Source organism: Pinus tabuliformis, chromosome Q (assembly GCF_031772625.1).
Source record: "Pinus tabuliformis cultivar Carrire ecotype Pingquan chromosome Q, CPIR1, whole genome shotgun sequence".
Lineage (NCBI taxonomy): Eukaryota > Viridiplantae > Streptophyta > Pinopsida > Pinales > Pinaceae > Pinus > Pinus tabuliformis.
The window spans coordinates 120,788,931-120,861,019 of NC_142296.1; the positions used below are offsets into that span (position 1 = coordinate 120,788,931).

Consider the following 72,089-nt stretch of genomic DNA (forward strand, 5'->3'; position numbering starts at 1 on the left):
GATTGTCATGAAGATTCCCTGAAGCTTACCCAACAACAGTGCTAACTCCAGAGACATTCTGAAGAACTCGGTAAAGAAGTCGGCTCGATTCAGGTTGACACCCAACCAGATCTACAAGATGAATATATTGCGGAAGGCATATCAATACTTGGTCATATTTGCATGTCGACTATATGGCCAATAAAGCATGGAAACCTTCCCACACAGATTGGGTGATCACGTTGGACCAACTGGCCAGAGAAGGAAAACCATGTAACTGGTCCAACATGTTGGCTCATCAGCTGAAGGAACAAGTGGTGAAGGCTCGACAGTCACCCGAAGGAATGCGTGCAGATTTTTACATGTCTGCCTACATCTTAGATGTAATCTATGCCTGACATGAGTTCCCAGGCTTGGAGTAGGCATGGTCACCGGCAGATACTGCTATAAACACATATTTCAAGTTGTTATCCAAATGTAGATTTAGAGGAGTAATCACACGGCTATCCGATCATTTTTTCACCCTAGTTTACAACATGATATTTGAACAGGATCCACCCTGCATGTCAAAGGAAGAAAAGCAGACATTGTTAGACATTGCTGATTGGTATGCCTGATCATCTAGCACCTTCATCCAAATGTTTAGTGAAGAGAAGCCTCCGCATGTTCTATCGAAGTTTTCCTTGGACGTACTTATCATGCAAGAAGTAGCTTATCACATCTCGATAGGATTGACAACTAGACTGCACTGGAAGAAGAAGTCACCTTGGCCCTCTCTTCCGATGTGGCTTGGGTTATATGAGATCGGAGTATCAAGCAATCAGATGTCGAAGCAGAACAGATGAAGAAGTACCCATTCTACCTCCAAAGTTACAATCTGTATGACCCACATTGTATTGTGAAGGATCACTGCATGAGAGGTCAGTTCAACTGGATCCATAGGGAATTTCATTGGGCTGAGGAGGACCCATGGAGATATTGCTACAGTTTCTCTAGACGCAATGAACAGGTCGGCTGCACTATGGAGTGGTTAGCGAAGCAACATGAAGAAGCATCACAAAGAACACTAGCACCAGCAGTAGCAGTAGTGGTAGAGGCAAGCATACTAGTGCGCGACAAGGGAAAGAGGAAGATTTTCGATCGCATGGAGGAGGAGAAAAGATGCAAGTTTTGAGCAGATCCATTAGTAGAGAAAGAAGCTATGGATATAGAGGTAAAGAGGCACTAGCACGACATGTGAATCGCGCAGAGCTAGAGGGAAAAGAGAAGAATGGAAGAAGCAGAGGAGTTGCATGAGCTGAGGGAGCAACTCCGAAAGGAACAAGAGCTGCACAAACATGAGAGGGAAGCGCAGCTACAACAGATACAACAGGGGCGAAACATGTGCAAACAGATTAAACAATGCCGGTACAAGTAGTTGATTCATCAGAACATTTAGCATCAGGCAAACAAGGTGAACCATCGTAGGAGAAAGAATTTTCTCATGAGATAGAACAAGCACTCCAATAATTGGATGCAGACGTGGAGCAGCAAGAGTTGGAACAGGACACCGTCCTCATGTATCATCACCATCTATTGGGACTCTCACCCAGGCGAAGACAAAGAAACATGTCCGACTAGAGCTTGACTCGTACTTCGACGAGTCGATGCGCATTACCACCAACCCAGACTTACCCATCAGTGCAGACATCATGCAAAAGTATGTTGTGAGTCTGGCCACATTGAAGAAAATGGTGCACGTGCTTTCAAATGAGTTGGATAGAGGAGCCCGAGTAGTGTACCCAAATGCTATGGAGGTAAGAGTTAGGTTTCAGACATATGTCACCGCGGAGCACATGGACACCACCAAGGACTACCGATCTTGGCATTAGTATCTTACTATCGATCAGCATGAGGATTTTTAGGAGTTGGACTTCCATGGTTGTCTAAGTCAGAGTGATGTCTAGCTTGGCTCACTCAAGCCATTTTGTTTCACATGGGTACATGCGCATTGTAATGTAAAGTCATGTCAAGTGTAAGTCAAGTTGTGATAGTTGGATGTAACAGCCATAGAGTAGGTGAAGAGTCATGAGGGTAGTTGAACTGTCACACAGGGGAATGTAAAGGGCCACCCCACCCTTTGCTATAAATAGTCCTTCATAACTCATTGTAAAGGATTTTGGCCAGCCAAGCTTCCGATAAGACTATCTTGGAGAGATCTTGGACATTATTGTAACAAGCCTTGGCTTCTCCACTGCGCAAAGCTAGTACATCTCTTTGGAGGAGCAGGCGGATGTGGCTGTAACATTGCACTATTGGAAGTAGTGGTTGGACATGGATGTATTGTATGACTAGAACTTACACTTCTTTATATAATAAGAGCCATCACGTTTCATGCATATGTTTTATTGTATTCTATGCTATCTGGTTTACTCTAAATGATATATGTATTTTTTTCTTATGCATGCATGTATGGACTATTCTATATAAGTATGTACGAATCTTTCTAAAATGTGTTATTGGTTTAACCATCACTTTGGATTGCTCGCTAACTTGCCTTACATGTTGTAATGTATCTCTGCTTGTGTGTTCCCTTCCAAGCCTAGTACTGTTACAGGTTGCAAAGGGCGCACTCACCTCAACCCCCATGTGTTAGAACCTCTCATGCACCTTCCTTGACTCACTGCAGCCGTCACACCCTTGCTACCAACAGAGTTATATTACTTCCCTTTGTGTGAAATAGTGTTCAATGCATTACCATACGACCCATTGTTGGGACTCCTACACCAAACGGTTTGAGGTCTAATTGGGACTTCTCACAAGAAAGCTAAGGAAAGCAAGGATCAAGCAAGGGAAAGTTGAATCAAGCGGATACAAAAGGGATTGCTTTGTAGGTATCGAGTTGCATTTATGATTGCATTGCTAGTTTTGGCATGCATGGTACATGTATGTGTGTATTTGGTTCTCTTATTGTCATTGGCATGGGTTTTTCTAGGTGTGACAGTGTTTTTAGGCTTGCCTTACCATTTCCAGATAGCCATGGCGTGATGGGGTTATTTCAATTGGTTGAGCTTTGGATTATCGGATGGTTTTGGAACCAAGTGAGGTGGTCTCAGGAAAATTCCCAAGGGTTTAGGAATCTCTTGATTGGTTTTGGCAGGATTGCGATAAAGCCTAAGGGTGGAGACGGGAAAATTCCTCAAGGTATTGGTGAAGAAATCCAGAGGCATCCAAGCTTGTTTAGGGCTTAGTGATCCCTTGACCGGTTTTGGTGGGATTGCAGTAAAGCCTAGTAGTGCATGTTTTTTGTTTGGGCCTAGGAATCCATTGACCAGTAATGACGGGATTGCGGTAAAGCCTCGTTGTGTAGGTGCTTATTTCAGGCCTAGGAGTCCTTGACCGATTTTGGCGGGATTGCAGTAAAGCCTGAGGAAGCCCTAGTTGTTTTATTGTGAGTCTCGCATTCATGCTTGGAATATGGCATGGGGGTGATTAGCTGAAAGAAATATTTGGTTGAGCCCAATCTATGGTCGGATGGTATGTGGAAGACCCTGACTTGCTTGGATTTTTCATATGTTAATAAGAGCTCTTTTCCTCTTGTATTTCATGAGTATTTATACTTGTTATTATGTGGTTTTGATGGTTTTTCCATCATTTTTATTATTCTAGTTATATGTTGGTTATAAGCATGGTTTCATGATATATTCTTGTAGAAATGAATGTGTAGATTCAAAACTGCTCATGAAGTTTACTACATCACAAGACTTGAAGCTACTCTACTCATTTGCAGAAGTTAATAAACCATCTAAAACAAGAATCATTGACATGTAAAAGGAAACATCACACATACATACAAATTTATCTAGGGAAAAGAAAATGCTCAAAACCCCTTACTATTTGTATTGCATTAATCAAAGATAGAGAAGAAATACAATGCTTGCTCAAGCCTGAGCACACCCTACAAATGTATATCTCTCTACCCAACTGATTGAACCTAGCCCAACACTTAGCCGATTTTTCAAGCCTCCAAGCTCCTATTTCCTTGCATTGTTCCCTTGGAAAATTTCCCCCATTATTTAGGAATTTGACACCAAGGAATTGCGCAATTACCATAGGCCAATCCTTTGACTGCATGCACCACCTGTACAACTTGGATTAGTTTAAAACTGATAGTACAATTCCCTTGAAATCTAATCTCAACTGGACAATTCGAATTTTCTGCATGCAAAAAATATTTTGGGTTGATTGATCAGTTAACTAGTTGATCACTCAGTGTGGTTGAAGTTCCACACCCACAACTTGACCTCCACTAATTCCTCTAACAATTAGAAGTAGTGAAACTAAAAATAAATCAAATTAACTGAAATAGATTGCTACAAATTAGCAATCAAACATGTAGAACTGAACTCAAGTGTCTCCAACAGAATTTACTAAGTTAACTAAGTGACAAGAGCCATGTCACTTCAGTTAACTACCTCCAAGTATTCTATTGAAATTGAAATTTGAATTTTAATCTAGTTTGACCAAGGCAAAGTCAAAACTAGATTTTTTCTTACTGCATTTTCAACACTCCCTCTCAGCAAGAAAAGGATTATCAGATACCCAATGCTGCTTCTATGGAACTTGAATTTTCCTCTTGACAAGGCCTTTGTCAAAATATTTTCATCTTGTTACTCTGTCAGAATGTATTGCAACAACATAATCCGCCTCTACACATAATCCAGTAGATGGTAATACCAAATGTCGATACGCTTGGATTGATCATGAAATACAAGATTCTCAGAGAGTTTGATACAACTCTGTTGCCACAGTAAATCACAGTAGGATCCATCTTCTAACCAAATAATCGGACAATAATATTTCTCATCTAGATAGCCTCACATGTTGCTTGACTTGTAGCCATGCACTCTTCTTCTGTTGAGCTGAGTGCCACAGATATCTGCTTCCTACTGTACCAAGAAACTATTGTGGACCCAAAATTGAAAATTTCTCAAGTGATCTTCTTTTTTGATGGACTCCCTGCCCAATCTGCATCTGTGAAGCCTTGAAGCTTCACTCCCTCTATCTATTTGTACCAAAGAAAAAACTAAGTAGTACCTTTGAGGTATCCCAACACATGCTTTGTTGCCTTAGAATATAGTTTGTTTGGCTTAACCATTGCTTGACTAAGTTGGTTAACTGCATAACACATGTCTAGTTGTGTGTTCACCAAATACATAAGTGAACCCACAAGCTTCCTGTAAATGGTAGCCTCCACTACTTCACCTAAAGTACCATCCTCTTTCCTCTAGTTTCCTGCTAGAGGAGTCTCCATGGATTTTCACATGTCCATGCAGATCCTCTGAAGTATCTCATTGGCATGCTTTCCCTAAGAGACAAGCAGTTCCCCATCTCCTTGCCATACTTCCAAACCAAGGAAGTAGTGCATGAGTCCCATGTCCTTCATCTTGAATTCTCTTATAGTGTCCTCCTTGTAGGATCTAATCAACTACTCATCACCAGTAAGGATCAAGTCATTGACATATAAAACAATAATCAATAATTTACGTTCTACCACAATGTTATAAAGGTTGGCATCTGCTTCACTTTTGGTGAAGCCCAAACCAGTGAGATAAATATCGATCATGGTATACCAAGCACATGGTGCTTTCTTGAGTCCATACAACACTTGCTTAAGTCTACACACATGCGACTCTCTATCAAAAGTCTCAAACCCCTTTGGCTGCTCAATATATACCTCCTCCTCAATAAATCCATTGAGTAATGTTTTCTTCACATCCATCTGGTGGATCTTCCACCCCATCTGCGCTGATAGTGCTAGAATTGACCTGATGGATGAGTACCTTGCTACTGGAGAAAAGGTATCCTCATATTCAATTCCCTCCACATGTGAGAATCCCTTGGCCACAAATTTGGCCTTGTGTTTCTCTATTCTCTCATTTGTTTCACGCTTTACCTTGTAAAGCCATCTTGAACCAATCATTGATTTTTCTGTTGGTCTTTGGACCACTTCCCAAACATTGTTTCTGACAATGGAATCATATTCCTCTACTATAGCATCAACCCGTATTGGTTTCTCTAAAGTTTCCTCGAATGAGGATGGTTCTGTCTCTACAAGCTTGCTCATCATATCCATGTAGCTAGTGTACCGATCCAGTGACCTCCTTTACCTATCCTGTGACATGGGTGCTCCCACATTATCTCTAGCATCCTGCAATAATATGTCATATTCCCTAGTTCACTTCCTTCCTTCTCTAGATGTATCTACTAGAGTGGATGTCTCCACTCTTTGCTCCTCTACTTGTGGCTACCCCACAACTTCCTAAGGTTCTTCCTTTGGAGCCAAAGTCTCCTGATCAGGCTGCAACTGAAGATCCCTCTCAAGAGAACACCTCATTTCCTTCTCCTCATCAAACTTCACATCTCGTCTAACCACTGTCATCCCGAGGGATGGAAAGTACACCCGATAGTTGTGAGGTGTTTCTGTATACCCCACAAATATTGCCAACTCTGCTGCTGGCTCTAGCTTTTTCCTTGTTTCATTGGAAACATGATAGTAAACTGATGATCCAAAGATCCTAAAGTGTAACACATATAGTTTCTTCCCTAAAAAATCTTCCTCTCATGTACTCATGCCAAGAATCCTATGAGGAATCATGTTTTGAAAATAGACCGTTGTGTTGCATGATTCAACCCACAAGTGCAAAGGTAGGCTTTGGTCATGTAAAATCACCTATGTTTCTCCCATAATACTTTTGTTCTTCCTCTCAGACACCCCATTCTATTGTGTGTTATGGGGTGTTGTCAACTTGCGTCAAATGCCTTCCTATGCACATAAATTTTTAAACTCATTCGACATGTACTCACCACCATTTCTGCTAGTCCATTTCTCAACAAGTGCTTTAAACTCAACAAATTTGGAGAATGTATGGTCTTTCTTCTGCATGAAATAGATCCATCACTTCCATGAGAAATCGTCTACAAATATAACATAATACTTGTGCATGGTAGTGGAGGCTATCGAGAAACTCCCATAGACATCAGAGTGGATCCTTTCAAGGACTGTATGCACCTTGATGTCCCGATCATTGAAGGTGGATTTTGTGTACTTCCAAAACATACACCCTTTTCATGTATGCCACTGCTCTAGTGCTCCTTGGGGGAGGCTTATAGAAATATGTTGCATGATCTTTAAAGCACCATGATGCAAATGACCAAGTCTTCAAAGGCATAATTTGCTGACATCTTGGCTTGACACCTTCTCTATTTTTATTCTCAATGTTGCATAATATTCCACATCTAATTTGTACAGGTTCTTCTCTCGAACCCCGATCTGCTTCACTTGTCCCATGGTGATATGTCTCAGGAAAGTCTTCGCTTTGTTGAATATCACATCGTAGCCACGGTCTTCCAACACAGCTACAAAAACTAGATTCTTCTTTAGACCCAGTACAAACATCATCTCCTTGAGCCTAACAGGGGAGACATACTCCCTCTAAAGATTAAATATACCAATACCGGTTGCGCTATACCTTCCATCATATTCCATATCGATGTGCATCTGGAGATCCTTCTCCTCTAAGTCAATGAAAATTTCTTTGTTGCATGTCATATGGAATGAGGCATTGCATACACTACCCATCATTGTGCTTTCCATGCATGCAATGAGGGTATAATCAAGTTCTAACTTTGAAGCCAAGTATTCACCCACTACTCCTCCTGTTGTCTTCTTTCTTTATTTCTTGTGTGGACACTTCATTGCATAGTGCCCAATTCATGACAGTGAAAGCACTTAATTCTGGACAAGTCTTTCTTCTTTCCCCCTTGACTCGAATCTGTGTTGGATTTGGATTTCTTCCCCTTCCCTTTCTTTGCCTTTCCATCCAAGGCACAATTCTCCTCATCCTAACCCTTGCATGAGATCTCGTCTCTTGTGCTCTACCTTATCTCCTCCTATACCAAATCAAACCAAAGGAGTTCCCAATTTGGTAGCTTCTCCCTCTCGTTCACTAAATATTGGTAGTTGTTCTATCTCTTGGGAAGGACTAGAAGGGCTAGGAGCATCAAATCATCCTATCCTACAATAACATCAGCTTGAAAAATTTCATCATGAGACTGTGTGAACCTGCTCAGGTACTATGGAATGGTCTCATTCCTCTACATATTGATATTTCAAAGCTTGTCCTTGAGTTTCAATTTCTTGTGGTCACTACTATTCTGGAATAAATCTATCAACACTTGCCACATTGCATACGAAGTTTCCTTCCCGTGGATATTAGAGACAATATGGTCTCGTACTCCCTCCAATATGATCCTCCTTGCCTTGTTAACACACTTCTCCCAATATGCTAGATTTTGAGCATCAGTTGTTGTTGGTTTTAGAATATCATTATCAATGGATTCCTTCAACCCATTATCCTCTAGTAATTCCTCCATCTGGTCCTTCCATGCAACATAATTCAAGATTCCCTCAAGGGCATACTAGAGCCTTAGTCCATTGAAAGTCATCTTCTCAGTCCTGAAGAAAAACTGCAACTTGATCTGCAACCTTGAACCTCCTGCAATGGCAACTTCGAAATCTCTGCTCTACAGTGATTCCAACCCTGATACCAAGTAGAAATTAATATGTAGATTCAAAACTACTCATGAAATTTAATAAGTCACAAGACTTGAAACTACTCTATTCATATCCAGAAGTTAATTGACCATCTAAAACAAGAACCGTTGACATGAAAAAGGAAACATTACACATAAACAAAGATTTATCTAGGGGAAAGAAACTACTCAAAACCCCTTACTATATGTATTTCATTAATCAGAGAATAGAGAAGAAATACATTGCTAGCTCAAGCCTGAGTACATGCTGCAAGTGTATAGACTATCTCTTTACCTAACTGACTAAACCTGCCCCAACACTTAGCCATTTTTTTAAGCCTCCAAGTTACTATTTCCTCGCATTGTTCCCTTGGGAAATTTCCCCTATTAATTATGAATTTTAGACCAAGGAATAAGACAATTACCATAGGCCAATCCTCTAACTGCATGCACCACCTATACAACTTATATTAGTTTACAATTGATAGTACATTACCCTTGAACCCTAATATCAATTGGGTAACTCAAATTCTCTGCATGCAACAATTATTTTGGGTTGATTGATCAGTTACCTGGTTGATCACTCAGTGTGATTGAATTTCCACACCCACAACTTGACCTCATTTATTTCTTCTGATAGTTAGAACTAGTTAAACTGATAATAACTCAAACTAACTAAAATAGATTGCTACAAGTTAGCAATCAAACATGTAGAACTAAACTCAAGTGTCTCCAACTCGAATTTACTAAGTTAACTAAGTGACAAGAGCCACATAACTTCAATTAACTACATTCAAGTATTCTATTGAAATTCAAATTCAAATTTCAATTTAGTTTGACCAAGGCAAAGTCAAAACTATATTTTTTATTGTTGCATTTTCAACAATTCTAGTTATGGATCTTATCATGTTTTGACTCGTAAATGAATGGTTATTGAATGAATTACCTTACAACTATTATGAGAGGGCATTAGACCTTCTTGATGATTCTCAAATAAGCATCATGCCCCTATGTTCGGACATGCATTCATGACTTGTAGATTACATGTTCACAATGTGTTTGATGAAATGAATGGCATGGTTAGGCCTAGTTAGGTCAATTCATTGACAAAATTTTATATGAATGTCTTTGTCTTGATGTCATATATAATTATGGGAAGTCTCATTAAGTTCTGGGCAGTAGTCTGGAGACAAGCCTTAAAAAGGTGGCACTGATTCTAGGGTCGCAGGCTCAAAACTGAGAAATGGGGACCACAATTTCTACCTTGCAAGCTTATGCATGCGACTGAAGGCCTATAGCTGAATGGATGCAATGTTATGCATGTGGTTGGGAGTCCATGTCAGTGAACAAGTAATTTGACTCAAGGTTTTGGCACTTGGATGGGTGGCCTAGCACTTCGGGGTCTTGTAGCTCCTGAGGAAAGTCATTAAAGTTTCAGTTTATCGACTACATTTTCTTAAGGTGATCTAGGAGATCGGTTCATGTCATAGTATCCCTCAGCTCATGTTTACCCTAGAAGGCTGGTGAAAGTGGGTAGATATGGGAGGAGGCATTACAGATATAAATGTAATCACTCAATATATAGGACTTGATAAGAGGTTTTTGGGTTAACATGGGGCTTATATAACGCTTAACATGCTTCCACACCACCTCTCTCTTAAGGAAAAGTGGAATATTATTAAGTGTGGTGCCTGATACTCTTGGGTAGAATATTATTTCTTTTTCACCGGGTTAGACCATGTGATCTAGCGTTGTGTAAGGGAAGATGAAATCTATGACATCTTAAAGGCTTGTCATGATAAGCCTTGTGTGGACTTTGCTGATAAAAGAACATGATATAAAGTGCTTCATATGGCCTATTTTTTTCCTATGCTATTGATCCGTAAAATTCCGTGGATATTCCATTGGATAGTTTGTTAGAACATATCTAATAACATTATACTTAAAATTTGAAATTCTACACTATTACAATTTTTTTATTTTTTTTTATTTTTTTGTAAATAGTGCATGCATGCAAATAAAATTTATGAAAAAAATAGAGAATGATAAATTAAAATATCATACACACACATAAGACATAAGATATGCTCTAGGAAACCCTTTTGGGAGAAAACCCAACTAGAAGGTGAGGTTGCTTTGCTCTCTTTCTCTATGTGAAAATATGTCTGCAGGTTCAAAGAAGTATGGCTTGTGGCCCATGGGTTGCTACAATGCACAAATCCTTTCTGTGTGCTCTACCTCCTATCCCTCTTGGATAGTTTTTCTCGGCTTTGGAACAAATGCACTCGAAAGAATGGAATGCCTCTTCTTCCTAGTGGCCCGGTTATAACACAACCCGATAGCCTACTAGTGGTTAAGTTTGAATACCTCAACTCTAAACCAAAGTTACAATATAGACTCTTCTAGAGTCCTTTGCATCATAATCACGTGGCTAGCCTATTTTCCATGAATAATTGGGGTTGATGCAACATCCTCCCAAATTACGGGTGTGAAAATAGGAAGGTCAACTTCTGAGTGGCATAAATTTTGGATACAAACTTTGATTGATGCGCTTCTTGTGCCTTTGGAAATATCTATGCATGTAGAATAACATGAAAAGGTGCTACACTAAAGTGGCAAAGTTTTACCCCAGAAAAACATCATTTGATGCCTCAAAACGCTCCCAGAAGGTTTTAGACCCTATTTTGCCAAATTGGGTCCTACTAATGAAAACGACCCTGTGAGCTAATTCCTCCACTTTTTCCACTCTGAAGGCATTGGGATGGATGGAAAGAACTATAATGATCCAATCTGGATCAGTTATTCCAAGATGTAAAGACATATGTACAAAGATGCAACAATTGCCAATAGACGGGACAAACCCAATTGGCCGTAAAACCATTTTAGAAATGGGCTTTTGATTTTGTGGGGACTATTAATCCCCCAACTTGTCAAAATTCCTATATTTTTTGGTTTGTACAGATGATTTCACCAAGTGAGTCGAGGCCAAAGCATTGGCAAAGCTACTAAGAAAGCTATTTCAAATTTTCTATTTGAAGACATCTTTGTCTATTTGGAAGTGCCGAGAGAGATAGTTAGAAAATGAGGGCCACAATTCACTTCCCGATTAATTGAATAACTTGTTAAGAAGTATAAAATTAACCATAAAATCACTTCATCTTACCATCCACAAACAATGGGCAAGTGGATATCACCAACAAAGTCATTGAAGCTATCCTTACAAAGATCGTGGCTAGTCACCATTGAGATTGGGCTGAGCGACTCCAAGAGGTGTTTTGGGCTTACAAAAGTACATGGAATAACACCATGGATTTTTCTCTACATGAGATTGTGTATGGTAAGAATCCTATTTTTCATGTTGAATTCGAAGTCAAGACACTCAAGACTACCTTAGAAGTGAATCTAGATTTAATTACTTGACATAAACACTGCATGAACCAACTTAATGAGATAAATGACATGCATTTGGTTGCCATCCAACACACGAGCATTATTTAGCAGCAACGTGCCAAGTGACATGATATATTTATCAAAATAAAGGTGTTTCAAAAAGGAGATTAATCACTATTTTACGATACTAGATTAAGGGATTTCAAGGGGAAGCTTCACATTAGGTGGCTAGGCCGTTATGAGGTTGACATCGTTTTTTAGAATGGGACTATAAATCTCACAACCATAGACACATCACATACTCCTTTTTTTTCCAATTGACAACATCTCCGTTTATATCATAAATCACTCTCTAAGGATTCATTTTTTCACATTATATCAAGTTCAGGTCTTGGGATTGTTGGGGCAAGGGAGCGTCTTCTCCTGCTACTAACTGCATGCTTTATTTTTTAAATTATATATATAATCTAATGGTGAAAACCCTCTGAGTGTGGTTAGATAAGTGTAAATTGAAAACCAACTTGCTAGCGGTTGACAACATTTTCTTTTTTTCATTATAACATCATTTTTCCTAATAGTTGTAGTGAATTTTTGACAGTGACAACCTTCATATATTGCACAGTTGTTATTACACTTGCTGTTGTTATTGTGGTTGTAGTTACACCTTTTGTTGTGTCATTACACTAGTTGCGCTTACCCCTATTGCTCTTACTATGCGGTTACACCTATTACTGTTACTGTGGTTGTAATTACCATTACACCATTTGTGGTTACACCTATTAATGTTGTTGTGGTTGGGGTTACACTTGTTCTTGTTATTGTGATTGTCATTACACCTCTTTTCACTCTAAAAGAGGTTTACATCTCAAGAGATCTGATCCCTCATGGCGCTTGGTAGATCTGGACTTATGATGGAACTAGGTTAGTTTAATTATTCATTATAATTATAATTATTTATAAATATTTATTAATTATAAGTTATTTTATTTATTTTTTGTTTTCTAAGTTGTGTGAGTCCTCAGATGACTGCATGCTTAACCTTTGGCTTGAGAAACAGTAACCCAAAGGCATTTAATCCATCAAAATCGCTCGGGTATTGCACTCGACACGGGCCACACCAACCTTTAACATGGTTGGATTTTTTCCCACGAAGTTTTGAATCTATGACCTCCACATCACAAAGTGCTATAACAATACAACATATAACCATCTATTCTACACCCCATGGGCTATTTTATTGTATTTTTACATAGTCAAAATGTTAAACAAGAAATTATAACATCTCTACCATAGTGGGCTGAAGAATTTTATGTTTTTTTATTTTATTTTATTTTACTTTTTTATTTTTTATTTTTATATTTTTTTAATAGAGCCAAAATGTTAAACATTAAAACATCTACACTATACTAGGTGCCATAATAAGTTATAATTTTGTTTATTTTTATGATTTTATTTTTACACCATAAGGCGTTTTCTTTGAGAACAACTCCCCTAGCTACCACTCTATACCGGTTTGCACCATTGAATATAATGTTAGACGATTGGAGATTTCTAGGCCATCAGATTAATAATTAATAGTTAAGAGAAAATTAATAGTTAGGGTGTGTAATGGGTTGAACAATTTCTTGATGGCTTAACGGGAAGGCTTATTCCCGTCTAGGTCCTTCAAAAGAGGGTTTCTCTTGCAATGATTTCTCTATTTGTTCATCAGTCCTTCTAGACTCAAGTGTTTGCGGTAAATTTTCCATTCAAAATTTGGTCATTGTATTTATTTTCCGATTTTAACTCTGACAGAACACTAAGGTTACTTAGTTATGCTTTTGTTTGCAGGTGACCAAGGTTTGGAGGTGGGCTAATACCCAAAACTGACAAAAAATTTCCCAGACTTCCCATTCGCCAATAGATTTCGATTTCGCCAATAGATTTCGATGGCTTTGAAAATATTAGGCTGTGTTCATGTTTTTCCAGTGTCTCACTTTTCTTGCAGGGTTTCTTAACGACACTCGAGTCGAAAACATTCAAAACATTCGATGAAAGTATTGCATATTACAAACTACTAAAAAATAGCATTGTACAGACGAGAGATGAGAATGAGACACAATGTATTGCTTTACTTAATTAATCTTGATCAAAAGTGGAGGAGGTATACATATTGTACATATGAACATCCTCCTCTACCCATATTGTTTTAAGGTTCTTAGCTTACATATTGGAATATGATGATCATGTATTTGAGCAGCTTGCACGAAAATTTCATCTTCTTGAAATTTTGACAGTTTAATTATTGAGCTGTACATAGAAAATTTCACACTTATGCAGTTTAAGATTAGCATTCAAGCTCCATCATTATAAATTTCACAGATCTGACTACTATAATACAAAATTGTTCCCTATGTTCAGAATGGATCTTACTTCTAGCACAAATGGTAAAGAAACGACTTCAACAATTTTCGAATGGGAACTCTCTCTTATCGTTGTTTGGAGGGTCCTTTCCTTTTAAAGCTTGATGAACTCCACATAGAGTCACAAAATTAATTTTCTGGGTTTCCTTTTTCAATCTTGATGAACTCAACATAGAATCACATATGTAATTTTCTGGGTTTTATGCTATTTTTAAACATCTTGATTTTATAGTATATTGATAGTTATTAGCCAAATTTTGGATAGAAGAAATGGTCAACATTCTGGACTGTTCCGCTAAAATCCTTGAACATAGTGCATGAAATGTTTCAAAATTGAATAAGGTGGGTGTTTTTATGTGGCCTTGTATTCTCAGAATTACTTCTTGGTTTTGAATCTTTACAGTTAGTTTACTCACATATTTTCAATACACCTATAAATAAAAACCACTACGATTATAGAAAAGTACTATCTTCAAATAAATTATAAAATAGAATATTATTATATAAATGTATATTTCAAAAGTATTTGGACATTGAATCAATATTTTTAAATATTTTTAAGATTGGATCAATATTTTTGTACAATTTTAATGGTTCTACATAATTTATGTCTAGATTTTTATTATCATTATTTTATTGTTATTTGAGTTTTGTATGGTCATGCAATGCAACATTTAATATTTATTCTTAAATTTTTGTAATGGAAGTTATTAATTCAATCATTTATTATAAAGAATACAATAATGTTCAAATTCAAGCTTCTGTGATCCATTTTTCTAAAGAGAAATCCCATCTCCTTAAGGTTTTTGTTAATAATGGTTACAATAGGAAACAAGGTCTTAAAGCTTTCCTCAAAGCTAGCAAGGGTCCTAAGGTTAAGAAAGACCCTAGATCGTAATTCTGGAGTTCACCTCCCCTTCATTCAAGGGATGATCGACAAGATTATACTAAAGAAGCATGATGTTCCCTCAACCTTTAGATCTCTAAACACCATCAGAAGTTCCTTAAAATTAGTTAAAGACCCTGTGGACCCTAAGGATATGAAAGGTGTTTATGTCATCCCGTGTTGTTGTGGAGGATGGTTTGCAGCAGAGGATCAACCAAATGATACATTTGCAACAAACGAGAGAAGAGGTATTTCAACACACTTCCAAGCTGCATGAAAGAATTAAGAGGATATATGACTAGAAAGCAAAGGTGGAAAGGTTTGAAATTGGAGACATAGTGTTAAAGTGGGATGCAAGAAATGAAGAAAAGGGTAAGCACGACAAATTTGCGAATCTTTGGAAAGGACCGTACAAGATTGCTACACATCGGGGCCAGAATGCTTTCCTTTTGCAAGAGCTAAATGGCGAAGACTATCCTAGTGGGCCGGTCAATGGTCGGCTTCTCAAATGGTATATTGTGTAAACTGTTTTATTCTGTCCCATTCATCATTGTACATACCAATTTGTTTAAATTCCATTGCAAGAGTGTGTTGTCTTCATTCTTCAGCTTGGGGCCCGAGGTGAAGGCTATAAAGCTGAAGTTTCATTTCAGTTTTGGTTTGGTTTATTAAAGTCAAGTTTTCAGGTCAATTTCAGTCTTGAAAATGAGTCAATTTGAGTCACGTTCAGTCCTGAAATTGAGTTTTTCAGTCAAGAGTTCAGTTTTTTTTGTGTCAAAGTGATTAACTCCATAGCCCAATGGATGGAGGCACTACCTTCTTTCCTAGAGATCTGTAGTTCTTGGCACCTCCAAGGAGCTACATCCCCATTGGAGCCAATGTTAGAGTTGGTATTGTCATCCCTCCATCAGAGATCAAATCCTCTTGTTGCATTTTATGTTAGGTGTCTCGCTCATTCATTTGCATTCCATTAGGCTCATAGATCATCTGATGACAATGACATTCCTCCAAGTTCCCTCATGTTATCTACCTGTTGGCACATTAAAAAACCTATACATTCTCCTTTTTATCCTGAAATTGCAAAGATTGTCTTTAGGGGTCAGTTAGGTCTAGGGTTTCGTCAAAAAATGTGTTAAATTGTCTAATAATTGCTAGCAGGCCATGAGGAGGTTTTAGCATCAATAAATTGCATCGCCAAATGTTCGAAAATGTGTTTTTCCTCAAACCTCTATTTTGAGAAAAAAACAGAGTATTTAGCTTTAATTGTTAAAAAAAATCATGAAAGTTTTGTTATTCTCATTGTAATTTCATTCATCTGCATCCTGGTTTCTTTCCTTAGCTCAGAAGCTCTAACACCTGCAAAAAAAAAGCAAGCTCAGGTCATTAAATTCATCACAAAGTGAAAAAAGTAGTGAAAAGGTTCAAAAACAAAGTTTAAAGATAAAGTCAAATCTAAAACATTACAAAAGTGGGTTTCGTGAGCCAAAATTTCAAAAGCTCTTTGTTTATAAGTTACTCCTTCGTGTGATAAGCTCATTTGCAAAAGAGAAGCAAGATAGAGCAAATTTGGTGAGCAAGTGAGAACTTGGGCGAAAATCTCTGTAAGAATACTGGTGCGGTGCATTGGGCAGGAGGCGTGGTGCATACAGCCGGTGCGGCGCACTGGGCCTTAGAACTCAGTGCATTTTAACACGGGCGCGGTGCATTGGTGGGGTGCAGTGCACTGGGCATGCTGCGTGGCGCATACAGCCAGGAAGCCCGAAAAACCTCCAAACTTGCTCCAATCACCCGAAATCACGTGGAACGGTCTTGATACAAGTAGGTAGAATCTTCAAATCTATATTCCATCTAAGTTTGATGATGGTTTGATGGTGTGTGCTTCATGGCTCTTGTGTAAAACAGTCAAACCTTACCTTTTAAAATACCTCAAAGAAACTTGCTGCTAGGGTTTCAAATCACTGTTTTGTCACCAAGTTCACTCCCTCATCTCATTTGTCCTTAGATTTCATCATTCCCTAAATTCCCCTACCCCCCTAAGTTTATTAATTCCCTATCCCAAAATCCCTTTCCCAAATTTCCATATGTAAACCCCAAACCCTAATCCTATACAAGAACTCCCATAATATCCCATATTTCCCTAACTAAGTCTATCCCAATAGTCCCAAATTTCCCATTAGTTTTCCCCTCTCCTAAAAATCCCTTGTTTCACTATTTTCACTTGGTGGCAGAGATCAAGCACATCACCAAAAATAGTCCACCACAGTTTGACACATCAACTCTTATTTCTTCAAGGCAATTTGTCTACCAACAGTTATGGCATCAGATCCTTCATATGATTATGAATAAGAGACCCAAAGTGACTCACCCACGAAAGGGCATGCACCCAGGAGGCCTCATAGAGGTGGAAAACATATCAGAGAAGAACCTACCACTCTTACCGAGTTGCAGGCCTGCCCTCTTGCCCTCTTTTGTTTCCAACATTAGTCATGTTATGAATTCTGTGAGAAGGTTGCTCATATTCAGTTTCATCGTGAGTTGGCCCACTTATTTGTGTTGCATTTGCATGGTGATCAAGCCACTCTTGCTGGTGTTATTTTCACATTAACACCAGAAACCATTTCATTGGCAATCGACATACGAAACATTGGAGAACCATGGAATAAGAGACAGAAGATTGACTGGAAACACTATGAACCATACATCAAACCTGGTTTTCTGAGGCAGCTTAAGAGAGTGTTTCCTTTTCAGTTTCTCAAGGATGAGTATGCTCCTTTAATGAAACTCATCATGAAGTATTTCACTTGTGATGGCCGGTTCTCCCGCTTGTATGTTTATCACATCAGGCTGCTGATGCATTTCACTCGGCTGTGAATGATGAACATTCCTTATTTCATATGCCAGAACATAGAGAAGATGACCACTCTTGTGTAGCACAAGACCCTTCAGCAACAGTTCAATAGTGTTTATCATTTTGCTCTCATCAAAATTGTGGCCGTTCATCAGCTTGGTTTACAGGGCATCACGTGGGATGACTTCATCTCTCGTGAGTTTTTCAGAGCTTCACAGGGACCTTCAGAGGTTGAGCATGAGATAGGTGGACCTTCTTATTAGTAGAGCCATGAGACATCTAGTGTGCTGGTGTTCATCTCTTATTAGAGAGGCACTAGACGGTTGTTTGTAGCAGTGAAGCGAGTGTTATCTCCACCCGGGGCGGAAGGGGCCTCGCTTCCTCCATCAGCACAACAGGTTCAGGACCAAGGCAAGAGGCCTCTACAGGAGGAAGGACCATCAAGTGAGTGAGACATTGATTTCATCCTCATTGAGGGTGATGATACTGACATGGGACCACAAAGCGCAAACCTTAGACAGATCATCAAGGAGTAGCAAGCGGACATTGATGCCTTGTCCACCAACTTGGATAGAGCCCAGTGGACTATACAATATTTGGAGCAAAGGAACAAGCAGCTTGAGGATCAGCAGGTGGTGATGGAGTTACAGAACATTTGGAAAAATCGCCAAAGTGCCCAAAGGAGGAGGGTGGAGTTCACTTCCTTGGAGCAAGAGCTCAATGCCGATAGAGAATCATGGCTCAAAAGAGTTAATATCCACTTGGAGAGGAAGCTGGAGAAGGCAATAAATGAGAAGAATATGCTTAGAAACTTGTCATATCATTACTTGTCCCAGAACTTGGTGTGCCAAGCGAGAATCAAGAATTTGAAAGCAAAGCTAAAGAGAGCATCAAGGAGGCAAAAAGAGGATGAAGGACTTCAAATCTTGGCTGAGGCTTCCTTGGCCCATCATAGCACTTGATAGAGAAGACTCAGCCCAAATTTCAAGAAATTTGGAGCAATTTTTGCATTTTTGTAAATTTTTGGCACAAAAACAGAGTTTTCATCCCTATGCGGTGCGCCACGTGGCGCTCGCTTTTGCTAGAGGGATAAAAATCACAAAATATTTACATTTATGGATTTTTCATGAAAATTTATGCTTGCCTACTTATGGCCAAGAATTTTGGACAGGTTTTGAGCCCTCAAAAGGTCAAAAAACACTCAAAAAATGACCTCACTGCCCCTATTTTGACACACAGGAAGCAGTGTTGGGAGAATGGACTTTTGGAGGGGCAAATGGAGGCCAAATTGAAAAATTCCACTTGGGTTGGAAAGTAGATAGGTATACCTTTCCAGAAAGCACACCTAGAGCTCATTTGGACATTGGGAAGGCCTCCAAAAGTGGGTCCAAACAAGTGCTACGCATAGAGAATCAGGCGCAGCGCATAGAGGAAAAATTGCCAGTTTGACCAAGTTTTGCTCTGTTTTTCGCCCAGCTTTGCCTAGTTTGACTTTTTCACTTTCCTAATGGAAAATTTATGATGTAATTTGATGAACATTGATGGATTATGATGTAAATATGTTTGATTTTCACTTGTAGAGGTAGATTCATTAGTTTAGAGGTTGTTTGAAATTGAATGAATCAGTTCCCTTGTTTTGAGAGGCATGTTGTTATCTTGCCTAGTTTCTAGTTCTCAGTTTAGAATCAGTTGGATCAGCTCCTAGACTCATGAGCTCAACCCCTAGAGGCAAGGAGGAGATATGTTTGTCTATATTAGGTTGTTTTTCAGTCATTAGCATGGTTGGACTCTTGAGAAAGCCTTGAGCTTCATTGTACATTCATTTTCAGTATTTTGGCTAATGAATTGAGACCAGAATTTGTAGCACTCTTTGGAATTCATGTGACAATTTGTCTTGGTATAGTGCTTCTCCTTGTGATTGTGAAATTTATTTATGTATGCCATCATCTATCTTATTTCTTCTGAACTAAACAAACAAGAGTGTAAGTAGAATTCATTGAAAGTGCAATGCTCTACTTGAAGTTTGCTTTAGTTGTTTGATGTTTTCAGCTGTTTGGGAAGGATTCTTGATTTCCCCTGCCCTCTTCAACACCTCACTTGTCTTTTCCCTCCATCTCACTAAAATTTAAGTGCCAAAACGATTGCCTACCTTGCCCCATCGAGATCTCTATAGAACTGAGCCTCAATCCCCGCACCCCAAAATCTGCCTTTCCCTTGATTCCAACAAAACCCCCAAAAAAATCAAATCAAATCCTTGTACTTCATACCTAGCCTAAAATTAGTTTTATTTTAGTCATCTCAAGCCCCATTGATTATCTTTTGCTGAGATTGACCCGGAGAGAGCCCTCTCCTGTCCTCGTAGGGCTAGCTACGAGGCTGAGTGTGGTTTGATGTTGGCCCTGGATCCTACCTCTTCAGCTTGAGGTAAATCTAGGCATTAACACAAGGGATGATAGACAAGATTATACTAAAGAAGCATAATGTTCCCTCAACCTTTAGACCTCTAAACACCATTAAAAGTTCCTTAAAATCAGTTAAATACCCTGTGGACCCTAAGGATATGAAAGGTGTTTATGTCATCTCGTGTTGTTGTGGAAAATCATACATTAGTGAAACAAGTCGATCTGTTAGTCAAAGGATTAAGGAACACGTTGTTGATATTAGGCACGGGAAGACCCGCTCTTCAACCTTAGCAGAGCATGCAGAGAAGACCAAGCATCACATATACATTGAGGAGGCTAAGCTCATTGCTTATTTTCTCATTTTCATCACCGTAAATTTAGGGAAGCCATAGAAATTGAGAGGAGGTCTAGTAATCTTAATAGGGTTGACAGATGGAAAATTAGTAGTTGTTGGATTCCTGCTGTTTCCTCTTAGTTTCTTCTCCCTGTCATTCCTCATTTTCATCTTATTGTTTTTGTTTTCTTTTGATTCCCCCCTAGGGTTTATTAATCCTCCTTTGTCTCTATTCTCCCTCTTGGTTTTATTTTTTCACTCTTTATTCCCCTTTGACCTTAAAGGTTTTTTAATTATTTTTATTTAAGAATAATGTTTCCATTATTTTAATAACTATAATTCCACACACACACACACACATATTTTCTTTCTCCAAATTATGCCAAAATTTAAATCTTCTAAAAATTATTTAAAAAATTTGTATCTTTATTTATTTATTTATATATTTAAATTATAACCAAAATATTAGATTCTTATCTCTAATTAGTTTATAATTAGTTAAAAAATTATCAATAGTTATTTAACTTATATCATTTTATTAGCCTAAAATATTTTATATTCACCTTTTGAATTAGGAAGTGATTTTTATTTATTAGAATAATGTTTACTATATTTATGAGTGTGTTATAATCCTTTATTTATTTATATTTGTTAGCCCTGAGGTGCAGCGCTGCTAGTTTGAAGATTAGAGGAAGAAGATGGTTTGCTTTGCTGTCCTAGAAAGGGCCCCACACGGGCCATCACTCCACTCTCCCTGCTCTTCCACTCACATTCTATCACGCTCATATCTTAACCCTACCCTCACTTCATAAAAAAACCCTCTTCTGCCTTAGCCCTAAATACATTAACCCAAAACCTCGAAAAACCTTATCTTTCTGCCCATCTGCTCCCTCCACATGTTTCTCGAGGACATCCTGTACCTCCGTATCCCTCCACCGTCGATCTCCCCCCGCCAATCTGATGGCCCACATTTCGCCCGACCGACGAGACATGCTCGGCCGATCTCCGTCGTTAGATCATTCCCACTAGATCTAACGACTGTCACTCTTATCATGCGGGCAACTAGCAAGAGGAGTACCCACCCGATAAAGGCGGTTTCCCTCTCTCCTCCTCTGCTATTTGGCATGCAGTGAGTGGCATCGGGCGGACTCCACCCTTTATCGCTTACCACCCGATAAGCGCCTGGTAAAAACCGTAACCACTCAAACCAAACCACCCCCCAGGCGTTATTGTTTGAGCACCTCCTCCACCCGATAGCCGTTCGATTTGTTCATTGAGATCCAATGGATCAGACTTTTCCACTCTCGCCAAATGCCGCAAGCCTCATGCAATCGATCCCCTCCGTCCATTTCTTTCGATCCAATGACCCTTGTTCATGATCGCTCCCGCTTGTCCTTCACCACCCTGTTATTGCTCTGTCCGTGCAGTTTAATATATACAACAACTACCCGCTTGTCCTTCACCATCCTACCATTACTCTATTCTTCCTAATTAGCACGTCCATCCGCCCATGCACCTCATACCCTACTTCCTACCAGTTACCCGAGGAGGAAGATGGTTGACTCTGTCAGTATTGTGACAATCAGGCCGCTGAACTAAATTAACAGAAATTATGGCCGAACAAGGAAGGACACAACAAGATACAAGCAAATAGAATTAAACAGTCATGGAGCCTCATTGGCACAATCAAGCTAGCCACCTAACAAGGCAATGCTGTACCAGAATTAATTACCGTTTTCGTGATGGAAGGAAAATTGTGTTCTTGTACGCAATCAGGCAGTTAAAGACAGTAGGAATAGATTAATACACCTCAAGCCCTAAAAATCTTGAGAGCATTGTAAAGAGCTATAAATAGCTGAAGGTAAGATGTAATCAGGGTTCAACTTATGGAGATTGTTAAGACTCTACCACTCAAGCTTCTCATCTTCATTCATCAGTAATACAAGCTTCTTTTGCTGCTAGATGTTCAATATCCCAATTTTCCTGCTGCTCTAAGCTTACACTTGAACAGGCTATTCAGGCTTCTTTTGTGTCTAATGCCAGATAACTGTCATCTTATCTCTACGTTGATGTATTAGATTTGCAAGATTCATTTTCTTTCTGTAGCTGGCCGTCATATGTTTATGTATGTATCTGCTGGTATGGTTAGTATTCTCCATTCATTCACTTAATCTACAAACTATTGAGCATTAGTGGCCTAAATCCTTGTAGGTTGAGGGTGTTCATGCATGTCTTGGGTTAAAGATAGTTGAAACGGTTATCTGGCTTGATCCAAACCATCATCTATTCCGATAGTTCCGAGAACAACATCGAATATTATATGTTACTAGGCATCTCTGAGCCACAACCATAGGAGAGTTTCCTGGAGTGATAACATAATTGGCGCCGTTGTCGGGGAGAGGAAACTGAAGCTCAGCTTCCCTGGGAAATGACATAGATCCAGCTTTGATGATAGACAAAGTCTGGGCACATTTTTGGTTGTAATCATCTATCTGGCGACTCTATTGGATGCCGAACCTCTTGGCGACTCCACATAATAGTTCTGGCTCAGTTTGTGAGGCATACTCGGAGAAATCCTTAGAAGTCACCAGCTGACCCAATACCTGACCCTGAAAAGATAATCAAAGAAAGAAAGGTATCACAGAAAGGAGCATCCGGAGCAGGTAAACCTAAACAAGCTTCTAGATCTCTACAAGAAAGGCTTGTGATAGAACAAATACATGTTGAGAGTATAGCTTCTAATACTAGTAGTGATGAAAAACTTTCAGAGATTAATAAAGCTCCTTATTCCTTAGGTCCTCCTTTTGCTTTAAGTCCAAAGGAAACTGCACCTCCTATCCATCATATCCCTTTAGTCTTATCAGTCACTCCTCGGCCCTCTGTCATTAGACTTCCAGTACCCTTCTAGCCATCACAGCTATGGCAGGTCCACAAGCAACCACCAAAATGGAGAGAATTATAGCTGCTAGGTATGGACCTCTAGTATTGCCCATTCCTTTAAATGCTATGCCCATTGGAGAATATCATAAATACATGCCTAGGTTTACTGGGACAGAAGGGGTTACCGCTGAAGAACATATTGAATCATTCTATAGTTATGATGATAATCTAGACATTAGTGAAGATGATGTATCGTTGAGAGTATTTGTACAAAGCCTAGATGGAGAGGCTAGGAAATGGTTCAGAGAATTGACCTCGAGGTCTATAATAGATATTGAAGCATTGGATGATGTTTTCTTAAAACATTTGGGGGGATAAGAAAGATATTCTATACTACCATACTGAGTTTGGGGACCTAAAAAGGGAAAATGGCGAGTCACTATCTGATTTCAAAAAAAGGTTTAACCGCATGTACAACAAGATACCAGCCACCCCTACCTTTGCTAAACTCACCTATGCCAATGCTTTTGATTCTGACTTCTGTCTACTATTGAGAGAGAGAATATGTGCCACTTCGGCTGAGATGCAGGATGCAGCCTTGGAGGTAGAATCCAACATCATGGTTGCAGAGAAACTCAAGGGACATGTTGATCGAAGGAGGCAGAGGGGTGAATCTTCATCATCTTCAGATCCCAAGTTAGAGAAGATGACTAAGGTAATATAGTCATTAGCCTCTTAAATCTCTAAGCTAAAGATCGAACAACACTCCGGGAAAGGAAGAGCTCCTAATGCCTTTGCTTTCAGAAATCTGAACCCATACAGAAGAACTAATGAGCAGTTGCAGGTTCCTCAAAGAAACAAAGATGCAAATGAAGAACAAAGGATGAAGACCCCTTTGCAGAATGTAGTCATGGATGAAGATCAGTATGAGGAAGATGATGAGATTCATTATCTGGAAGACAAGGGAAGTGCCTCTTTTCTCACCCTAGTTGCATATGAAGAGTCACTATCTGAGGACCAAAATAGCCAAGAGTGGGATGGTGGGGCTGTTCTGCAAACTGATGACCAACACATATACAATCTAAGGTCCAAGGTGAATACTGCCCAACAAACCCCTATTCAGAGGGTTACCGTCCCTGTAGTGCAACAAACTGACAAACAAAAACAACCAATGACTGATCCTATCATTCTCAAAGCTCCAACTCTAGAGGTAAGAGGCCCTGATAAGTTCCCTTCTCCTTTCAGTTTTGAATCAGAAATCCAAAAGTTGAAAATATCTATACCTCTGATCGAACTAGTGAAGAATGAATCCTTTATGAGACCCATCCTTGAGGCCCTTGAGCTTAAAACTGCACAGGCACCCAATGACTATGTGAATCTACAAGATGACAAATCGATCGTTGTCCTCAGCCAAATGATTGAACATTCTGATGACGATTCCCCATCATTCTATGTCTCCTTGACTATTCATGACAAAATCCTTCACAATTGTTTGCTGGACACAGGTGCCAGCCATAATCTAATGCCCAAGGCTGTCATGGATGAGTTGGGCCTAGACATCAATAGGCCTTATCATGACCTGTTTTCTTTTGACTCTAGAAAGGTGAAATGTTTGGGGTTAATCAAGGACTTGGCCATCACCTTGTCTCAGTTGCCCATGAAGAGCATGATGATGGATATTGTGGTAGCAAATGTCCCCCCTAAGTTTGGCATGTTACATTCCAGAGGGTGGATTAAGAGGTTAGGTGGGACATTGCAGAATGACCTGTCCTATGCCATTGTCTCGGTCTTTGGAGGTGAAAGTAGGAGATTGTAGAGAGAGGCTCAGTTAGCTTATCTCATCAACGATGAAAGGAAACTTGCTAATCATCCCATCTATGCTGTTGATACTAGTTTTGGGGCCTGTATCCTCCAAGTAGAAGAATCCCAGTTGGGCTCCATGCAGCTTAGAAAGACGGTTTGCCATATCACAGAGGAAGGAAGCCCACAAATCTAGGATATGTTCTTTGATGGAGCTTGCTCTAAAGAAGCTGTAGGAGCAGGTGTAGTTCTTGTATCTCCCACACAAGAATGGATACATTTATCTTTCAAGCTAACTTTTTAGGTCACCAATAACATAGCAGAATACGAAGCCTTGATGTTAGGCTTAAACGCTGCTAAAGAAATGGGCATCAAAGATCTGAAAGTGTTTGGAGATGTAGACCTTATTATTCAACAGGTGAACAAGACATTCCAAGAAAAACACCCCAGGCTGAAGGCATACAGAGATGAGGTATGGAAACTCAAGGATTCTTTCAATAGCTTTAGTATTTCATACATCCCTAGAGCTAAGAATTAGCTTGTTGATTCCCTTGCTGTGTCTGCTAGCACTTTTATCCCTCCTTTGCCTCCTAAGTTGACTTACGAAGTCCAAGTGAAATATAGACCGTCTTTGCCTGACAATGTCAAGTACTGGAAATTTTTTGAAGATGATGATGAAGTCAATAGGTTCCTACAGGTCATTGATGAATTCTCTGAAATGCAAATGGACCAAGAGAATGAAGCTATTGAAGAATTTAACCAGTCCAAGCTGAGAGACAAAATTGGCCGGGATAGCATTGTGCAGTTGCCTAGCAATCATATACCCAAAGGGTTGGTGCCCTTAGAGAGGTTGTTCGACCATAACAATGTACCTTATAAACCTGCCAAAAAAGAAAGTGATTCTGTAGTTCAGGAACATAATATAGGAAGTCCAGCCCACCCAAAGTATATCAATTTGTCCCCTCACTTGTCCTCCGCCCAAAGCTCTGAGTATTTCACCCCGATGAAACAGTTTGCTGATGTCTTCACTTGGGAATATAGCAACCTTAAGACCTATGACACTAGCATTATTCAACATAAGATTCCACTGGAGAAGAGCACCATCCCCTTCAAGAAGAAATTGAGGCTGATCAACCCTCTCTTGTTGCCTTTGATTGAAAAGGAGATCAAGAAGTTGCTAAATGCCAAAATCATAGTTCCCCCTAAGGTACTCAAAGTGGATATCTAACCTTGTGATAGTGAGGAAGAAGAATGGAGAAATCAGGTTGTGTGTTGATTTCAGGAATCTGAACAAGTGCTCTAAAAAAGAAAATTACCCCCTACCCAAGATGGAACATTTGCTGCAAAAAGTCTCAGGGGCTAGAGTCATTTCTTTCTTGGATGGATTTTCAGGCTACAATCAGATCACCGTACACCCAGAAGACCAAGAAAAGACTGCATTCGCTACTACTTGGGGCACTTTCATGTACTCTAAAATGCCTTTTGGACTAATGAATGTTGGGGCTACTTTTCAGAGGGCCATGGACATAGCCTTTGTGGGAGAGAAGGACAAGTTTGTCCTCATTTATCTTGGTGACATAACAGTTTTATCCAACATTCACAAGGATCATTTACAACATTTGAGGAAGGTGTTCCTAAAGTGTAGAAGGTTCGAAATTTCAATAAATCCAAAGAAGTCACAGTTTGCTCTTGAAGAAGGCAAACTTTTAGGGCATATTGTTTCTAATGCAGGTGTCAAAATTGATCCAGAAAGAGTTCAAGCAATACAGACATTGTCCATCCCAAGGTCAAAAAGGGACATCCAATCCTTTCTGGGTAGAATTAACTTTGTGAGGAGATTTATTCCAAACTTTGCAGAGCTAGTGAAGCACATCACTTCCATGCTAGAAAAGGGGTCAGAGATAAAATGGACAAAGGCTGTAAGAAGATATTTCGAAGCCATCAAAAGAGCTATCATGGAAGCTCCCAGTTTAATCAACCCATACTACACCAAGGAGTTTTATATCTTCTCTTTTGCCTCTTATGATATGCTTGCAACAGTCTTGTTGTAGAAAAATGGTGAAGATGTAGAGACCCAGTGGCCTTCTTTAGCAAAACATTGAGGGACGCTGAATTAAGGTATGGCCTTATTGAAAAGCAAGCATATGCTCTTATAAAGTCCTTAAAGGCATTCCGAATATACATTTTGCACTCCAAGGTGGTTGCCTAAGTGCCTTCAACTTCGGTAAAGGATGTCCTAACCCAGCTAGATGTTGATGGAAGAAGAGCCAAATGGATTGCAAAACTCATAGAATTCGATATAGCGGTGAAGCCAGCCAAGCTTGTCAAAGGCCAAGGCTTGGCTAAGCTTATGGCCGAGGAAAATTGCAGTCTGCTGGACATAAATTGCATGAGCTTAAATTCAAATGGAGAAAAAACAGAGGAAGCAGTAGGAAAGCACGAACAAAACTAGTCTTTGGCTGAGAATTTGGCCACTTGTGAGTGGTATTCCAGTATAGTTCATTTCTTATTGAAGCTAGAAGTCCCTCCAGGGCTTAGCTCAGGTCAAGCCAGGACCATTAAGCTCATATCAGCTAAGTTTTGTATAAATAAGAACCTGCTTTATTGGAGGGACCCATCTGGAATCCTCTTGAGATGTCTAGACAAAGAGCAATTTGAGGAAGTTATGCACCAATTTCATTCTAGCATCTATGGAGGGCATCATTATTGGAAAACCATAGCCCACAAGATCCTGAGGGCTGGGTATTATTGGCCTGCTCTGTTCTCTGATGTGTTTTCATTTGTGAAATCTTGTGACAAATGCCAAAGGTTTACAGGAAGACAACATCTGAAATCTCTGCCCTTGAAGCCCATACACACCAATGGTCCCTTCCAGCAGTGGGGTTTAGATTTCATAGGGGAGATTAATCCACATTCTAGTGGTAGCACAGGTGGGTTTTAATAGCCACTGACTATTTTACCAAATGGATTGAAGTTATACCCACTAAGAAGGCTGATCACCAGGTTGTCAGGAAGTTCCTAACCGAGAATATTTTCACTAGATTTGGATGCCAAACTAAGCTAGTCACCGATAATGCCTCAACTTTCAGAGCGAAGGAATTGGTGGACATGTGTGAATCAATGGGAATTCAATTGGTACATTCGACCTCATACTATCCTCAAGGCAATGACTTGGAAAAATCGTCAAATAAGAGCTTGGTAAGAATAATCAAAAAAATGCTGGAAGACAACAAAAGGAGCTGGGATTCCAGGCTGAAGTTTGCATTGTGGGCTGACAGAGTTACCACCAAGAAATCCATTGCGAATTCTCCATTCAAGCTGGTGTATGGTACTGAGGCTGTTTTTCCTATCCAATTGACCCTCTTGCAAGAGGAGTTGGATGAAGGAGATGACATGGCAAGGAGGATGAGTGACTTGGTTGAAGTCCAGCAGATCAGGGAACAACTAATTGAGAAGTCGGCAATGCATCAAAAGAAGATCAAGGAAGTATTTGATAAAAAGGCAAAGGTGGACAGTTTTCAGGTTGGTGACTGTGTCCTCAAGTGGGATTCTTTCAAGGAAAAGAAGAGTAATCATGGCAAATTCGACGCCTTGTGGATAGGACCTTTTGTCATCACTTAGGCCCACACAAACAACACCTTTGTCCTTCACAATCTGGAGGGGGAAATTGTTTTTGATGGCCCAATCAATGGGTGTTTTCTCAAGCTTTATTTTGTTTAAGGTGGTAAAGGCCTTAGCTTTGTAAATATGTTTTTGTCTCAGTTTTTGTTTTTATGCAGAATTGACTCCATGCCCAATGGAACACTAGGAGGAAGATTTGATTTTGGTTTTACTGGAAAGGTAGTGATCTATGGTTCTTGAAACCTCACAGAGAGGCTTTCATCCCCAGAAGGAGCCAGTGTTAGCCCTGAGGTGTAGCGCTGCTAGTTTGAAGATTAGAGGAAGAATATGGTCTACTTTGTTGTCTTGGAAAGGGCCCCACATGGGCCATCACGCCACTCTCCTTGCTCTTCCACTCACATTCTATCCCACTCATATCTTAACCCGACCTTCACTTCATAACAAAACTCTATTCTGCCTTAGCCCTAAATATATTAACCCAAAACCCCGAAAAACCTTATCTTTTTGCCCATTCTCTCCCTCCGCATGTTTCTCAAGGACATCTTGTACCTCCGTGTCCCTCCATCGTCGATTTCCCCCCATCGATCTAATGGCCCACGTTTTGCTCGACTGACGAGACATGCTCGGTCGATCTCCGTCGTTAGATCATTCTCACTAGATCTAATGGTTTTCGCTCTTATCGCGTGGGCAACTAGCAAGAGGAGTACCCACCTGATAAAGGTGGTTTCCATCTCTCCTCCTCTGCTACGTGGAATGCAGCGAGTGGCATCGGGCGGACTCCACCCTTTACCACTTACTGCCCGATAAGCGCCCGATAAAAACCATAACCACCGAAACCAAACCACCCCCCAGGCGCTATGGTTCGAGCACCTCCTCTGCCCGATCACTATCTGATCTGTCCACCGAGATCCAACGGCTCAGACTTTTCCACTCTTGCCAAAGACCGCAAGCCTCATGCAATCGATCCCCTCTGTCCATTTCTTTCAATCCAGCTGCCCTTGTTAATGATCGCTCTGGCTTGTCCTTCAGCACCCTGCCATTGCTCTGTCCATCTGGTTTAATTCATACAACAACTACCCACTTGTCCTCCGCCATCCTACCATTACTCTGTTCTTCCTAATTAGCACGTCCAACCGCCCATGCAACTCATACCCTACTTCTTACCAGTTACCCGAGGAGGAAGGTGGTTGACTCTGTCAGTATTGTGACAGTCAGGCCACTGAACTGAATTAACAGAAAGTATGGCCGAACGAGGAAGGACATAACACGATACAAGCAAACAGAATTAAACAGTCATGGAGCCTCACTGGCACAATCAAGCCAGCCACCTAATAGGGCAGTGCTATACCAGAATTAATTACCATTTTCGTGATGGAAGGAAAATTGTGTCCTTGTACGCAATCAGGCAGTTAAAGACAGTAGGAATAGATTAAGACACCTCAAGCCCTAAAAAGCTCGAGAGCATTGTAAAGAGCTATAAATAGCTGAAAGTAAGATGTAATCAGGGTTCAACTTTTGGAGTCTGTTAAGACTCCACCACTCAAGCTTCTCATCTTCATTCATTAGTAATACACGCTTCTTTTGCTGCTATATGTTCAATATCCCAATTTTCCTACTGCTCTAAGCTTGCACTTGAACAAGCTATTCAGGCTTCTTTTGTGTCTAATGCCAGATAACTGTCATCTTATCTCTGCGTTGATGTATTAGATTTGCAAGCTTCATTTGATTTTTGTAGTTGGCCATCATATGTTTATGTATGTATATGCTGGTATGGTTAGTATTCTCCATTCATTCACTTAATCTACAAACTATTGAGCATTAGTGGTCTAAAGCCTTGTAGGTTGAGGGTGTTCATGCATGTCTTGGGTTAAACATAGTCGAAACAGTTATCTGGCTTGATCCAAACCATCATCCATTCTGATAGTTCCGAGAACAATATCGAAGATTATATGTTACCAGGCATCTCCGAGCCACAACCATAGGAGAGTTTCTTGGAGCGATAACAATATTTATTTATGTATTTCTTATTCTTGGTCATGTTATTTTTATGATTATATCTATATATATATATATATATATATATATATATATATATATATATATATATATATAAAATTTAGTTAAAATTTAATTTAATTTAATTATTTTAAAATTAATTAAAAAATAAGTTTCCAATTATTTATATTATTTCTTTCGTTTTTTTCTCACTCAGTCAAATATAGCCATTTTTGTAGTTGTTTTCCTTATAGCCATTAGAAAGTCTTATCTCCCTATCTAACTTGCCGCTATGATATGATTCTTCATATTGTCGTGATGATGAACCACATAGGTTGGTTCGAAACCCGTTGACCTAACTCTTCCAATGTGATTTCTACCAAATGTTTCAAATATTAAAATACAATAATATTTTCTATGTTTTTCTTCATTTTATTTTTTTAACGATTTTTTAATTATATTAATTGATTTAAGTATATAATTTTAAAACAATGTGCATTTTTATTTTTATTTTTAAAATTTTAAACACTAAATTATATTAATTGGTTTAAGTATATAATGCTAAAATAATGGACATTTTTACTTTTATTTTTTAAATACCACTTAATAAAATGTTGCACTTTAAAAATTTGTTAAATCTAATAAATTGAACTATATCTTAACAAATCTCATATAAAGGCATTACCAATTAAATAAAATTAAAAATAAAATAAATCTCATACAAAACCATTATCAGTGAAATAAAATAAAAAATAAACTTTAAAAGTTTGTTAAATTATCTCTCTATCTTGAGTAATGTTAAAAAGAAAATGAATATTGTCAAGATTAGAATAGAACTTGAGAGGAGGAAGAATTAAATCCACTAGCAACCACTTGAGCTATTGGCCTTTGACAACCTTCTTAACCTTTTAACTCAACAAAACTATGGTGATTTGGGAGCCATTCTCTCACTTCTTTTTTAGCATAGAAATAAAAGGTTAAAGAATCTTATTTAATCTCTTACCTTCTTAAGGTCTAGTAGACTATATAGACTTTAGTGGACATTAATCATCATCATCATCATATATCCAAATCATCATTTCACTTATGTCTCAATGTTATTATAATAATTCTATACATTTTTATTTTTATTTTTATATATAATAATTCAGAAATTGTATAATTAATATATTACTTTTTAAAATATTATATTATTTTTATTTTATCTTTAGATTGCTAATTTAATAATAATTATTAATTTACAATAAATTATATTTTTTAAATTATAATTTAATTATTAACCAGAAATAATTCCATAATATTTATAATTTATTTAAATAAATTTTCAAATAATTCAATAGTTGTAATCAAAATATTTAAAGTCTAAAATAAACTTTATAAAATAAAATTTATTTAACTATATATTTTTTAAAAATATATTAACTTTCACTAAATCAACACATATTATAAAAATAAATATTTTATCATATTACACTAAAGTATAACTTTTGATAAAAAATATTAAAAACAATTAATTCTATATTATTAAAAGGTTATAATTAAAAATTTTAAAGTTCAAATATTAAAATAGATATTCATTCTTCTATACTTAATTATATATATTTCTACAAAACAAAATTGTATCCATAAATCCAAAGCCTAATCACTCATGTCAATGATCCATATACTTAGAACACTTATCATGTTAAAGGTGCACCCATCGGCGACACAACGACCCTTGGTTGTATTTCATGTTTGGAACTCCACATTAAATGCTTTTATTTATAAGTGAGAAACGACAAGGATATGAGAAAGAAATATGCACGAAGCTTGTGTGGAAGGAAACCATCTTAGTATCAAATGTTCACTTCACACCCTTTTTCCACTTTTTGGGAATAGACTCTTCTTTTTAAGGCATAAAAAGCCTTTTGCGCTTATTTATAGGTCCCTACTAGGTCAAATACATAAGTCTCGCAAAATATCATCCTTAATAAAGGAAAGCTCATGGCTTCTATCATAACAGTTCACCATGGTATCTCTAAATAGTGAATTAAAGTTGCTTTATCGGCTAAAATAATTATTTAATCAATGCGCAACAAAAGATCCACTTCTCTCCTATCAAATGTTGTAAAGTTGCTATGTCAGTGACTAGCTTTATTGATATATCTATTTCGTTGCTTTGCTTTAAACTAGTTCATCCAATGGTAAATTTTGAATTTGTCATTTTGGAAAAAAACTTTGAATAAACCTCCTATGTCACCAACCAGTCAAAATGCCCCAAAGAAGTTAAGCAAGGACAAGCAAAGACAAATCTAATCACCTTAAGAGCAAGTGGTAAAACATTGTAAGCTTTTGATCAAGTGAGACAATTCAATATCTCAAAAGAGCATTTTTTTGATCAGATATTTTCTATTGGAACTTGAAAGAGCATCTTTGTTGTAGAATCTGTAAATTTGACATAATGTAAGTGATTTCTCTTTATCTTCTACCTGTGAATGACATTTTGTTTACTAATTTTTTTATTCAGTGATCTTGTATATGTCACGATTTTTCTCGAATTTATACGTGAATTTATGCCTTACGACGTTTCCTTTGCAACATTTGGTGCAATTGCTAGTTTTAAATCTTGACAAACAAGATATATTGAGAAAAATATCTTGATGCCAATTATAAATTAATATCTATTAGCATTTACTAATCATTTTATTTATATAGCTACACTAATTTATATTATCAATTAAATATAACTCAAATTATTACAAAATTTTGTTATTAAACCTTTTTATCATAATTTGAATTCCACAGAATATTACATTTTACCCTTTCTATATCAAACTTTAACCTTTTAAAAAGCCCACCAAAAATTTCATTTGATTTATTATTATAATATTTTTATATTTTCAAAATTCCCCTTTTTCAACTTATTATCATTATGTTACCTCTTCCACCCATTCTAATACAATCCTCAAAACATTAAACCACAAAATAAATAAACATATTTAACTATTCTAATACGCTCCTCAAATATTAAACCACAAAATAAATAAATAAATTTAATAATTTAGAGATCAATTATTTTTTTAAAGATAAATAAATATATTTAACCATTCTAATGCGCTCCTAAAAAATTAAACCACAAAATAAATAATAATAAATATATTTAATAATTTAGAGATCAATTATTTTTTAAAAGATCTACTCTTTGTTACGGATTTTATTAATCTGATCGCTTATAGATTTTGAAGAAAGTCCGTTTGTCGCAGCGTGTATATGTTTTTGTAATTTTCTAAAACATGGTGATGAGATTAGAATTGAATGAGAGATTTTGAAATTTATGTTATACTTATATAATTTAACATAACAATTGTTGAGATGGCCGAGTTGGTCTAAGGCGCCAGATTAAGGTTCTGGTCCGAAAGGGCGTGGGTTCAAATCCCACTCTCAACAAGAAACTTTTATTCAGCGCGCGTGTTAAAACCCACCCTCAAGAAAGAAAATGATGACCTTTTGCATTGAAGTACCGGAGCGTCGTTCAAATCCCACTCAACAAATTAAAGGGCCATTCAAGTACGGCGTGTGTTCAAATCCCACTCTCAGTTCAATTTTGCTAGTCCCTAAATATTTCCCAAAACCAGCTCTTTGCCATTGCTAAAAGAATGCCTGTGGGTTCAAATCCCGCTCTCAACAATGAAAATAGTGAGTTTTTTCCCAATGTTATCTCTTAGGTTACAATAGGTGCCCAGTTAAGTTTTGGATGCGTCATCTCAGTTAAAATGTTCGGCTCAATTTTTGTCTACCGAAATGGCATAGATTTCAAAGAATTGGAATGTCCTGCGGAGCCTTTTACATCTCACAGAACCAGAAACCCCTATGAGTGCATTTGGCCTAGTGGTCCCGAGTTAAATTTATAATTGCAAGATAGAAAAATGCGTTTATCAGTTCTGTCTATGAGATCAACCTTGAGGGATTTATATGCATGGGCATTTGGTCTAGTGGTATGATTCTCGCTTAGGGTGCGAGAGGTCCCGAGTTCAATTCTCGGAATGCCCCCTGCTATTTTTCGTTTCGTGTAAGTCTGAAATACGCGTTTTGCTATTTTCCGTTGACGTATAAGCCTGAAATATGCTATTTTTCGTTGTCGTATAAGCCTGAAATACGCGTTTTGCTATTTTCCGTTGTATAGGTCTGAAATACGCGTTTTTGTAGTTCTAGCCATTCTTTTAACAAAGAATTCCAATAAATTCTATATCGGGGAGGGGAGAGCTCTCGAATACTTAAAAAATCAAGCTGCGCTGTTATGTTATTCTATATCTGGGATGGGAGAGCTCTCGAATACTTTAAAATCAAGTTGCGCTGTTATGTTAGAGCTTATAGCCTCTGGCGTGCATGCTTTGATTTAAATCAATATCACGGTTATTTTATTTTCAAATTTAGAAGTTTAACATTACGTTATCCTCGAATTTCACAAACCAGGCCTCACAAAAAGAAATGGAATAGGAAAGCATCTATAGTCGTGGATTTTGGAAGAATGGGAAATAATTGCAGCACAATCTTTAGTTATGGTCACTGTATGGGGAAATCAATTTTGGAAGAGTGGGAAGTAATTGCAGCGCAATCTTTAGTCGTGATTACAATTTTGGAAGAGTGGGAAGTAATTGCAGCGCAATCTTTAGTCGTGATTACTGTGTGGGGAAATTAATTTTGGAAGAGTGGGAAATAATTACAGCACAACCGGGCACTTTTTTTTTCATAAGAAAAAAACGTTGATTTTGTTATAAAGATAAAACCAGTGTTTGTGCAGTGCATTATCATGCAATTTGCAGAAATTGGTTCAGCGTGTAAAAATTGTTATATATGTCAAAACTATGAAACAACAATCTTCTTTAGAGTATCAGTCATACTTATAATCTATCTTCTGATATGCATAAACAGTGTCTAAGATTATCTATCCATATACTTTCATAACATATAATTACGCTGTCTAGAAAAATACCAAAAAACAGAAAGGGAATGTTGGTGTGACCAAAAGTGTCACTCAAGGCAGTCCCTCGTCCCATGTAGTGTTGTCTACCATGTATTTGAATTTCATAATTCAATAGGGCTCTCTAGTGCTATTTTTTTACAATTTGTCTGGCTTCAGGTTAGTTTAATTATCTATGAGAGATTTAGAATCGAATTTCATAATTCAGTAGGGCTCTCTAATGCTATCTTATCTATGAGAGATTTAGAATCGAATTTCATAATTCAGTAGGGCTCTCTAATGCTATCTTTTGAGAATTTGTCTAGCTCCAAGTTAGCTTAACTATCTATGAGAGATTTAGAATCGCTATAGATATATAGAAAGACAGTTTAGTTAGTTTAGTTTCTTTTGTTGTGCAAACCAGAATAATCCCCTAAAACGATTGCTTCAACTCTTGAGAGATTTAGAATCACTATAGATATATAGACAGATAGTTTAGTTAGTTTAGTTTCTTTTGCTGTGAAAACCAGAATAATCCCCTAAAACGATTGCTTCAGCTCTTTAGTTTCTTTTGTTGTGCAAACCAGAATAATCCCCTAAAACGATTGCTTCAGCTCTTATGTTGGTACCTGTGCCTCCGTTCCAATGAAAATTATACTGTGTGGTTCTGTCTATCCGAAACACCGCGCCACATACGCATCTTCCCAGCTTGTGACAAATGACAACAGGGCAATCCTGTACTGAAGAAGATGGTAGCGTATGTTCAATGATCTTGAAAGATTGTAATGCCATAGGCAATATTTCCAGAGGTTTCTTCGGTGGACTCTCCATTCCATGGAATCTGTTCAATGATCTTGAAAGGTTGTAATGCCATAGCCAATATTTCCAGAGGTTTCTTCAGTGGACTCTCCATTCCATGGAATCGTAACAAAATTTGACTGTTGAAATTCAACATTAATGATGCTTTTGCAAATTGACAAGATTATCTACTGCTTATCTCTAGAAATCACTGATACTCATAATATTGGAAAATCATGGCACATTGCTTGGGATTTCCACCTGCAGTAATAGAAGAGATGGTGTTCATCTCACCACCAAAAAAGGGTAGGCTGTTTCTTTCTTTCTACCCATTTCTTCACCAATCTAAACTTATCAGTGTCCATCTCAACACCAGAAAGAATAGGCTGCTTCTTTTTTCCTGCCCATTTCCTCACCAATTAAACTTATCAGCATAATTTTCATTCATTGTGACGGTTTTTTCTTAACATTATTCTATGATACTTCATCATCAGAAGCTACAAACTCTCATGACATTTCGTTCACGTTGGTGTTAATGGTTTGGGCAACGTTTTTCACAAATGATTGGGTCATGATGGGGAATTAACAGTAGTTCATCAACATATTCTCTCTCACAGTTTGACTGCATATTTTCAATCAGAGAGCACAGACTCAAACACTTAAATACATAACTTAGAACTTTGAACTTGCATTCATTTGCTGATTGAACATATATTTATACATGATAGAGATCTTTCTGGAGTTCGATGGGGCGGTGGCTTCTTCAGGAAGCTTGCCCATTTTGTCAACGAATTCTAGAAACTCCATTTAAAACATCTGTTGAATTCTAGCCGCTGTAATAATGTGGGTAGTTGGAATTAGTTCCTTCCAACACTCCCCCTTAATTCCAGCCATATAACAAATATATAAGACACTGTTAAACATATTCTTAATTGACGTGCCTGCTGGTCTAAGTCTCAGCTAAACTTACAATATAATCTTGATTTTCTACAACACATAATTTTCTTCTACAAAACTCAAATTTTGTCTTTCCAAGAGGTTTAGTGAATATTTCAGCTACATTCTCATTTGTATTACAGTACATTAGAGAAATTTCTTTTGATTGGATCTTTTCTCTTACAAAATGATATTGTGTGTCTATGTTTTGACCTTGCATGATATACAAGATTGTTCCCCAGTTTGATTGTCACATTTGATCACTGTAGGTTTTTGTTGTCCTTCACCAACATCTTCAAGTATTCTTCTCATCCATATAGCCTCACAAGTGCTACTACACAATGCTTTATATTCTGCTTCAGTTGACGACAAGGAAACTGTTGATTGTTTCTTGTTGCTCCATGATATGGCTCCTGATCCTATGTTGAAGATGTATCCAGTGGTGGATTTCCTGTCATCTGGATTTCCAACCCAATCAGAATCAAAATGCCTCGTCAATTCAACATTACAAGCATTAGTATATTCAATACCAAAATTAATAGTTCCCTTTAAGTATCGAAGGACCCTCTTTGCAGCTATTCAATGGCTTTCATGAGGCTTAGCCATGAATTGACTAAGTATGCTTACTGCATAAGAAATGTTTGGTCTGGTGGTAGTGAGATAATTCAGACTTCCCACTAATTGTCGATACATTGTTCCATTCACCTCTTTTGTTTCATCATCTCTTCTTAATTTGATATTTTGTTCCAATGGAGTACTCAGTGCTTTACATTCATTCATATGAAATCTCTTTAGTACTTCATTTGTATATTTGCTTTGTGTGATTAAGGTTCTTCCATCATTTCTCCATACTTCAAGACCTAGACAATAATGCATCTCACCAAGATCCTTCATCTCGAATTCCTGTGATAACTTCATTTTTATATCTGTGATTAATTTATCAGTGCTTCCCGTTATTATTAGATCATCAACATATATAGAAAGTAATACTATATCCCCATTTTTATCTATCTTGACATACAAATTAGGATCATTTTTACTCCTTTTAAATCCTTGCTGGAAGAAGAATTTGTCGATTTTCTCATACCAATATCTAGGGGCCTGTTTTAGTCCATATAAGGCCTTTTTTAACTTGCATACAAGATGTTTTTGACCCTTCTTTACAAATCCTTCTGGTTGAACAAGATAAATTTCTTCCTTTAAGTCACCATTTAGAAAAGCTGACTTTACATCTAATTGATGTAGCTTCCAATCATATTTAGTTGCCAATGCTATCATTATTCTGATTGTATTCATTTTTGAAACCGGAGCAAAGGTATCTTCATAATCTATACCTTCTTTTTGTGAATAACGTTTTGCAACCAATCTTGCCTTATACTTGTCTATGCTACCATCTGCATTAAATTTTGTCTTGTACAACCATTTTGATCCTATGGGAACTTTATTTTCAGGTAATTCTGTTAATTCCCAAGTTTTATTTTTTATTATAAGTCATACTCTTCTTTCATAGCTTCCATCCATTCTTTATGATTTGTGGCTTGTTCATAATTTAAGGGCTCAAAAACAACGATTACTTGAGACATTAAGGCATAATATTTATACCTGATGGGGGCTTGAATTGGTCGTGTTGACCTTCTTAGAGGTTCATTACTTTGTGGAGTACCTTCTCCTTTTCTTCTCTGTGGAGTGCCTTTATCACTTCTTTGTGGACTTTGATCCCTTGATGTGTCTTTTGGAATGTCCATGTGTTCTAGTTCTTGGGTTGATTCCACAACTTCTTTTTCCTTAAAGTTTTCATAAGAATATTGCCATGTATTATGTTCATCTTCATTTATTTGTTTATCTACATGCTCGTGAAAGATAACATCTCCACTGGCAAAGACCTTGTGAGTGCTTGGATCATACATTTTATATGCTTTTTGATCAGTGCAATATCCAATAAAGATACATTTGATGGCTTTGGCATCTGACTTTCTCCTATCATCTTTAGGAATATGAGCAAAGGCCTTGCATCCAAATATCCTTAAATGATTAACTTTAGGTTTAAAACCATAAAATGCTTCAAATGGTGTTTTGTGCTCAAGATACTTAGTAGGGCTTCTATTTTTAAGATATACAATTGTATTAATGGCTTTAGCCCAAAAACTATTAGAAAGTCCTTTACTTTTTATCATACTTCGAGCACATTCAACTAATGTTCTATTTCTTATTTCAGCTACTCCATTTTGTTGAGGTGTATGTGGCACTGTAAATTGTTGCATAATTCCATTTTGTTTGCAATATTTGATAAAAGCTCCTGAAGTGTATTCACCACCTTTATCTGATCAAAGAATTTTAATGTTCTTTCTTGTTTGCTTTTCAACCATATTCTTGAATTCTTTAAAGTATTCAAACACGTCACTTTTGTTTCTTATAAAGTATACCCAGGTGTATCTAGTGCTATCATCAATAAATATAAGGAAGTAAAATGCTCCACCAAGTGACTTAGTTTGCATTGGACCACATACATCAGTATGCACCAGTTCAAGTATTTCACGTTTTCTTCTATTTTCATGCATAGGAAATTCTTCCCTATGTTGTTTTCCTAGTGCACAACCTTCACATTCAAAGTGTTCACCCTTTATAATTGGAAGACCTTCTACCATCAATTTCCTTTGTAGTAACATTAGGTCATTATGATTTAAGTGCCCATGCCTTTGATGCCAAAGTTCTATGGTTGACATGCTTGTTGATGCCAAAGCTTGATGCCCATTCTTCATTACATCCAACTTATATAAGCCTCCAACTCTCATTCCTTTTGCAACAACCTTGTAGTTGTCCTGCACATATTTTACCAAACAATGTGATTTCACAAATTCAACTTTTAAATGTTGATCTGTGATAGTAGAGACTGATATTAAGTTCTTCTTTAATCCAGGAACATACACCACATTTTGAATTTGTTTTTCTTGTCCATTAGGCATCATAACACTTATATTACCATATCCTTTAATTTCATGTGATCTATTATCTCCTAAATAGATGTGTCCTCCCTTATTAATCTCATGATAAGTATCAAACCAATTTATTTTGCATGACATATGGATTGATGCACCAGAATCTATAAACCAAGCATTATCATCATCAGTTTCTGCTGATAAAGCAACATTGGACACAAACAATTTAAGATTGCTAACATTTTGATTAATTGCTTCATCAACATAATTTCCTGAATGCCTTCTTTGTTTAAATTGATCAGACCTCCTTTTATGCAATTCTTAGCAAAATGACCAGGTTTTCCACAGTAATAACACACATCATCTCTACTGGATTTGGCATTTGTCCTTGGTAAAGGGGTACCTTGAAATGATTTTACCTGTGGCTTTTTGCCTTTATTTTTCTCCCATTGTTTACCAACAATGTAAACTATGAAACGGGAACTATAAACTCAAAATGGGAACTCTGGCCAAAAAACCCCAAAAAAACATCAAAAACAGTGCTCAAAACAAAAAGTGTGTATACTGGAACGATGTTTTTATTTTTTAGGCGTCAATTTTGAACATGTTTTAAAATTGGCAGTGACTACAAAATTTACTATGAAATTTTCGTGCAAAATATAGCTTCAAAATGAAACTGATGACACTGGAACAATGATTTTTTTTTTAGGGTCAATTTTCAGTATTTAAAAAAAATGCTAATAAAACCAAATTTCTATGTGTCAAACAAAGTTGTTTATGCGGGAAAAAACACACTAATGTTTTTGGTAGAATATCATTTTTCTTTCCTACGTATAAATTTAACATGTTTTCAACCATAACATGCTAGATACAAAAAAAAATGAAATTTTTTCAACTATAAAATAAAAAAAACCATGACATTATGAACAAATTACATCACTAAATGCATTCAAAAGTCATTATTTGTATATTGAATAAAACATATTTTATATCTCTAATTTAATATTGCATTGTAGATATTTTAAACAATAAAATTTATCATAACTAAGACACATAATCCAACAACATAAAAATGCCTCATAACTTCTCATTTAACACCATATGGAAAACATTAATTTTATTTGAAGATACGATGCATACATCAGTTATATAAACTGTCTTAAACAACTATTCAAAATCACTCATGTTTTCTGGCACACCATCAGAATTCACATCTTCAGATGAGTGACTGGATGCTGACGAAGATGTTCCATATTCTTCTCTTTCATCAACTAGTGCCCCATCTGAGTCCACATGCATGCCCAACATTTCAGGTCTCAAAATTCTTCTAGATCTACGACTGGTTTCAGGTGACTCCCATGTCAACACTGTTCCTTCTGGTAACAACCTTTTCAGAATCTCTATCGTCTTGAAGCGAAGAGTTCCTCTCTTTGTTAAATTGAAGTCATAAACAAGTATGTCTACATCCTCCAATTTTAATATGTCTGTGCGGCGGCGATTTACATTTGTACCCTTTCTTTTTCTTTTTCCGCCATTTTTTTTGTCAACTACCTTCTCTGGCTTATACACACCATTGAATGGGTGTGTATTTGTGGCATACCAATGTACTTCAACACTTGTAACATCCTCATTTTCTGTAAAGACTTTTATACTTTAGCAACCCAAAATGGATAGCCATTGGGATCTCCATCTGCTAGCACTGCAATCATGCAACCCTCCTTAATATCCTGTACTGAACCCCTATAAAGGTCTTCCATGGCTTCACGTTGTGCACAAGATCTTCTGGAACCAATATACATCTCTCTTTCCTCTGCCTGTGAAGAATTAATAATACCTTGAGATTGTTGCTGTTCAACAATGTTTACTTCCTCATGTTCATTCGACACATTATGTGGCCAAATAAATGGATTTTTCAAAGGTATATGTTCATTTATTGTTGTCGAAATGATATCACTTTGATTATTGAAAAACGACTCCCACCAAACAGAATCAGCAATGTCAAAGTACTCATATGTATATCTAATACATTTTTTAATTTCTTCCAGGCAATCAGAATAATTTATAGCCCTGTTCTGTCTACGTGCATTCTGAACTTCACCAACTGATTGTAATAACAATATTTTTGATGCAAATATTGGATGATCTGGAATGAACTTCAAAAATTTCAATCCTGATGACGGTGCCCATTCTGTAGTAGTTGAATACTTCTTGCCCCATATTAGTGTGTTCCCATCAATTTTTTTGATACGAAATTGATGTTGGAAGCTAATGTCATTAAGTTGTTCAATGCATCTCCCCTCACCATATGATCCCAGAATAAACCTTCGCATGTCAATAGTTTCTTCCAACACATCAAAAGTAGGCTCTGGCATGTATGATTTCTTAATACATTCAATTAGTGATGGCAAGCTACCAACTTCCTTCCTCCTCAATGTGACTGAAAAACGGCTGAACATCTGATCAATATGGTCATGAGTGTGCCCAACAAGAAGGAAACCAACCTTTACCTTCTGAAAAATTCCCAATTCAACAAGCATGTTTAGATATCCAAAAACAACCTGATTTTTGTTTTCACGGCAAGTGTTGTCCAATTGTAGATACAAAACTTCAGGAAGATTACCAGACCAATGAGAAATCACATCATGAATTATAGTTATGGTCAGATTTGCATCATTGTGAATATTTGGAGCTGTGAAGTACACCCTTGGCAACATTTTCCCATTGAAGACCATACAACCGACCAAGTGAAATTGAATAAAGTTTTCCTCCTGTAAATTTTTGGGTGTGCGAACAAAATGTGGTAAAAGTGTTTTCTTCTGGTCCATACCATCAATTATCAAACCCAAATATTTATTCGGATTATCATAGCACTTTTTTCGATGCTTGTACAACTTCTTCCTTTCGTTTGTTTGTTGTTCGCGATGCTCCTGAAGTTGTTTGACAATTAAATCTACACAACATAAAAGAGATTCATTAAGAAATATGTTTTCATAGTTGATGACTATACAATTTTAAAAGTTAAAGTTATAAACGCTTACCTCTTTCTGAGCCTTCACTTTTGTCCCTTTTTGATTTAAGAGAAGCACATGTACTGCAAATCCCCATCCTTGTCTTCTTAGGAATACGGACATTGTTGAATTCTTTCTTCCATACCTTCACAAAATATTGATATGTAATAAACTGGCCATGTCCCTTAACACCTTCTGCATATTCTTTGTATAAGTTGTAGATTTCTCGTCTTGAAAAATTATCTGGAATATGTATTGTCTCTCCATTTGGCATACACTCTCCATGCTTTGAAAAGAAATCTTTCATCCATGACATTGCAATATTTGATAATGGACCAAAGTGTTTTTTATGACGTACTTCTGAATAAAATGTGGGATCCTTTTCCAAATTTTCTTGAATTCTCGAGAGACGAAAATTCCCAATCGAATGAAACATTTTGAAACCTTTTCTACAGATAAAAAAAGTCCCAATATGATAATCATAACCTGACAATGTAGATTGCATGCACCCAACTAAATATGAATTTTGCATGCTTTTATTCATTGACAAATATCTCTTCCTGCTTTCTAATGCAAATTTGAAATCCATATGTTTCAAGCAATCTTTTTGGCAACATTCACTTGAAATGAGAGCACTGATAGAACTTCTTCTCGTCAGATATTCTGCTCTACCCCTTGTATAACTAGAACAACTTGCATTGATACGAAAAGGCCTGCTCCTACTCCTTGATACAATGTTTCTTGGCAACATCTCCATCATTTGATCATCATTTATATAAGGATTTTCATCATCATTAAGAGGAATGTTATCCACACTATGATCATCCTTGCTTTTCAAATATTGACTTGGAGGATATTCTTCATCTTCTGCTTCTTCAGTGCTACTGTCGTAGTCCTTAGAATTCGGACTGAATGGAAAATCTGACTCGATGTTTAATGGATATTCTTCCTCATATGCATTGCCAGTGCTACTCTCATAGTCCATAGAATTAGGACTACGTTGAAAATGTGACTTACTTATTGAAGATGCTACATCCCGTCCTTTGTCACTGCTACCTTTATACTCATTAGAATTAGGACTAAGTGCATCATCCTGTCCTTCATCACTGCTGCTCTCATAGTCCGCAGAATTAGGACTAAGAGGACACAGTGACACTCTATTATTTTGAAATTCATCATCACGCTCTTCATAACTATTGCTCTCATAGTCCGCAGAATTAGGACTAAGTGGACACTGTGGTACTCCAATATTTTGAATTTCATCATCCCACTCTTCATCACTGCTGCTCTCATAGTCCTTAGAATTTGGACTAACTGGACACCGTGACACTCCATGCTTTTAAAATCAACATCATGCTTTTCATCACTACTGCTCTCATAGTCCTTAGAATTAGGACTAAGTGGACACTTTGACACTCCATACTTTTGAAAATCAACATCATGCTTTTCATCACTGCTGCTCTCATAGTCTTCAGAATTAGGACTAAGTGGACACCGTGACACTCCATTCTTTTGAAATTTGCCATCATGCGCTTCAAAACTGCTGCTCTCATAGTCCTCAGAATTAGGACTAAGTGGACACCGTGACACTCCCTTCTTTTGAACTTCACCATTATGCTTTTCAAAACTGCTGCTCTCATAGTCCTCGGAATTAGGACTAAGTGGACACCGTGACACTCCCTTCTTTTGAACTTCACCATTATGCTCTTCAAAACTGCTGCTCTCATAGTCCTCGGAATTAGGACTAAGTGGACACCGTGACACTCCCTTCTTTTGAACTTCACCATTATGCTCTTCAAAACTGCTGCTCTCATAGTCCTCGGCATTAGGACTAAGTGGACACCGTGACCCTCCATTCTTTTGAACTTCACCATCATGCTCTTCAAAACTGCTGCTCTCATAGTCCTCAGAATTAGGACTAAGTGGACATCGTGACACTCTGTTCTTTTGAAGTTCACCATCATGCTCTTCATCACTACGGCTTTCATAGTCCTTAGAAGTAGGACCAAGTGGAATATGTGACTCTTTATTTATTTGAAATTCTCCATCCCCTCTTTCATCAATGCTGCTCTCATAGTCCTTAGAATCAGGACTAAGTGGAAGAAGTGACTTTCTATTCATAGTGGAAGAATTCCCGCTATGTTCATCAATATGAATAGAGTTGTTACGCGATATAGAAGTTGATGGTGTATAAATCGAAACTTCACTATCAGAACAATCCATCCCTTTCAAATAGAAGATGTTGAATGATACAAATGGAGAGTCTCCTAAAGATATTATATAGCTTAAAGAATGGAATTTTCCCTCCAAAAATTTTCCCTCCAAAAAATTTCGCGAAAATATTTCCCTCCAAAAAGTTTCGCGAAAATATTTCCCTCCAAAAAATCTGTTAAATTTATTTACCTTTATTACTTTGTTCTACAATTTATTGGAAAATGTAAACTAATTTTTTTTATGAAATCATAATTAAAATTGTACACTACAACTTCTACAATTATTATAATAGTTAAACCATATAATATTCGCTTTCCAATACTACAATATTCACTTTAAAATATTTTAAAACAAATTATCCCACATTCAACATGTTGTAAAACAAATCAATAATATTCACTTTATAATATTGTAAAACAAATTATCCCATATTAATTGTACAGTAAAACATCCTTGTAACTTCACTTACATATTAAAATTTCATTATCACTACTACTAACATCACATCCAGGTTTTCTGAAAATCGTTGAAAGAGGTCGTGAATTTGTGGAGCAGCTAAATCGCTATCAACAACATAATAAACGAAGAATTCTCGTAATTAAAAGGTAAGTTAAATTTTTTTCTTGAAAACTTTCATATTAAATTAGTTTCATGAAAAATCGTGAGCATGGTGGGCCCGGTCAACCTCATTTTCTTAACACCAGTGGGTGCTCCACACCCCCCCTCGCCCGCCCGCCGGCCCCTCCAGGCACCTTAACAGCGCCCCCCCTCACCCGCCTGCCCGGCCCCTTCGGGCACCCTGACAACCCCCCCTCACCCGCCTGCCCGGCCCGGGCCCCCTCACCCGCCCGACCCACACACACCGTCCCCCCTCACCCGCCTGCCCGGCTCGGCCCGGGCGCCCTAACCCCCCAGCCCCACCCCTCCGGTCGAACCACCCACGCCCCCCTCACCCGCTCGCCCGGCCCAGGCGCCCTCACCCGCCCGCCCAACCCCTCCCGGCGCCCTCACCCGGGCACCTCACCCCTTTGGATGGGCCACCCACCCCCGGGCGCCCTCACCCGCACGCCCCACCCACCCCCGGGTGCCCTGACCCGACCGCCCGCACGGCACGGGCGCCCTGACCCGCCCTCCCCAAACGCCCACGGGTGCCCTGACCCACCCGCCCCGACCCGCCCGCCCGTTTGGCCCACCCGCCCACGGGCGCCCTCACCCGCCCGCCCGCCACACCCGCCCGCCCCACCTGCGGGCGCCCTCACCCGCCCGCCCGCCCGCCCCACCCACCCGCGGGCGCCCTCACCCGCCCGCCCGACCCACACCCGGGCGCCCTCAACCGCCCGCCCGACCCACCCCCGGGCGCCCTCACCCGCCCACCCGCCCGCCCGCCCGACGCCCGCCTGCCTCACCCCCCCTACGCCCTCGGCCTCACCCGCGCTCCGCCCGCCCGCCTCACCCGCCCTCCGCCCTTGGCCTCACCCGCCCTCCGCCCGCCCGCCCCTCGTGCAGGCGCCACCCGAGCCGCCCGTGCCCTCGCCCGGCTTGCAGGGCGAGCCTACCTGTCGGGCGGGGGCGCGGGCGGCCCGGGTGGCGCCTGCACGAGGGAGGGCCGGGCCGCCCGCGCCCTCGCCCGGCAGGCAGGGTCACCGCCCTCGTGCAGGTGCCACCCGGGCCGCCCGTGCCCTCGCCCGGCAGGCAGGGTCGCCCTGCCTGCCGGGCGAGGGCGTGGGCGGGCCGGGTGGCGCCTGCACGAGGGTTGGACGCCCTCGTGCAGGCGCCGCCCGGGCTGCCCGCGCCCTCGCCCAGCAGGCAGGGCGATTCCGGGAATCGCCCTGCCTGCCGGGCGAGGGCGCGGGCGGCCCGTGTGGCGCCTGCACGAGGGGCGCCCCCCTTCGTGCAGGCGCCACCTGGGCCGCCCGCGCCCTCGCCCGGCAGGCAGGGTGATTCCCGGAATCGCCCTGCCTACCGGGCGAGGGCGCGGGCGGCCCGGGTGGGGCCTGCACGAGGTTGGGCGCCCTTGTGCAGGCGCCACCCGGGCCGCCCACGCCCTCGCCCGGCAGGCAGGGCGATTCTCGGAATCGCCCTGCCTGCCGGGCGAGGGCGCGGGCGGCCCGGGTGGCGCCTGCACGAGGAGGGGCGTCCTCGTGCAGGCGCCACTCGGGCCGCCCGCGCCCTCGCCCGGCAGGCAGGGCGATTCCGAGAATTGCCCTGCCTGCCGGGCGAGGGCGCGGGCGGCCCGGGTGGCGCCTGCACGAGGTTGGGCGCCCTCGTGCAGGCGCCACCCGGGCCGCCCGCGCCCTCACCCGGCAGGCAGGGTGATTCCCGGAATCGCCCTGCCTGCCGGGAGAGGGCGCGGGCGGCCCGGGTGGCGCCTGCACGAGGGGGGCCGCCCTCGTGCAGGCGCGACCTGGGCCGCCCGCGCCCTCGCCCGGCAGGCAGGGCGAGGGCGCGGGTGGCCCGGGTGGCGCCTGCACGAGGGGGGGCGCCCTCGTGCAGGCGCCACCCGGGCAGCCCGCGCCCTCGCCCGACAGGCAGGGCGATTCCCGGAATCGCCTTGCCTGCCGGGCGAGGGCGCGGGCGGCCCGGGTGGCGCCTGCACGAGGTTGGGCGCCACCCGGGCCGCCCGCACCCTAGCCCGGCAGGCAGGGCGATTCCGGGAATCGCCCTGCCTGTCGGGCGAGGGCGCGGGCGGCCCGGGTGGCGCCTGCACGAGGGCGCCCCTCGTGCAGGCGCCACCCGGGCCGCCCGCGCCCTCGCCCGGCAGGCAGAGCGATTCCGGGAATTGCCCTGCCTGCCGGGCGAGGGCGCGGGCGGCCCAGGTGGCGCCTGCACGAGGGGGGGCGCGCCCTCGCCCGACAGGCAGGGCGATTCCCGGAATCGCCCTGCCTGCCGGGCGAGGGCGCGGGCGGCCCGGGTGGCGCCTGCACGAGGGCGCCCAACCTCGTGCAGGCGTCACCCAGGCCGCCCGCGCCCTCGCCCGGCAGGCAGGGCGGGGCGCCCGGCAGGCAGGAGCAGGCGGGTGAGGGGGTGCGGGGTGTGCGGGTGAAGGGGTGCGGGGTGAGGGGGTGCGGTAGGGAGCCCGGGCGGAGGGGGGTTCGGGTGAGGCAGGCGGGTGGGTGAGGGCGCCGGGCGGGGGGGGCGGGCGAGGGAGCCGGGAGGGGTTGAGCAGTTGGGTGAGGGGTGCATGATGGGGTGCGGGGTGGGCGGGTTGGGGGAGAGGTAGGGAGCCCGGGCGGAGGGGGGTTCGGTTGAGGCGGGTGGTTGGGTGAGGGCGTCGGGCGGACAAGCGGGCGAGGGCACCCGAAGGGGTGAGGGCGCCAGGAGGTTTGGAGCGGGCGGGTGAGGTGGTGCGGGGTGGGCGGGTGTGGGAAGAGGTAGGGAGCCCGGGCGGAGGGGGGTTCGGGTGAGGCGGGCGGGTGGGTGAGGTTGCCGGGCGGGGGGCGATTGTTGATTAAAATTTATGATAAGTTTTCGTTGTTACTTTAAGCCAATATGTTTTTATTATTTACTGATTTATGTGTTTCTATTTTTCAGGAAAATGGTATCAAAGAGAATTTCAGTGAATCTTTCTGGACCAAAGACTCATAAAGGTGCATCTAAAAGAAACATTGGTGAACGAACTCCACCTCAGCTCATGACTACAAATCTATCAAGTGCCTCAAGTGATAAGAAGATGATTTCAGACTGGAAGAATTCGAAAGAGGTGAAATTTCCATCAAGAATGTGGTATGTGAAAGAAAGAGAAATCACAAATGTGAATATATATCTATATATCGATATACCGAATGATAGTGGAATTTTTGAGGTGATGGGAAGAGTCGTAGATATGTGTTCGGTAACGAACACTGAAGTTGTTTACGTACTTACAAAAGCTCCCAAGTCACATGAAAGGGTTAAATACCAACTATCATATTCATTGTATGAAACGAGTGAGGTATCTACAAAGTTGTGTAGTCAAATCGTAAATGAGATGACAGATAACATCGTAAGTATTATTATTTATATTTGTATTTTGCGTTTTTTAAAGTGTCTCACTATATTTTTTAACTTTGTTTTTTATTGACATATGATATTTTGTTTGGCAGAATTTCGTTGAAAGTTGTTCAATTAGGTTGGGAGGCATTCATTTCATTGAGAATGATATCATGAAAGTTGTCAGCAGTTTTTACTCAGTGTCAGAAGAAAATATGGAAAAGAGGCAAAATGAAGTAATTGATAATGCTACAAAACTACATCCAAAGAATCAGAAAAAAAGGTCTCTGGTGGATAAATCTAGTAAGGGTAAACAAGTTACTTTTGAGAACGATGAAGTTGAAATTGACGATGAAACATATGTTGTCATTACTGAAGATGACATTGGAACTGAGAAGAGCCATAAAAATCAAAAAGTAACAATGCCCAAGAATAACTCTGGTGGGAATGTTATGACCAAGAAAAGTAGAGTTGATGATTTTGAAGCAGTCATTACCAGCAGTCAAGAACTTAGTGAAACTTCAAAAGAAAGCAGAGAAATCATTACACCAGGAGCTGATTTAGAAGATGGCATTATCAAAACAAAACAAAATGTCATTCGAGAGAATTTGACAAAGAGAAACTTAATTTATGGTGGTCGCACATTTCAGCTTAATGTCAGGCAAACCTATAAAGCAAGTGAAGGACAATGTCAATATCAAGTTAGAAAGCCACATCATCTGCATGTTCACAACTTGAAGACATTGATGAGGTACAATCCATATGCTCATGTGGTTAGTTATGTGCTTCTTGTTGATCCACTTCAAGTTCCCAACAAAGAAGCATTTGATAAGTCAAAATGTTTTTAATACAATTATTATGTGCTTGGGGGGAACCATTCTGTAGAAGCTCAAAGACAATTGATGGAGGAATATCCTAATAACCCACGTTTTGAAACAATGAAATGTATCATTTACGCTGGTTTATCTGATACAGAAGCAAAGTTAGTGGCATGGGATCATAATTCAGATAATGAATATAGGATGTCTATGACTTTCATCCAAAGGGTTAGATTTATTCATAGTGAATTTGAAGAACAATGTGGTGGGGATAGGACAAAAGTTACTGCAGAGTTCCGAAAGGAATGTTGTATGGAAATAGGATATCAAATTGAAGAGAAAACCAATTCAAAAGGTGGAAAGGGCAACAAACATAGTGATTTATTCAGAGGTGTTGATAACATTTTCCAATTGGAATTTAGAACTGGAGATGTTTGGAGGTTGATTGATGAGATTTTTGGCATGTGGGAAGACATTGCCATTAAAAACCAGAAGGTCAAAAAGTCTAAGCCATTCATATGTGGCAACAGTAAATTAGCTCCTGAAATGAAGCATCTTCCAGACGATATGACTATCACACCTTGGAGGGCGATGCAAGGAGTGAAAGATGAGAAAATTGTCAAAACAATATTATCTCGTGTGAGGTCAGGGGAATTATCAATGGAGGAAATGTCTGAAGAATTTCAAAAGTAAGTTTCTTGAAATATTCTTATTTATTTCTAGATTATAATTATATTTTAAATAAAACATGTTGTTCTTGGTAGTATTTGTTATACATATCATTATATTAACTTTTTGTTACTTTATCTATGCAGTCACTAAGTTTACATGAAAATTCAAGAACAAATGGTTAGATTGTTGAATGAAGATAGTTGGGATGATGTCGTACGCAACTATCCAGATGCAAGTTCTACATCAACATTAAAATCTTTTTATCTTGCATTTAAAAAGGTATCTTGATTTATACATTCATTTTTATTCACCTGTGTACTATTTTTAATTTATAACTTACACATATATTTGTTTATTTTATAAAAGATGAAGAAGGATGATAATGGAGTGCCAGATAGTTTCAAAACCTTTATCGAAAAGATAAAGATCGAAAGGCTGAGGAAGCAACGTATTAAGGATATTCAACTTGATCCAACTCTTAATCATTTCATTTGGAATGGGCTAGACACTATTCAATATCAAGTAATACAAGGCGACTGTGAAGACATTGCTAAACTCATACCTAAAAGGGATTATGCCCTAGTCATTGCAGATATTCCCCATGGTTTCAATATTCCAAACATTGACTATGATAGTGACCCTTATACTTATCAAGCTTTTAGTAAAGTGGTTGCGGGATTTGTAGAAGTCACGTCATCACCATTATGGAGATTTGTGACATTTCATTCAGACACACAATTGGCAATGATATTGTCAAGCTTCAAGGGGAAAACAAATTCAAGGATGCAGCTTACATGGTAAGACGTTTAAAATGTATATTTGATTAATGTTGAAAAATTTATTTATGTACAAGTTAATTTAACTTTTACTATTTCGTGTTACAGGGAAAAGCCAAATCTTCTTCACAATGAAGATCAACAATTTATAAATGATTGTGAGTTCATTCATATTGATAGTTGGGCAAAAGATGATAGCCATATGTCTATGATTTTTAATCGGGTAGACAGAAAGAGTCATAGCCAAATACTGAGTTATGATGCTGTTGTGAGAAAACTAACATATGAAGACAAAGAAGCAAAAGGAGAGATAGTTAACATTTATCAAAAACCACAGTTATTGATTAACTATCTTATAGACATTTGTTCAAATGAAGGAGATTGGGTTTTGGATTTATTTTCTGGCTCAGGTAAGTTTTATTATATGGAATTGAATTTCAATATGTTATTTTTTTAATTAATATGTCATTGTACTAATTTAGTTCATTATTTCTTTTGTGCTTGAAAATTAGGTACAACACTAGCATGTTGCCTTCAAAAAGGAAGAAATTGCATTGCAATTGAAAAAGATCCAGTACAGTGCAATTTCATTCAACAAAGAATTAATGCTCTTCAATTTCTTCCAGATGCAATGCAAGAAATTGGGTTGAAGAAAGGGGACTTTAGTGAATCACGTGTGGCAAAAAAGGCAAAGGAACCCCAACCACCATTACATGGAATGTTTGGAAAGACATACATTGGGAGTTTCGCAGACATCAAAGACCCATTAGAAGAGGAAAATGAGCAAAATGAAACAAAAAATATTGTGGAAGAGGACAATGATGAAACTCTAGAGGACGAAGAGTTTGGATTACGTGACATTGTTGATTAAATTTAAGTTATGCTTGTAAATCAAGCTTTGCAATGTTTTGACTTTGACATTTTATGAGAAGAATAAACACTCAATTATGGTTGTTATACGTTCAATATTGGTAATATGTGATTTTTGCATTGATTTTTAAGTTAATCATTATTTTTTGAAAAAAAAGTGATTTTTATTATTTTTTTGACATGAAATTCATAGAAAAAACTATTATTTAACCATTTTTAGTTAAAATTATCGTATAAAAATTGTGATTTTGACATGTCAATTCTAACAAAAAATTATCAAAACGTGTAGTTTTTTAGTTATATTTATGTTAAAAATGGTTATTTTTATGTCCATTGTTAAAAAATATTGTTTTTTAGAAACAATTATTTCATGTCGATTGAAAAATTAATTAAGGATGTATAAATATGTAGAATATCGAAAAGTCTAAATATCGACCTTATAATTTAAAAATGCAAAACAGTAAAAACCTCATGATTTTTTTTTTTTTTAAATTATAATAAAAAACAAGGAAATGTGAAGAAAACGACCACTTCAAAAATTATCAAATTTACTAAATAATTATTTACATTTTATACATTAAAAAATTTAAAGCCAAAAAACAGGGCTTTTAAGAAAGGAGTGTGATGCAGAATGCTCACTTTTTAAAATCAGCATGAAAATCACTACCATTCTAAAACGTGATGTACATAAAAAAAACTAAAGTGCCAAAAACTATGCTCTAGAAAAAACATGTGCGTTCTGCATCACCCATTTTCAAAATCAGGTCACTTTTTAGCTATCTCTACGAAACGGGTAACAATATCAGTTCCCGTTTCATAGTTTACATTGTTTACCTTTGAAGGACTTCTTCCTTTTGGCCATCAATGCTAAATCTAAATTAAGAGAATTTTGTTTAATGCTTCTTCTCCGTTCTTCTTCCTGCATAAGTATACCTGCCAATTCATCAAAAGTAGGAGGCTTCTCTCTAGCTGAAAGACCATTTATAAACATTTGATATTCATCATGCATTCCACTTAATGTCACAGTAACCAAGTCTGTAATAGATATTAATTCACCAATGTCACCTAGTTTATCCTTTAGATCTTTAATTCTAGAAATGAAATTACTAACACTTTCATTTTCTTCCATCTTAATTGAAAGAAGCTTACTATTTAAATACAATATTCGATTTGTAGTCTTCGTTTCATACAAATTTTTGAGAGTGTCCCATGTCTCCTTGGATGTTTTGCACTCTCTAATGTGTGGAATAATGTTGTCCTTAACCGTCATCCGCAAAATCACCTTTGCTTTGTTTTCCCGTCGCTCCCAATCTTGAATTGCAACATCTATGGCTTGAGGGGACACTGGCTTAACTTTAGCTCCAGACACAATTGCCCATGTATTGTTGCCTTCCATCAAAGTCTGCAACTTAAACTTCCAATTTGCATAATTTTCACCATCTAACTTGTTAGAGTTAGTTATATAAGATTCAACCAATATATTAGCCATTGTTACTTATTTTCTCCTTACCAATCACCAAAAAATTACTAATTTTTATAAATCCTCAAGAATAAAATCTTATCCAATATATATGGCTGCCTTCTCTTCCCCCATTTTTTTTCATGAATCAAATTATTTAGCTGTACATTTAGCATCTAACATTAAAGGAATTTGAAAATTTATGTCGTGAAACAACTCAAACTATATAATTAACTTTTTGAATAAATAAAACAAATCGCAGTTCAAAAGATTACAAAACTGACTCGTATCCCAATACAATCTTTCAAACTTGTATACCTCAAAAATTAGAATCTTTAGTGTCAATGAGACTAACCATCAGAGGACCAAAGCTTTCTTCCCAGCAAAAATGGATCAAAATGATCAACAAGATAATTCCCAGCCCATTAAATCTCAGTGAACCTTGCAGCATCCACCAATCTTGCTACTGACAAATCCAAATTCACAAATTGGCTAAAGGCACAAATGCCAGACCTGGGAAAATGACGCTTTGCATCATGAATATACATTCACTGCCATTTTTCTGCATAACCGCATAAGTCAAGAATCATATACATCTTTCTCTGCAAAACCCCCATTTTGCTCAACACAACAAATGCTTGCACGCCGAACTAACTCCTTTCAGCACGACTGGAACAACTTTTTGTGCAAAATCGGTGTTTGCAGAACTCCCTTACACAACTCAACCAACACTTCTTTCAACAATGCTCTAATGAATTTCTTTGTCCAGTCGCTCCAGCTTACACCACCGAGCCCTCCTTTGCACGGCTGACCAACACCGAGCTCATAGCTCTTTACCAGCACTCAACCTCACCCCTGCTCTGATACCAAATCAGAGAGCACATACTCAAACACTTAAACACAGAACTTAGAACTTGGAACTTGCCTTTATTTTCTGATTGAACATATATTTATACATGACATAGATCTTTCTGGAGTTCGATGGGGCGGTGGCTTCTTCAGGAAGCTTTCCCATTTTGTTAACGAATTCTAGAAACTCCATTTAAAACATCTGTTGAATTCTAGTCGCTGTAATAATGTGGGTAGTTGGAATTAGTTCCTTCCAACATTTTCTACATCAAAGGAGCCTTGCACAAAAATGAGCAGCAGGGTCTATTAGAGGAAATGCTCTTGGCGTAGAAACCTAGAGTGAAATGGTTGCAAGAGAGACAAAACTTCAAAAAAAAAAAAAACATCACACAACTATGAGAAATAGCCACTGCAACTGTACTCACAAATTAACTAACCTGGAAATGAGATTTTTTTAGATTAATTCATGAACTCGTTTCTCACTTTTAGTCTATTTCCAGTGTCTTCAGGAAAGAGAAAATCCCCTTCATCAAGGATGTATCCTCTCACATTTCATTTATGGTTTCATATTAGAAAATCAACACTTTTACAATCCAAATTTTAGGGATGAGATGCGTCATTTTTTCTGTCATTTATATTAACACAAGACCCTTCTATTAGGTTTAATTTGATCAGGTGAAAGGGTCAAAGTTGTTAGATCAACAATCATTGTAAAGTATTAGCTACTCTTGCCGTTGATCCAGTGATATTACATGTAGTTTAAGCCTTTAAATTATATGGAAATTCTTTATTGTAATGTGTTTGTTGAGTAGAAAGTTAACTATGCCAACAACCAAGGTGTTGGCTACATTTACACTAAAATATAATAGATCTATTATTAAATTGATTTTTCCTCAGTGAAAAGTCTCAAAATAAATCTTGATGCGCATGTTTCTGTTTACATTTATTTCTCTAACCATTAGTATTAATAACTAGGGATTATGATACGGAAAAATAGACTGTAGTTACAAATGGTTCAGACGAACTTTCTTAATACTTTTATAAGCTATCTTGCAAAATCTTAGGGTAGATCTATGTACAACAATTAGGGAACCTGAGCAAAATTAGTCTGTTCTAAATGCTCGAGATACTATTTTCACCACTATTATTTGAAAATTTCAGGTAGCCATCACATCAAAGAAATTTAGTCCAGTTACCCTCCGCAATATTATCTATAAAGTCATATCTAATGGCTTAGATAACCTTCAAACAGTTTTTCCTTTTCTAATTTCCGAGGAGCATTGGGGGCTTTTTAACTAGTAAGCAAATTCTACATGGATGGCTTTCATAGTCAAACAAAAAAGGAGGAATCGATTTATAGTTACACTAACGACTACTCATTCTTCGGTGATGGATAAGAGGAATAATATTTCAATTAGACATGTCCTAAGTGTATGACTTTATTAGTTGCCCTATATCAATTCAATTTGATGATTTATGGTCATAATGGATCCATTAAGAACAAGGAGCCACTGCCGTGGCGGTAGTCCCTGCGGGGTCTGCAGGCACATTGCAAGTTAGCTAACAGCAAATGGATTGCATCAAGCAGGAGCTGGACTGAATTGCAGAACTTGGAAAAGTTGGCCTGGTGGAAATTGTCCCAAGTCTGGAGAGGATGGGAGGCAGAGGTCAAGGAATAAATGGACTGTCATTCAATCCATTTGTTACTTCACTTTGCTTCCTAACGCTTGGGCATTCAATGCCCGTGATACCAAGCAAGATTGAAAGGGCTATATGTATGCTTTTTTCGCCTATGTTGGAGGTGGGAGGGCTCCTGCCATTTTCAAACAACATAAATGAAACCATTATGAACTTAAAGAAGCTTTATTTGAATGAAGATGCTAAACAGAAATGCACAGAATCATTTAGGAATAGGGTTTGGAGATACAAAGTGATCGAATTTAGCCCTTTCAATAATTCTCAACCACAAATAAACATTCTGTTCAATCTTGACTGAAAAATTAATTGCCTAGACTGAAAAATATCTTTAAATCTTAAAACCAATAATTCATATAAATCGATATTTAAACCTTAAAACTAGTAATTCATATAAGTCGCTCAAGGCAGGCAGGTACTCTTAGCCGTAAATCATTTCACAGTGGATGCAAATATTACATAGTAACACAATAGCTATGGGGCCAATTTCTTGACTGGCCTACATGCTGCAGAGCAACGACCATTTGCATCCATCTGTCCAGGCATGACAAGAACCACTATGAACTTAAAGAAGCTTTATTTGAATGAAGATGCTAAACAGAAATGCACAAAATCATTTAGGAACAGAGTTTGGAGATACAAAGTGATCAAATTCAGCCCTTTCAGCCCTTTCAATAATGCTCAACCACAAATAAACATTCACGATCTTTAAACCTTAAAACTAGTAATTCATATAAGTCGCTCAAGGCAGGCAGGTACTCTCAGCCATAAATCATTTCACAGTGGATGCAAATATTACATAGTAACAAAATAGCTATGGAGCCAGTTTCTTGACTGGACTATGTCAGAAGCACTTCTTGCTGCATCAGTTGCATCAGCAACAACAATTCCTATGTCTGCCTTCTTTAGCGCAGGCGCATCATTAACACTGTCGCCAGTCATTCCACATATGTGCTTTCTAGCCTGCAATCGTTTAACAATCTCGTACTTATGCTCTGCAATGACCAGTCAAAATCAGGAAGGATATGGAATCAAACACTAATTAAGGAAATGAAAAAATAAAAGTATCTTCCACCTACAAAATAGTAGTTATAATATAAACCATGAAGCATAAAGTTCCATAACCAAGAGAGAAGGGAGTTGGAAATATAAAGAATTGAGTGGGACTCCCAAGAAAAAACACAGAAGTAAAAGATAATTGTTGCTCACCAGCGAAAACACCAGCAAAACCATCAACCTTCTCTATCAGTTCATCAACTGGCAAAGCTGCAATTGATTCATCTTTGTCCTGACCTAGTAAAGAGGATGATGGATACATGTTTGTACCCATGCCCAGTCGGCGACCTGTCTCCTTGGCAATAGCTAATTGATCTCCTGATGAACATTTGCAAGTAAATAGTTAAATGTCGGCTCGCTGCATTACAAAAACAGTAGTGAAACTGATGACACCATAACCTCACCATACCTGTGATCATTTTGACATTTACACCAAGATTAAGAGCCCTTCTGATTGTTTCAGCACTGTCATGGTGTGGGGGATCAAAAAGAGGCATCAATCCAATAAAATGCCAGGGCCCTCCTGGACTCTCCTTCCTGCCCTCTGGAACTTCCTGCAAACATTTTGAGATAGCTATAAAGATATACATAATCAACAAGAAGAACTTACTGGGAAGATTCAGCCCAAGGATAAAGCAAACGAAGCCATATTATTAACCTGATATTCAACTGCAAGAGAGTGAAGTCCTCGTTTAGCAAACTTGTCAATAACTGTATGAACTCACCGCTCAATTTCTGGCTTATTATGTGCGAGGTTAAGAATCTAGCAGAAAGTATTTGGTCATTTCAGTTTTAATAGAATGTGTACAAATAAGTTTTGAAGAACTTTCTAAACAATACAACCCATTACCAAGCCTAATGAAGAAGGTCAAACATCCAAAGAACAATACCTGCTTTGGAGCACCTTTACTAACTCGATGCATTTTCCCTTCATTGTCAATATAAGTGAGAGCTATCCTCTTGTCAGTTGGATTAAAAGGAAGAAAATGGACCTCTTGAATGCCTGCACGTGCCTTTTACATCCATGGATATTAAAACCCACAACAAAAGATACAAATCAATAAAATAAGCATAGGCCTGCTTATCAACTAAAATTTAATATGATGACATAAAAAAAATACTTGCCTCCTTAGGATCCGCAAGCATCCCAACAATTGTCGCATCAATGGCATCTTGATTCTCTGTTCTGGATGCTCTTGCAGCCATCAGGATAATATAATAAAAAAAGGCAAATGTAAATGACATTTGCACGGAAGTTCTGACGTGTTGGCACTGCTATTCACTATTTTCTATTTTCCATGTAATTTTTACAAGTTGTTCTGACCAGAAACCAGGTGGCATCCTCAAGAGCTCGCATTTGTAAGTGGTAATCGACTCTAATTCCTATGATTGAATCAAACTGTCAAACCATTTGCATATTCCCAGACCTCGCATTTGTATGTGGCATTCGGCTTTAATTCGCATGACAGAATCAACTGCGAAACAATTTGCATATTGATTTGGTTTTTTTCTTGATTTCTAGAGGTGCTCAGGTTGTATTTTAGCCATAGAGATTTCCTTTGACTGCATTTTGGCCATGCAAAATTAGGAGTATAAGCTTAACCATGATTGCTTGGGTGTTGGGCAGATAACTAGCAGATGAAAGATGACAACCGATAGACCAGGAAGCAGACCACACCTAGCTAGAACCTGGCTTTCTCCATCGAAACCTTGATCCCGCTAGGCAGTGATGTGAAACTAGGGTTGTTGGTGGGTTAGTAAGTTTCGTGTTTCAGGCATGCACGAGGGATCTCGTTTCAGAGTGAAGTGGAGAGCGGCGTGCTTTAGAGGCAAAGAGGTTAACTAGGAGATTCCAACTATCTGAAGAAGAGAATAACTCGATTCGTTAATAGAATAAGTAGTTTATCCCGTGTCAATCTTTTGCATGTCTATGCTTGTTCTGTTCCTAGTGGGCTTGAATCATCAGTGCCTACTTGAAGATCAACGTCACTGTTGACAAGGATCTTGGTATCATTTGGGATTGACACCATAAAGAAATAACAACCACATAAAAATACAATACTTCATGGCATTACGACTCAATTTATAATAAGGCTTTCTCATCTTTTGATCCGCTCTAAAGGTCATAGATATTTTACCAAGTAGTAATAATAAGCCCTTTCTTGATTTACTATTTAACCATTAAGTAACATTTTATTGTTGTTTACATTTACTAACCATTATAGTTGCACCACAACTAATTTAAGGGAATGTAGTGTTTTATGTTAATGCTGCCTCCTTGGCTTGAATTTCGTTCCATAAGCCTGGGGTAATCGCCCTTGGATTCACGGTGAGGCACTTGTAAGCCATGCAAAGATTGTAAGTGAAAAAAGTAATGTGGACCCCATATGAAGGCCACGCGCCTTACTATACAGTTCCCCAAAACAACCATGCAAGACATGGAGGATGCCACGTGACTACGTGACTACTTGGAGTCTCTCGATTTTGAGCTTGATTACCTCGGAGGTAAGGAAAATATCCATTACAGAGCTTCGATCTTAATTATATTTGTTAGCCTCTTGCATGCAAGTCTCATTTTTTTTACCGTTCCACGGAGCTATGGTTAATTGCAGGGCGACATTGGTGGTGGTGATAGTCCTGCTATATTGTTTCTTCAAGAAGAAGGCTTTGGCAAACGAAAGGAGGAGAAGCCGAAAGAAACTCCTCTCGGCCAATGGTGGATCCTTCAGAATCCCAATTTTCACATACAAGGAGCTGGAGAAGGCCACAAAGGGCTTCTCCGAAGAAGAAATATTGGGAAATGGCGCGTTTGGAACGCTCTATGCCGGGAAAGTCAAAGGCAACTGTCCCGTGGCCGTAAAAATGATCAGACATATCGACACCCATGGAATCAAACAGATGATAAATGAAATAAAGCTTCTGTCATCTGTGGAACATCCAAACCTGGTGTGTCTGATGGGCTACTGTCTTGAGAATGGAGAGCCCATACTCGTCTACAAGTACATGCCCAACGAAACTCTTGCTTAGCACCTACAGCACGAGAGGGGCCCATCCACACGTACTTGGATCGAGTAGCGGCAAAGACTCTTGTCATTGGAAACACAGGTGTTTGGCAATGAGGTGTGGTTCTACTGCGCCAGGCAACAAACGACAAGGCTAAGAAATGGTGGGATTACGCTAGACTTAAAAGAGAATTTGCACAAAATATGGGTATTGGCTACCACAACAGTTTCTCAAAGCTCATGATCTGCTCTTTCCCAGCTAACCTGCATCCGAGGTAAAACAAGAAACATTTCTCAGCGTACTCTGTAACACTTCTTCGATAACAAACACTTCTTCGATAACAAAGTAGTTTATCCCGTGTCAATCTTTTGCAGGTATACAGGAAATAAAAACTATAAATATATTTTTTTGCTCTATTTTTATTCTAGATCATTAAATTGTTGAAATTTGAACATGCCTTTCATTGTGTGCAGAACCTGAGCAATGTAAAGAAAGGAAGAACCGAGCGAGGTGCATGTACACATTTTGGAATGGGAGCGGCCACAAGTTTCCATTCCTGTAACATAAACCCTAAACATCATATTGACGTCACAGTGAAAACAGATAGGGTTAACAATTCAAAGATAGTAGGTCAAAAATACCTCACCAATCAAAAGCCCGGCCGGAAAAGAAGCCTGTGCGCACCATGACACCGATCAGAGGGTAGCAGAATCATGAAGGTCGAAAGAAAGCAGTAAATGTTGAAAGAGTTGCAGAGCATAGGACCAAAGCCGTAAGAATTTGAGCTTCTGTTCATAGGCAAAGAGGTTGTCCGTCTGTAATGGAAGGGTAGTATTGTGAGCCGAAGCCAAACCAAAGAAATGGCATGAACAAAAACAACTACTGTAATGGTGGAACTGCTGTAATCGTGGAAAGTAATATTAAGTCATTGTAAAATGGAACTTACAAGTTGTAAAGGTGAAGCTCCGCTCGACGCTCTCTGCTCCTCTGCTCCTCAAACTAGCTGCTCCACACTCTCTGCTCTGAACTTACTCCGGAGAATTAGCTGCTCGACACTCTCTGCTCTGAACTTACTCCGGACTCCGAACAAGGCATTTGTAGACCACCGTGGATACCTCTGCATATGCAAACAGCGGGCACTTGTAGGATGCAGGACACTGCATGCAGGACACGGAGAACAGGTACCAAAAACTTAGGACAAACTAAGTTGTGCTTTTGATAAAATGTTCAGCTCGGCAATATGAGGAAACTTTGGATAACAAAAAATTTTCATCTCTGAAAACTTTGGATATCTTATTTTTACCCCGAACATAATGTCTTGAAAGCTGCGAAGCCCGCAATAAGACCCTCAACTTTGTTGTCCAATAAAAAATTACATAATAAATTTTATATTATTTTCTAATATGAAAACTTTGGTTAAAGTTGTGATGCACAACAATATTTTGGTCAAACAGGAGATTAATACGCCGTCAACGCACAACCGATCGCTAAAAGTCCCAGGCAGGGACTAATAATGGAGTTTAATGATTTATGGTAAAGTGGGAGAAATTTATTAAGAAAAATGCAGATTTTTTTTTTTCTAAGGAAAATGATCTTTTGATATATTTATAAGGGATTTATAGCCCACTCACTACACTAACATGAATACTTTATGGAATTAACTTTATGTTCTTTGTTTTTAGATTTATACAAAGATTTGTTTCTAGACTTATACAAAGATCAATTTTCAAAATGGCCACAAGGCTTGTGGTTTTTTTGCCTTTCGAGTACAACTACTCTGCAAAACTACTCAATTCAAATTAAATATGAACAAAGTTCTTTTAAAAAGCAAATAAATATGTGATCTAGATTTATGCATGAATGAAACAGAATACAAATATAAATATAAACACAAACATGTAACAGAAATAAATCTTCATTTCATTAATATCAAAGAACTGCAAGATGCTTACATACAGAATGGAAATAAACTAGCTAAGGGGATGATATCTTATCCCTAAGAAGAAATGTGGAAGCTACAATGAGGCTCAAGAGCCTCTTTATTATTGAACAACAAAAAGAAGCCCTAAACAACCAAAACCATAACCCTAGGAGATGGAATGCCAAGAGTTTGTGGGCTCTATTGGGGTTAGTTGGGTGGCCAACTTCCCGGGGTTATAACTTGGTCATATGATCTACATTTGATGTGTACTAAATAACTCCAGAAGTTAAGACCCAAACAATTGCTAAAAATACTAAATTGTACTATAATCAAAGTTACTCATGAAACTGACTAGAAGTCTAGATGAAATAAACAAGTAACCACCAATATTCCCCTAAATCACTATAAATAAATTAAACGGTTAACATAAAAAATTAGCCCAATGTTATTCAATGTTGTGTTGTGAGTTATTCATTTATTTTAAAATGCCATAAACATTGAACATATTGAGTTGAACTCATTGCAATTTGTATGGTGGTTACCTGCTATCTACTCGATTCATGTGTGGATTCAGTTGATATGCGGAAACCTCAATAGCTGCCATGGTATTCGTCCTGTTATTGACATAACATAAAAAAATTAGCCAAATGTTATTCAATGTTGTGTTGTTATTGAGTTGAACTCATTGCAATTTGTATGGTGGCTACCTGATTATCTACTCGATTCATGTGTGGATTCAGTCGATATGCGGAAACCTCAATAGCTGCCATGGTATCTTAATTGGCTTCTCGTCCTGTTATTGACATGGTAACCGTCATTTGGGAAACTTGTCTTGAACTCCATCCGTCTTTCCATAACAGCGGATGTTGTATTTCCATGTCTCCTCGTTTCCCTCTGAACTACAAAATTACACAAGTGGGCACCATATTTTCTCAAAAAAACCTAGCTTCATAGAAATCTATCCAGCAGTTAGCAATGGAACCTCATTTACCATCTCCACACCAAAAGTACACACAGATGTATCCAAACAGAGTATTTTAAGTTGTTCTCTGCCTCTCATACCCACCAAAAGCTTACAAAATGTAAGCCTTTCACCCTCTAAAAACATTGCAAACAAAACTATATTTTTCGAAAACAACGAATGATGGGTTGTAATAGGAATACCGAACTCCACTTGATTTATGGTGAATTTTGTAAGATTTGGGCTTCCAGGTTGCCCTACAGTCTAGCATTTTCAGTATTTAAAAAGGCGCCGCGGTTTCGCTTAATTCCTTTGAGACGGCCGAAAAACATGACCATTATAATGACAACTTTTCCTGTAGCACTCCATTTCCCAGAGAAACTATAAGACACCTCTTCACAATGCTGTTCTGAATTTATAATCAGCTTCCTGAAGCGCCTACAACTATAGCCCACTGACGTTCCAACATTCCCAAATGCACTGCAACAACCAGAATCAGTCGTTATTCACAAACTATTCTTTTCATCAACAGATGCAACATGGATTGTACTGCCACTATGGGGGTTAATCATTGACTCTGTGTTTTGGTGTACAGTGTATGAAATCTTCCTTTGAATTGAGAAAGCGTATAGCTGAAACCCGTCGAAAGTCGATCTGATATACATGTTGTGAACTTAGAAGCCCTAAAAATTGAAGTGTGCATATTCAAAGTTCACACAAATGGCTTGAAGTATCAAACATTGGAATTTTAACCAGAGACTTTAAACTAGAGGTGCATATCATCCGGAATCATTAAGTACAGATTATACAGATTAGGATTTAAAAACTGTGCATTTCCAAAGATTACTTTTTTTTTTTCAGAGAAAAAAAAGCTAGATATATTATATGAGAAATATAAAATGGCTGTGATACAACCTCAGATCCAGATGTTTACAGCATTTCCAAAGATTATTGGTAATAAGTAAATTTTAATTTTCAAAATATTTTTGATGTGAAAGTTTAATTAAAAAATATATATTTATTTTAGGTTTTGTTTTATTCTATCTTTTATATATTTATATAAATTAATTTATAAATTGTAAAATTGAGGCTTCTGTGATCCATATCAAGTTTACGAGAGATTTTTTTGGCCAAAATCACATGAAATATCATTTGTCAACACTTTTCGAACCAACCAGTGTGGTTCATAAAACTATAAATTATAGTTTTATATAATTTATAAATTGTTTAATTGGATTTTTTTAATTAGATTTACCATTCTAAAAATATTTTCCAATCTCTTCGACATGAAAATAAATTAACTATAAGATTCCAAACTATTTCCAAAATTCACAATCAAATTAAATTCAATACTTAAAACAAATAACTAAAACCTGTACAGCCAGATTTCCCATAGTATAACCCTCATTTTTCTTTGTTCAATCAACTCCATTAAAACATATACCTCACAACTTCGAAGACAATATTAGTTATAGTTGAGGGGATCTTTAGAAAGGCTCGCTCTTTCTGTAATGCAAATGAAGATAACAGCTAGAATCAGATAGCATGAATCGTGTAACAAAAACTTCTTAAGCTGCACGAATTTGCTCCTCTCATCGGCCAAATAAACTGGATAAGGTGGCAAATACCTGAAAAATAAATACAGAGAAAGTTCAAAAAGATTTAATATAAACCATCACACATCCAAATTGATTTAATATTTTTTGATATTATTATTATTTCTCAATTTTCTTACCTGTGACCTCTCAGGGAAAAAAAGGTTTATCTGCTTAATCTAACCCTGTTTCTCTATATTCCTACATGTCGACCTCCTAAGAAAAATAACACATATTATGTTGGAAAAACATATGTTGTTACCCTTCCAAAAAAAATAATAATGGAGAAAATGGCTTTGGATACAAAACTCACATCATGATGCTATAGAGAGTGATTATGGCAGGCGAGAGGAGATCCAGACTCACGACAGTTTCACCTGCATGCCGAGTGGCCACAGACTGAAATCCTACAGCTACCAGCTTTTCCAATGTATCCAGTCCATGGAGCGCTTCCAAAGACCAGTGCAACACACATGTCAGAACCAGCTGAACAGTGAAGAATCATATAACAGTGATTACAATCCTAAGTGAATGAGTTGTTGGAAATAAGTGATCATATAGCTCCATGGATCCATCTTTAAGGATATATTCATACAACCTCATGTTTGGTCCATCGAACCTGCTAAACAGGCGCAGAGTCCATATGAAGGCTCTCAAGCATGGGGCATACATTGTATTTCCCAGTAGCATCTGGAATGCCACTGTGATAAGCAGGATGTTGTCCTTCCCAAAAGGCAACATATTTTCGTCCAGTGGAATAAATCCACAGTTTGCAAACGATGACACAATTGTAAATACAGAGAAGGTAGACTTTTGGATATCTCTGCTGTCTAGGATGCGCTGTCTACCAGGAGAAAAGGAGAAGTATTGTAACTAGAATACCAACTAACTGGACCACCACAAGATATAGCAGAGCAATATAGCTAAGAAAGGTGAGAGCTTTGTACTTTAAATTATTTTCAACAATATTATCCTCAGAATTATACATTTCTAGGCTTTGACCCAATTCAATGCACTCATGATCATTGAACTGAAATAGGCTGCATGAACTGATTTAGTCCTACTCGTTGCTGAATGACGCCATAAAAGTCTTCTGATATGGAGACACAGCATGGAAGTAAAGATTTCCCCACCTAGTAGCATCAATACTGTGAGAACAAGAAGTTGGTACTCAGAGAATTCTTGCATTCTCACTGCTCCAAGGCTTGTCACTGTTACAGCCGATGCAGAAGTATAAAAAGCATCCAGCTGGCTCAGGTATCTTTGGCTTTTGGTCTCGGACAGACGCAAAGGAAGGGAGTCCAACATGGAAATTCCAACAAAGTAGGTAAGATGGAGCCAGTATGGGTTTAGCAGGGCTTCACGCACACAGTACTAAGCATTTTTCATATATTTAAACAAGAAAGGGCTGTTTCTGCTTCTCCCCATTTCTGTTTCATAAAGATTCCAATTGTTGTTTTTGGGAGAAAATCCTGAGCAAATAAACAAGATGCACTTGTATCGTGCGGGACAATGGTAGAATTATTAGCCCAATATGTGGACATGAGAGCATCAACTCCGCCAATCATTTTCTCATGCCCTGTGGGAATGATGACGCAAAAAAGATGCATCTGACAACCACGGATTATCTTTCACTGTCAGATACTTCAAAGATGATCTATCTCTACCATTTCTCGTATTCAGATTTTCTTTTCACTTTAGTAGTTATTTTATTTTAAAATTTTATTTCAATGTTACTTCTGATCGGCCAAATTAGAAAGGCTTAATCCGAAAGTGTGGAGTATATTTGACTCCTTATCCACCTGTTAAACAAGGCACTTAGTAATAGAGATTAGACCAATTAAACTACTCTTAGAGTTTTTAATATTATTTTTCTATTTAAAATTTTCAATTTTATTTTTTTATCTAAATTTTTAATTTATTTTTTAATTTCAAATATTTGACCAAAAGTATTTCTATATCAATCTAAGTGGATAAACATTTTTTAAATTTTTTATTATTATTTAAATTTCAATAAAAGCCTAGATGTATATGCCCAAAATAAGATGAGCATTTGTTTATTTATTTATTTTTATTTTTTTAAAATTTAAATAGAGAGACCATCCATCATATTCAAGTTTTTCTTTCGAGCTTTCGCTTTCCACGACAACAAGAGTGGGGAGGATTCCAGTGGATTCCAGAAACGCTGCATCACATGAGAGGGTATTAGTATCGTTAATCTCATTCTTTTTATATTTTGATTCTCCAATAGGTGAAGACCACAAAACTGTTTTTGTAAGGCCCCCGGGTCATTGTGTGATGTGAGAGTCGGTGAGGGCGCACAACAAGCGAACAACGAGCTGGGCGGTTCAACTAGCGAGGCGAGGAGCGCTCGCACGTTGTGACAAGCTGGCCGAATAGAGGAAATGAGCTGGTGCGACTACACGAAGAGTCATCGCGGAAATGGCTAAGTGTTGGGAGTTTGGCAAGTTTATATGATGGGTGGTCCCATGTATGGGCACCCACACCATGGGCCGACGTGATGGAGGGGCGAGTTGGACGAAACAGTGGGTCGACGCCCCAACCGAAGGGCTAACTGCCATATAAGTAGAGCGGCGGAATGGCGGCAAATCATCAAGCGAATTCTCCAAGTGTTCATGCGAACAAAGGGTGCGAGCAACTTGGAGGGAGACTGAAACTTGGCAAAGTGCAGGCAACATCTACGGCCGAAGCACTGAGCTGCAAAAAACAGACCGAATGTAATTCGGGTGGCCGCAGGCAGGGCGAAGACCACAAGGCAGGTCAACGAGTTCTTATCGCAGGTTGGCCGAGTTGGGTGAGGTTGCAGTTTGAGACAACGAGCATCACGGGAGTTAGGTCGCAGGCATAGGGGCTTCACTGGGGGAGAAATACCATACCAAGTGGGTTCATATTGGGGGATATATAATGAGGAAGAAAAGACATAATATATTGAGCATATATTAGGGGGTAAAGGGTTTTTATATTGGCAGGTATAAAAACTGGAACTCAAAGTTAATGAAAAGATATAAAGGGGTATAAAAAGTAATGAAAAAATGGATACCTACAATATCTAGTGAAAGGGGGTTTTATAAATTGGGAAGGTATATTGGATTTATATTGGTAGGGGGTTAAATAATGTGAATTTTAGAGGTATTTTCCAACATGTAGTCAAATTAGGGGTATTGTTTAGTATGCCATGAATGCACGTGATATATCAGAGATTCTTTGAGTGAAGCCCCCATGGTCGTAGGGTAGGCCACAGGCTGGGCGAGCACATACAAGGTGTGTCGGTTAGACCGTGGGCGAGTGCGTCGGGCAAGCTCGGGGGAAGGCGTCGGGCGGGTCGAAACGTTGAACGGGTGTGGCGACTTGGCTGGGTGAGGTGAGTCGGGTTGAACGCGCCCGGGCATAGGTGAATGGGAGTTGGCGAGTTGGGCCAACCGGGCGGGTGAGCTCGTGCGGTGAGCACCGGGGGTGAATGAACGATGAGTTGGTGGAGCGCGCGTAGGGGTTTGACACGGTGAGCAGGGGTGACTGTGAATGAAGGTTGAACGTGTTATGAAACCAACTCAAGAAAAGATAGAAAAGATAGATCAACGCCTTAGAATTCAGCCTCTTCGAGGGGGTAACCTCCTTTACATTACATAAATGAATAATTCTTGGATGATACAAATGAAAAGACCTCCTTTCTATATATAGGAGTCTAAGGGGTTATAACATAATCAGAGCCGACATAACAATAATAATGTAAGGGCATAATAATAACAATAGTGGGCTTCTATGGGGCACAATAGTAACAATATGGGCACTACATGGGTACATCAATATAATAAGTGGGTTATACTAATAACAATAAGGGTTTACACTAGTAGTATAGGGGCCTAACATGCCCCTCTCCTTCAAAAAGCGTTGTCCTCAACGCTTGAGTAGTTCTTGATGCTTCTGTATAAAATTATTGTCCTCTAATGTGGAATATTCAGCGGGTAAGTTCTTCCACTTGATGAGATACTCTGAAATTGATTGATTTCGTAGCTGTCGGGTTCTTGTTTCTGTGACTGCTCCAGGTTCCAATATGATTTTTCCTTCCTCTTCAATTTCTGGCAATATTGCTTGAATTGGGATCTTTTGCAACTTTTGAATAAGTGGCCATACTTCTTCGTCCTTCTTCCATTCATCCCTTGCTTCGTTTATCCAATCTGGTTGGATAATATAAATAACACAAAACAATGCTTCCACATCCTCATCCTTGAAGAGTCTTCCCATTCGGTAAGGTTGCCATTTTTTGAGTGCATGTAGTATTGCCAACATTTCCTTCTCATAAATAGCTTGCTTGAGATGTAGCAGTAAAAATACCCAATCACCTATATCAAAACATTTTGCACTACGATGTTGATCTACCTGTTGTTTCGTTTGATTTTGCACCGAAGTGGCGTTATCCTTTAAAAGTTGGAGAACTTGCTGTTGATGCTCGATGTGATCTTTCTCTGCTTGAACCTTTTTCTTTTTGATATGTCCTTCTATCTTTTGAGGAGTGGTAATTTCTTCCAGTCCTTTACAAGATATGATCGGATTCATTTCTTGATGCTCGATGTGATCTTTCGCTTCTTGAACATTTTTCTTCTTGATGTGTCCTTCTATCTTGATAGTTTGAGGAGTGGTAATTTCGTCCATTGAATTACAAGATATGGTTGGATTCATTTCTTCTTTCTCGATGTGATCTTTCACTTCTTGCACCTTTTTCTTCTTGATATGTCCTTCTATCTTGAGAGTTTGAGGAGTGGTAATTCTTGCCAATGCTTTACAAGATATGGTCTGATTCATTTCTTCTTTCTCTGGGGTGGTGTCCTGGCGTATATCCTCTTCTTTTGATGTTTTTTGATCCTTTTCTTCCTCCTCTTCATATTCTATGTAAAATAATTTCTTCTCAGCACACCTATGACCTTTAGTGCATTTGTTATCACAATTGTAACAAAGCCCTTTTTCTCTTTTTTCTTCCAATTGTTGTGGTGTAACCCTTGTAGGTTGTGGAAGGCTAGGAGAAACAACACTTCCATCTTTATAGTTGTGAGGGGTATGCTTCCTGGTTTCCATAATTTTTCTTTCCATTATGTCACAAAGCCCTTTTACTCTTTCCAATTGTTGTGGTGTTGCTCTAAAGAAGGTGTTGCTCTTTGTATCCTCATAATGTGCTATCATTTCCTCCGTGAAAATTGACCACGTAACAAGTTTTTTACGAGAACAAAGCCCTTCATACCATAAAAATTGATCTGGTTCTAAATATGAAGATGCAATACATACCTTTTGTAACAGTTGTACACCATGTAGATCAAAATATTGCTCCATCTGAAGTATCCAATTTACCGGATCCTTGCCATCAAACTTCCTCATCTTGCTTTTTCTTGATTTTAGGAGATCGACCTTGAAATGACTGTAACTCTGTACTTTCAGATCTTTAAGTTCTGAAATATAGTAGCCCTCTGTGTCCTCTTTCCAATGCCACCAGTCTGATCCAAATTGGATTCTCTAAGAAAGAGTTATGCACAATCTCCCAAGATGACCTGATTATAGACCTTTTTAGAAGAGCGAAATTGTATGAAGTGCCACGTGTCACTGTTTCAACCTTTGGATCTGAAAGATGCCTACAAGAAACTACAGTCCATCCTCTTTCTGTACCTTCTTACGAAATTTCAATCCGATCCCTAGAGAGAAAGTTATGACGATTTTCCCCAAGTCACCTGTTTTGAATGTAATTCAGGAGTCTGCAAAAAGACCAACTTCCTCAGATCATATCTCCGAAAATATCGCGCAAAAAGCTCTGAAATTTGGACCCAAGGTTTCAACGCCGGTTCTTCTCAAATGGGGTTTTTTTGCAACTTCTGAAACGTCACAGAAAAAAAGTTATAGCGAAAATTCCACGATGACCTGTTTGGAGTAGCGAAACCCTAGAATCCAAATCTCTGATACCAAATGTTATGAAACCAGCTCAAGAAAAGATAGAAAAGATAGATCAACACCTTAGAATTCAGCCTCTTCGAGGGGGCAACCTCCTTTACATTACATAAATGAATAATTCTTGGATGATACAAATGAAAAGACCTCCTTTCTATATATAGGAGTCTAAGGGGTTATAACATAATCAGAGCCGACATAACAATAATAATGTAAGGGCATAATAATAACAATAGTGGGCTTCTATGGGGCACAATAGTAACAATATGGGCACTATATGGGTACATCAATATAATAAGTGGGTTCTACTAATAACAATAAGGGTTTACACTAGTAGTATAGGGGCCTAACAGAACGGGTGCACGGTGAAACATGGGCATGTGTGAACGATGAACGGTGGGCGCGCCTGAGGGCGAGTTGGGCGACTCGCGAGTCAGGTAGCACGACACGACGAGTCGGTGCGACGGTGAACAATGAAACAGGTTGAACGGTTGAACGCGGAGTGAGGTGCGATGATGCAGATGAGCTGTGATTGTGTGCTGGGTGGGTGACAC

At 38.8% G+C, this 72,089-nt stretch overlaps 1 protein-coding gene, 2 non-coding genes and 1 pseudogene across 3 annotated transcripts; 2 read left to right on the forward strand and 2 right to left on the reverse strand.

The window, feature by feature from the left end:
- The first annotated feature begins 34,456 nt into the window (after positions 1–34,456).
- Positions 34,457–34,537, forward strand: TRNAL-AAG (transfer RNA leucine (anticodon AAG)). Its single transcript has one exon. It is a non-coding gene; the product is annotated as a tRNA-Leu (tRNA).
- Positions 34,538–35,068: 531 nt separating this feature from the next.
- Positions 35,069–35,140, forward strand: TRNAP-AGG (transfer RNA proline (anticodon AGG)). The gene has a single exon. It is a non-coding gene; the product is annotated as a tRNA-Pro (tRNA).
- Positions 35,141–57,845: 22,705 nt separating this feature from the next.
- LOC149218550 (plasma membrane ATPase 2-like) lies at positions 57,846–59,312 on the reverse strand. The gene is made up of 5 exons (XM_089386582.1): positions 59,232–59,312; positions 58,997–59,119; positions 58,516–58,660; positions 58,260–58,424; positions 57,846–58,045 (listed from the first exon to the last, which is right to left on the reverse strand). Exons 1-5 carry the CDS (start codon positions 59,310–59,312, stop codon positions 57,846–57,848), a joined length of 714 nt encoding a protein of 237 aa, XP_089242708.1.
- Positions 59,313–62,103: 2,791 nt separating this feature from the next.
- LOC149218551 (cation transporter HKT1;3-like) lies at positions 62,104–66,894 on the reverse strand (annotated as a pseudogene).
- Between the last annotated feature and the right edge of the window lie 5,195 nt (positions 66,895–72,089).

Excerpts from the sequence above, each read along its gene's own strand:
- LOC149218550 (XM_089386582.1), bottom strand. The coding sequence starts at position 59,312 with ATGGCTGCAAGAGCATCCAGAACAGAGAATCAAGATGCCATTGATGCG. Across the intron at positions 58,661-58,996 it reads GTAAAGGTGCTCCAAAGCAG|GAAGTTCCAGAGGGCAGGAA; the intron begins GTATTGTTCTTT and ends AAATGTTTGCAG. Across the intron at positions 58,046-58,259 it reads TTTTGCTGGTGTTTTCGCTG|AGCATAAGTACGAGATTGTT; the intron begins GTGAGCAACAAT and ends TGGTCATTGCAG.